This window comes from Phyllobates terribilis, unplaced genomic scaffold (assembly GCF_046119375.1).
Source record: "Phyllobates terribilis strain yellow unplaced genomic scaffold, ASM4611937v1 Scaffold_4__5_contigs__length_816908805, whole genome shotgun sequence".
NCBI classification, from domain to species: domain Eukaryota; kingdom Metazoa; phylum Chordata; class Amphibia; order Anura; family Dendrobatidae; genus Phyllobates; species Phyllobates terribilis.
The window spans coordinates 331,739,930-331,812,018 of record NW_027362764.1 but is presented as its reverse complement, the minus strand read 5'-3'; positions in this window follow the sequence as shown (position 1 = coordinate 331,812,018).

Sequence of the window (72,089 nt, the reverse complement as noted above, 5' to 3'; positions counted from 1 at the left end):
ATTTCATTGGGGGCCCCAAATGCATGCTGCATGTCTGGGGCCCCAAATGCATGCTGCATGTGATGGGGGCCCCAAATGCATGCAACATGTCATGGTAGCCCCACATGCATGGGCCATGTCAAGGGGCCCCACATGAATGCCGCATGTCATGGGGGCCCCAAATGCATGCCGCATGTCATGGGGGCCCCACATACATGCCGCATGTCATGGGTACCCCAAATGCATGCCACATGTCATGGGGGACCCACGTGCATGCCGCATGTCATGGAAGCCCCACATGCATGCCGCATGTCATGGGGGCCCCACATGCATGCCACATGTCATGGGGGCCCCAAATGCATGCCACATGTCATGGGGGCCCCAAATGCATGCCACATGTCATGGGTGCCCAAAATGCATGTCGCATGTCATGGGTACACCAAATGCATGCCGCATGTCATGTGTACCCCAAATGCATGCCCCATGTCATGAGGGACCCACGTGCATACTGCATGTCATGGGAGCTCCACATGCATGCCGCATGTCATGTGGCCCCACGTGCATGCCACATGTCATGGGGCCCCATGTGCATGCCGAATGTCATGGTGGTACCAATTTCATGCCGCATGTCATGGGGGACACTCATGCATACCGCATGTCATGGGGGCAACACGTGCATACCGCATATCATGGGGCCCCACGTGCATACCGCATGGCATTGGGGCCCAAAATGCATGCCGCATGTCATGTGGCCCCATGTGCATGCCACATGCCATGGGGGCCCACATGCATACCGCATGTCATGGAGTGAACATGTGCATACCGCATATCATGGGCCCCACGTGCATACCGCATGTCATAGGTGCCCCAAATGCATGCCGCATGTCATGGGCCCCATGTGCATGCCACATGTCATGGGGGCCCCAAATGCATGCCACATGTCATGGAGGCCCCAAATGCATACCGCATGTCATGTGGCTCCACGTGCATACCGCATGTCATGGGGCCCCACGTGTTTGACGCATGCCATGTGTGCCCCAAATGCATGCCGCATGTCATGGGGGCCGCAAGAGCATACCGCATGACATGGGGGGCCCAAGTGCTTGAGGCATGTCATGGGGGCCCAACATGCATGCCGCATGTCTTGGGTACCCCAAATGCATGTCGCATGTCATTTGGGCCCCACATGCATGAAGCATGTCATGATGGCTCCAAATGCATTCTACATATCATGGAGGCCCCACGTGCATGCCGCATGTCATGGGGGCCCCAAATGCAAGCCACATGTCATGGGGGCCAAAAAAGCATGCCGCATGTCAAAGGGGCCCCAAATGCATTCCGCATGTCAACAGCTGGACCTTTGGATTTTGGAAATGTTTGCGTTTTTTGACCAGATTCGCGTCAGGCGCTCCCACACTCGTCCCGAGGGGACGAGCATCTCCGGAATTTGCGATTAAGCCTCGGCGTCCGCGCTACAGTTTTCTGGCTCTGGAACGCACGCGGTTTGGAGCTGGACGCCGATATTCGGCGTGCTGCACTCTTATCACATGCCGGACGCGCTGTACTTTCTTCGTAACGTTTCGAGATGAAAAGATTTTTCCAAAGAAATCCTCTCTGCCATCTTCTATAATAGCCAGCTCTCACCTACAATAGCCAGCCCTCACGAAAAAACTTTGCCGCTGGACGACGCAACGCTCGCCATTTTACAGATCCAGCCCGGGAGATGCTCTGCACGCCGCCCCGGGTCGATCCGACGCCATTAAGGCTCCGAAAAAAGGCTTGCAAAAACCTCGTCTGTTCCAGGTCCGAAAAACAAGCAATTTAGCCAGCCCTCACAACATTTCATCACTTGGAAATGACCACCAGATGGCATCTGTGCTTTAAATATCATTCATTACTTGTCAGCCAGAATTCAGCTGCATTTCTGGAAATTGAACACTGGATGGCAGCTGTGCTTTAAAAGCCATTCACTCGTTCATGATAGACCCTCACAGGAAACACACAATAAGGAGATTTTTCACTTATCCTTCGGTGGAAAGGCTGTGATGGGGGGAGGGGATGATGATGTAGCATTTTTGTCTTTGTTGTTTCACTGAGATTAGGACTTTCAATGTGCTGCTGCCTGACCTTGTAAAACACTAACTCTTTTAACACAGATTGTGACCATATAATCAAATGAGAATAAGGAGTTTAATTAAAGGCATTTAAAAAGTTGCAATTTTATTACATCATTATTTAAAAAGACACAAAAATGGCAGCAATAATCACTGGTATTGAGGCCAATAATCACATCCATAGATGGAGCCCATATTTCATATCAAAAATAGGTAAAAGTAAATAGAGCATGTGACCATGTTGTAAAACACTTAAAGTTGTGTAAAAACCGTGGCGTAGGAACGGGCGGTGAAATAAGCGCGCCAAAAAAACTATAAAGTTTAAGTTTTTTTTCCGTAATTCATCAGATGAGCGTGATAACGGACGCTGCACTGAATGGCGGCGCGTAGGAACGGGCGGTGAAATAAGCGCGCCTAAACAACTATAAAGTTTACGTTTTTTTTCCGTAATCCATCAGATGAGCGTGATAACGGTTGCTGTGCTGAACGGCGGCACGTAGGAACGGGCGGTGAAATAAGTGCGCCAAAAAAACTATAAAGTTTACGTTTTATTTCTGTAATTCATCAGATGAGCGTGATAACGGACGCTGCGCTGAACGGCGGCGCGTAGGAACGGGCGGTGAAATAAGCGCGCCAAAAAAACTATAAAGTTTAAGTTTTTTTTCCGTAATTCATCAGATGAGCATGATAACGGATGCTGTGCTGAACAGCGGCACGTAGGAACGGGCGGTGAAATAAGTGCACCAAAAAAACGATAAAGTTTACGTTTTTTTTCTGTAATTCATCAGATGAGCGTGATAACGGACGCTGCGCTGAACGGCGAAGCGTAGGAGCGGGCGGTGAAATAAGCGCGCCAAAAAAACTATAAAGTTTACGGTTTTTTTCCGTAATTCATCAGATGAGCGTGATAACGGAAGCTGCGCTGAACGGTGGCGCGTAGTAACAGGCGGTGAAATAAGCGTGCCAAAAAACTATAAAGTTTACTTTTTTTCCGTAATTCATTAGATGAGCGTGATAACGGAAGCTGCGCTGAACGGCGGCGCGTAGGAACGGGCGGTGAAATAAGCGCGCCAAAAAAACTATAAGGTTTACGTTTTTTTTCCGTAATTCATCAGATGAGCGTGATAACGGAAGGTGCGCTGAACCGCGGCGCGTAGGAATGGGCGGTGAAATAAGCGCGCCAAAGAAACTATAAAGTTTACGTTTTTTTCCATAATTCATTAGATGAGCATGATAACGGAAGCTGTGCTGAACGGCGGCGCGTAGGAAAAGGCAGTGAAATAAGCGCGCCAAAAAAACTATAAAGTTTACGTTTTTTTTCCGTAATTTATCTGATGAGCGTGATAACGGACGCAGCCCTTAACGGCGGCGTCAGAGCGACTTTTTTTTGTTGCAGATTGAATTTTAAGTGCTTTTGGTATCATCAAACCTGTAGCCAGCTCTCATCCTCATTGAGCTATTCCAAGGGTGAGGGCTGGCTACGGGTCGCCCTGGAGGCACCTGTAGCCAGCTCTCATCCTCATTGAGCTATTCCAAGGGTGACGGCTGGCTAGGGGTCGCCCTGGAGGCACCTGTAGCCAGCTCTCATCCTCATTGAGCTATTCCAACGGTGAGGGCTGGCTAGGGGTCGCCCTGGAGGCACCTGTAGCCAGCTCTCATCCTCATTGAGCTATTCCAAGGGTGAGGGCTGGCTAGGGGTCGCAATGGAGGCACCTGTAGCCAGCTCTCATCCTCATTGAGCTATTCCAAGGGTGAGGGCTGGCTACGGGTCGCCCTGGAGGCACCTGTAGCCAGCTCTCATCCTCATTGAGCTATTCCAAAGGTGTGGGCTGGTTACGGGTCGCCCTGGAGGCACCTGTAGCCAGCTCTCATCCTCATTGAGCTATTCCAAGGGTGAGGGCTGGCTACGGGTCGCCCTGGAGGCACCTGTAGCCAGCTCTCATCCTCATTGAGCTATTCCAAAGGTGTGGGCTGGTTACGGGTCGCCCTGGAGGCACCTGTAGCCAGCTCTCATCCTCATTGAGCTATTCCAAGGGTGAGGGCTGGCTACGGGTCGCCCTGGAGGCTCCTGTAGCCAGCTCTCATCCTCATTGAGCTATTCCAAGGGTGAGGGCTGGCTAGGGGTCGCCCTGGAGGCACCTGTAGCCAGCTCTCGTCCTCATTGAGCTATTCCAAGGGTGAGGGCTGGCTACGTGTCGCCCTGGAGGCACCTGTAGCCAGCTCTCATCCTCATTGAGCGTGATAACGGACGCTGCGCTGAACGGCGGCGCATAGGAACGGGCGGTGAAATAAACGCGCCAAAAAAACTATAAAGTTTACGTTTTTCTTCCGTAATTCATCAGATGAGGGTGATAACGGACGCTGCGCTGAACGGCGGCGCGTAGGAACGGGCGGTGAAATAAGCGCGCCAAAAAAACTATAAAATTTACGTTTTTTTTCCGTAATTCTTCAGATGAGCGTGATAACGGAAGCTGCACTGAACGGCGGCGCGTAGGAACAGGCGGTGAAATAAGCGCGCCAAAAAAGCTATAAAGTGTACGTTTTTTTTCCATAATTCATTAGATGAGCGTGATAACGGAAGCTGCGTTGAACGGCGGCGCGTAGGAACGGGCGGTGAAATAAGCGCGCCAAAAAAACTATAAAGTTTACGTTTTTTTTCCGTAATTCATCAAATGAGCGTGATAACGGACGCTGCACTGAATGGCGGCGTGTAGGAACGGGCGGTGAAATAAGCGCGCCAAAAAACTATAAAGTTTACGTTTTTTTTCCGTAATTCATCAGATGAGCGTGATAAAGGATGCTGTGCTGAACGGCGGCACGTAGGAACGGGCGGTGAAATAAGTGCGCCAAAAAAACGCTAAAGTTTACGTGTTTTTTCAGTAATTTATCAGATGAGCGTGATAACGGACGCAGCCCTTAACGGCGGCGTCAGAGCGACTTTTTTTTGTTGCAGATTGAATTTTAAGTGCTTTTGGTATCATCAAACCTGTAGCCAGCTCTCATCCTCATTGAGCTATTCCAAGGGTGAGGGCTGGCTAAGGGTCGCCCTGGAGGCACCTGTAGCCAGCTCTCATCCTCATTGAGCTGCTCCAAGGGTGAGGGCTGGCTACGGGTCGCCCTGGAGGCACCTGTAGCCAGCTCTCATCCTCATTGAGCTGCTCCAAGGGTGAGGGCTGGCTACGGGTCGCCCTGGAGGCACCTGTAGCCAGCTCTCATCCTCATTGAGCTGCTCCAAGGGTGAGGGCTTGCTACGGTTCGCCCTGGAGGCACCTGTAGCCAGCTCTCATCCTCATTGAGCTGCTCCAAGGGTGAGGGCTGGCTACGGGTCGGCCTGGAGGCACCTGTAGCCAGCTCTCATCCTCATTGAGCTGCTCCAAGGGTGAGGGCTGGCTAGGGGTCGCCCTGGAGGCACCTGTAGCCAGCTCTCATCCTCATTGAGCTGCTCCAAGGGTGAGGGCTGGCTAGGGGTCGCCCTGGAGGCACCTGTAGTCAGCTCTCATCCTCATTGAGCTGCTCCAAGGGTGAGGGCTGGCTAGGGGTCGCCCTGGAGGCACCTGTAGCCAGCTCTCATCCTCATTGAGCTGCTCCAAGGGTGAGGGCTGGCTAGGGGTCACCCTGGAGGCACCTGTAGCCAGCTCTCATCCTCATTGAGCTGCTCCAAGGGTGAGGGCTGGCTAGGGGTCGCCCTGGAGGCACCTGTAGCCAGCTCTCATCCTCATTGAGCTGCTCCAAGGGTGAGGGCTGGCTAGGGGTCGCCCTGGAGGCACCTGTAGCCAGCTCTCATCCTCATTGAGCTGCTCCAAGGGTGAGGGCTGGCTAGGGGTCGCCCTGGAGGCACCTGTAGCCAGCTCTCATCCTCATTGAGCTATTCCAAGGGTGAGGGCTGGCTACGTGTCGCCCTGGAGGCACCTGTAGCCAGCTCTCATCCTCATTGAGCGTGATAACGGACGCTGCGCTGAACGGCGGCGCGTAGGAACGGTCGGTGAAGTAAGCGCGCCAAAAAAACTATAAAATTTACGTTTTTTTTCCGTAATTCATCAGATGAGCGTGATAACGGAAGCTGCGCTGAACGGCGGCGCGTAGGAACGGGCGGTGAAATAAGCGCGCCAAAAAAGCTATAAAGTGTACGGTTTTTTTCCATAATTCATTAGATGAGCGTGATAACGGAAGCTGCGTTGAACGGCGGCGCGTAGGAACGGGCGGTGAAATAAGCGCGCCAAAAAAACTATAAAGTTTACGTTTTTTTTCCGTAATTCATCAGATGAGCGTGATAACGGATGCTGTGCTGAACGGCGGCACGTAGGAACGGGCGGTGAAATAAATGCGCCAAAAAAACGATAAAGTTTACGTTTTTTTTTTGTAATTTATCAGATGAGCGTGATAACGGACGCAGCCCTTAACGACGGCGTCAGAGCGAATTTTTTTTGTTGCAGATTGAATTTTAAGTGCTTTTGGTATCATCAAACCTGTAGCCAGCTCTCATCCTCATTGAGCTATTCCAAGGGTGAGGGCTGGCTAAGGGTCGCCCTGGAGGCACCTGTAGCCAGCTCTCATCCTCATTGAGCTGCTCCAGGGGTGAGGGCTGGCTACGGGTCGCCCTGGAGGCACCTGTAGCCAGCTCTCATCCTCATTGAGCTGCTCCAGGGGTGAGGGCTGGCTAGGGGTCGCCCTGGAGGCACCTGTAGCCAGCTCTCATCCTCATTGAGCTGCTCCAAGGGTGAGGGCTGGCTAGGGGTCGCCCTGGAGGCACCTGTAGCCAGCTCTCATCCTCATTGAGCTGCTCCAAGGGTGAGGGCTGGCTAGGGGTCGCCCTGAAGGCACCTGTAGCCAGCTCTCATCCTCATTGAGCTGCTCCAAGGGTGAGGGCTGGCTAGGGGTCGCCCTGGAGGCACCTGTAGCCAGCTCTCATCCTCATTGAGCTGCTCCAAGGGTGAGGGCTGGCTAGGGGTCGCCCTGGAGGCACCTGTAGCCAGCTCTCATCCTCATTGAGCTGCTCCAAGGGTGAGGGCTGCCTAGGGGTCGCCCTGGAGGCACCTGTAGCCAGCTCTCATCCTCATTGAGCTGCTCCAAGGGTGAGGGCTGGCTAGGGGTCGCCCTGGAGGCACCTGTAGCCAGTTCTCATCCTCATTGAGCTGCTCCAAGGGTGAGGGCTGGCTAGGGGTCGCCCTGGAGGCACCTGTAGCCAGCTCTCATCCTCATTGAGCTGCTCCAAGGGTGAGGGCTGGCTAGGGGTCGCCCTGGAGGCACCTGTAGCCAGCTCTCATCCTCATTGAGCTGCTCCAGGGGTGAGGGCTGGCTAGGGGTCGCTCTGGAGGCACCTGTAGCCAGCTCTCATCCTCATTGAGCTGCTCCAGGGGTGAGGGCTGGCTAGGGGTCGCCCTGGAGGCACCTGTAGCCAGCTCTCATCCTCATCGAGCTGCTCCAAGGGTGAGGGCTGGCTAGGGGTCGCCCTGGAGGCACCTGTAGCCAGCTCTCATCCTCATCGAGCTGCTCCAAGGGTGCGGGCTGGCTAGGGGTCGCCCTGGAGGCACCTGTAGCCAGCTCTCATCCTCATTGAGCTGCTCCAAGGGTGAGGGCTGGCTACGGGTCGCCCTGGAGGCACCTGTAGCCAGCTCTCATCCTCATTGAGCTGCTCCAAGGGTGAGGGCTGGCTAGGGGTCGCCCTGGAGGCACCTGTAGCCAGCTCTCATCCTCATTGAGCTGCTCCAAGGGTGAGGGCTGGCTAGGGGTCGCCCTGGAGGCACCTGTAGCCAGCTCTCATCCTCATTGAGCTGCTCCAAGGGTGAGGGCTGGCTAGGGGTCGCCCTGGAGGCACCTGTAGCCAGCTCTCATCCTCATTGAGCTGCTCCAAGGGTGAGGGCTGGCTAGGGGTCGCCCTGGAGGCACCTGTAGCCAGCTCTCATCCTCATTGAGCTGCTCCAAGGGTGAGGGCTGGCTAGGGGTCGCCCTGGAGGCACCTGTAGCCAGCTCTCATCCTCATTGAGCTGCTCCAAGGGTGAGGGCTGGCTAGGGGTCGCCCTGGAGGCACCTGTAGCCAGCTCTCATCCTCATTGAGCTGCTCCAAGGGTGAGGGCTGGCTAGGGGTCGCCCTGGAGGCACCTGTAGCCAGCTCTCATCCTCATTGAGCTGCTCCAAGGGTGAGGGCTGGCTAGGGGTCGCCCTGGAGGCACCTGTAGCCAGCTCTCATCCTCATTGAGCTGCTCCAAGGGTGAGGGCTGGCTAGGGGTCGCCCTGGAGGCACCTGTAGCCAGCTCTCATCCTCATTGAGCTGCTCCAAGGGTGAGGGCTGGCTAGGGGTCGCCCTGGAGGCACCTGTAGCCAGCTCTCATCCTCATTGAGCTGCTCCAAGGGTGAGGGCTGGCTAGGGGTCGCCCTGGAGGCACCTGTAGCCAGCTCTCATCCTCATTGAGCTGCTCCAAGGGTGAGGGCTGGCTAGGGGTCGCCCTGGAGGCACCTGTAGCCAGCTCTCATCCTCATTGAGCTGCTCCAAGGGTGAGGGCTGGCTAGGGGTCGGCCTGGAGGCACCTGTAGCCAGCTCTCATCCTCATTGAGCTGCTCCAAGGGTGAGGGCTGGCTAGGGGTCGCCATGGAGGCACCTGTAGCCAGCTCTCATCCTCATTGAGCTGCTATAAGGGTGAGGGCTGGCTAGGGGTCGCCCTGGAGGCACCTGTAGCCAGCTCTCATCCTCATTGAGCTGCTCCAAGGGTGAGGGCTGGCTAGGGGTCGCCCTGGAGGCACCTGTAGCCAGCTCTCATCCTCATTGAGCTATTCCAAGGGTGAGGGCTGGCTACGGGTCGCCCTTGATGTACCTGTAGCCAGCTCTCATCCTCATTGAGCTATTCCAAGGGTGAGGGCTGGCTAGTGGCAGCCGTGGACACACGATAGCCAGCCCTCATGGTGTTTGTGTTATTAAAGAAAAAAAATAAATTTGAGGGCTGGCTAGAGGCAGCCGTGGACACATGATAGCCAGCCCTCATGGTGTTTGTGTTATTAAAGAAAAATAATAAATTTGATGGCTGGCTAGAGGCAGCCGTGGACACACTATATATATATATATATATATATATATATATATATATATATTTCTGCAGTATCTGTGCATTATGAATCGTGATATGTGTTAAAGGGGCCCACTGAGACTTTCGCCTAGGGCCCACATAAACCTGGAGCCGGCCCTGCCCATGTGTGGTGATTATTGATTCCAGTACTAATAGGAATAGCAGGGGCACTAACAGCATGAATGGGGTGTTTATTTATTTGTATTTTGGATATTGTTTCTTCTGGTGTGTGAATATATGGCACTGACCAGTTTAATGCCCTGTATTTGTGTGGTTTTTGCCTTGGATTCTTACATTTTATTATATTGTCTGCTATAGTATATATTTTGTGCTATAGTGCATTACCTCTAATACTGGTGGCGGATTTGCCAGTCAGTATATTAATGTGCAAAATTGATCACCAGGGACAGCCTAAGTGTATATTTGATCTTTACTTGATCTATTACAATCATGTGTTTTTCTGGGATGGATTTTGGAGTAGGTGGGCTTTCCATTAGTGGGTAATTCCACTATATTAACTTTTACTTGTGTTTTCATGAATTGGATTGTGACATTGATTGTATGTATTTATAAAAAATATAATTCATTGTAATTTATTGAAGTATTGTCTAGATTGGGTGATCACTGCACAAGAGCATACCCCTTTTCTTCTTGCCGATGTTTATATATATTTCGTATGCTGCATGTTGATCCCATAGTGATTAGATGGTGCCCTTCATAACTTTGAGTTTGTGACAAAAGTATTCTTGGGGTGATACCTTTATCGACTAACCAGAAAATATATATATATATATATGCAAGCTTTCAGAGCATTAGAGGCTTCTTCTTCAGGCAACATTACAAATGATTTCATAAGATAAAAGGCACAGCATTGGAGAGATGTTACAAGAAGACATTTGTTCATGAGGTGTAAGTTGCAAAAGGCCTTGGGAATGTTTAATTATCTGGAGGTGTGAATTGTGTCCATGTAGTGAGTCATAAAGCTATGTTTTATCGTTAGTCCTGTTGTCAGTGAATTGAACATCCTTATCAATTTGAATTCCCAAATGTTTCTTTCTCTGTTGCCCTTGAAGTGACCTTTTAGTATCAAAACTTTTAGATTTTTCATACAGTGTCCCCTTCAGTGTCCAATTCAGACCTTCAGATAATTAAACATTCCCAAGGCCTTTCATTCATACAAAAAAACTAATTTGCTCTCCCTAACATATCAGTAGAAGACATCACAACTTACACCTCATGAAGAAATGTCTTGTTGTAACATCTCAAGTCCTTCTGCAGCCTTATCTCAATTGAATTAACATACAAACCAAAGCTTTTTTTTTTTTCTTTTTTCAAATGCTTCCTCAGGGTATATGAGAGCCTACAGTAGTTGGTGTATCTGAGTCTATATTCTGGCTTTTGAAGGAGCAACTTGCTAATTCTTACTATTGCTAGAAAATGGACTCTCCTGGAAATCCAGACCTGTTTCTCTGCAAGATATGCCTGAAGCTCTATAAAAACCTGCGCAGGCATCTAAAGACCGTATGCATGAAAACCCGTCAGGCGGAGATCGACAATGAAATCAAGAATACAAAAAGGAACATGCACAAGGTGGCTGAATCCCTTTCTGTTGTGCCTTATGACAGCCTCGATTTCAAAAACAGCCAATTTACAAGTGCTCAGGACTTCTTCACAGAATTTTTGGAAAGTCGAGGTTGCATCGTGACCGGAAAACCATCTGAAAGGTATGTATATGTTTCTTCATAATATTTCAGGGTTTTCTAGCATTTACCTATTCATTACCTATCCTAATTTTGCACGTAATTTTGTTTTTTACCTATATACATCTTATGCAATATATCTTAGTTGAGTGCTATCAAAATGGCTGAAAGACATGCCAACATAGTGCCAAAAAGTCTACCCCTACCCATCTAAGTAAGCTTCATACTTTATACTTTTATTTTTCTGTTAATCTAGATAGAAAAAAGGCTTGTTTTTTTTCAGTGAGCTAGTGTTACTTTTACCATATATTGTACTGTAAAATTGGGAAAAAATTCTATGTGCGCTTAAATTGCAAAACTGTGCAATTGCACTTTTTAACACTGCGTTCACTACATGGAGTGATGCCTCAGCTCAGCTCAGTATAACTTTGCGGATACCAAAAATGTATACTTTTGCTTTTATCTAAGTGCTGGAGAAAATTCTGAATTTTTTTTAAAAAAAAGTTTTGCACTTTGTGGTCATTTTTTCCAACCTATAGCATTATTTTTTGTGATCCATGTGATGACATTTTTTTGTGGCTAGGAGTGATGTATTCAAAGATATCATTTTTAGGTAGACAGTGTTTTGATCACCCAGTATTGAATTTTATTGGCGCATGTGTGTGCATATATATATATATATATAATTTTTTTTTTTCTTCAATATAATAAAATATAATAACATAATGTAATTACCTTATAATAATGTAAATATAATATGGCATACTATAATAATATATTAATAATATAATTAATACACTATAAAAATATAAAATTGTATCTAATACAAGATAATATACATATAATATAACAATATAATATATTATATTATATTAAATATAATATAATGCTATATTAAATAATATATTACTACTATAATATGATATAATTAAAATGTATATAATCTAATATTGTAAATATAATATAATGTAGTAATAATAGAATTATAGTATGATATAATTACAATATAATAAGAATATCGTTTATGTGACAGCTGGCTACTGATGGTCCTAGATGTCCCTGTAGCTGGCTCTCACTTCTACTCCTAACTCAGATGTCTCAAAGCTCTCCTTTGCTATTGGGTCAAAACTAAGATTGTTGTCACTAGAATGGCCCTACAGGCACCACAATAGTGGTAAAGGGCCTTGACCAACCATCCAAGTCGCCTGCAAAGTTCTATATGTTGATACTCTCAATTATAGAGGAATTAATGCAGATTTTGGGTTTCTTTTTTAGGCCATCCACTGAAGAAGAGGAGCCTATGACACTTCCTCCTGAGGTTGAAGAAGCTAGGTAAGAACTATGCACCAGATTTCTAAAAACATTTGTAACAGCTTTACTATTATTAGTAAAGGAAGCTTATGATGTCAATAATCACCCTAATATATTCTTGCCTCTTTCAGTTCGAATGCCACGATGCCCATGCGGAAAAAACTTGCTGTGGTTGGGTTTCATAAGATGCACAGCTTAAGTTCCTCAATTTTACTGGCTTTTAAAAACTATTTAAAGGGAAAATGTACCGAATCGACCATAACACCGATGGTAAGTGTAATTTTATCATTTTGCGTGTGTTTGAGGAATCCTTACAGATGTGAACCCTGATGCATGATCATTTTTTTAAATTTTAGATACGAATCGTTTCTCGCTTTCTTTATTATGTAAACCCGGAAGACATCTCTGCTGACTTTTTAAAGAACTTGAAGGCCACTAGAGAATATTTTATTTCCTTGGAAAGCTTAAAGACCAATGAAGAAACAATAAAAAAGCATATTAGTCACCTGCGGAGATTTGTAACTTTTGTATGCTCAAAGGACTACCCCTATCTCCTTGACGAAGAAGCAAAAAATGCAGTTGAGCCCTTTAAGGAGACTTTGAGTGTTGTAGTAAAGAGATTAAACAAGAAGCTTGCAAAAGGCAGGAAGAGGGGGTAAGTAGCTCAAGTTTATACTACACCTGCAATTTAAATTTTTACTGTCATGGGGATGTAAAATGCCATAAAAACATCATGGGAAAGGTTGATTATTAGAAAGTCTAGATTTATTTATTACTTGTTCTGCCATGCAAGGTTGGAACAAAGTAATATTTAGCTCTTAGAAGCTCAGGCAAATCCCATATTTCCATTTCAATTGAATTCAAAATATTTTAACTTGCTAAAATGAGTTCATAATCACAAATGCGCAGAGGTTACATCTTCTGGCTCCATTATGGGATCGGTAAAATGGAACCCCTAGATAAAAGATTTGTCGAATGATGGAAACAAAGAATGCTAAATGTATCTAATGGGCTAACATGCAAAAAAAATAAATAAAAAGAATGAACCTGTAACATAACTCATTTTATCATCCACAGATTGGAATCCACGCCTGTGACTATGGCTGATTGCTGCAAAATTTTGAAAGTGGCAAAGCCTCACGTGACTGATATTTTTACACAGGCAGAAATTAGTAAGATGTTGAGTGATAAGGAGAAGACCCTAGCATGTTATTATCTTCAGGCTGTTATTATCTATAAGCATCTACGTAAGCCATCTGAGGCAAAAAATCTAATGGTAGGTTTAATTTAATTAACCAACTTAGCATATTGCTGACAGATGCTGCTTCACCATATCTTATGTATTTTCAATGTTTTTCTCTTAGTTAAAAGACTGGCTTGAAAGGGAGAAGTTAGATGTTGATGGACAGACCTTAACAGTGGTAAAGACAAAAAAAAATCTTTTGATACTGCAGGAGGAGGATGAGAAGGTAAAATGTTAAAAACATAACTCCTATAAAGCTGTGCTGTAGGTTCTTCAAGGTTTTGCCATTTGCAATCGCATCTTTAACACAGAGTTTCACTTTGACAGAATTTCAATACATATTTCGAAAAGATTAGGACAACTAATTAACCCAAGGATGCAGATACGGTGCCTACATTCTTTGTGTCCTGCAATGGACAACACATCAAGAATCCCGGCAAAGACATGGAGCGCTTCCATAATAAGTTCGTAAAAAATGAGGCCCTCCTTCTCTGCACTACCAAGCATTTAACAAGACTAACAAATGTTTTATCCACAGGTATCAGCTGCCCGTAAAAATATGGGTGATGGCAATAGACGCATACAAAAAGTGGGCTGAAGAATGTCTTTCACAGGTGGAAAGAGACCAGGCCAATGCGTACGTGCACTTTGTGTCCAGACCCGACATGGTGGATAAATCTCCATTTGCTGCAGGGATGTTAATTGTGGCTACACTGAAGGGAGATGAGCAAGCAGGAACCTCTGTGTAAGAGACCTAACTTTATCCCCACAGGCATTCCCAAAATCCATCTTTTTATTGCATGAGACTTAAGTAATTATGCCTTATTGTATATATGATTTCAACCAAATTCTTGGTTAAGTCGTCTAGTAGGTAACAATGCCTTTATCAGTTTTTCCTAACTTAACTGTTTTTTTTTAACTTCACAGATGTACATTGCCCAAGAGAAGGAGGATCAGGGGAGAAGAGGACTGTGAGGGACAAGCAGATGAGGAAGAGACAGAAGGCGCTGGGTAGGAGACTGAACAGACACCCTATGATGCCACCACAATTAATTTCTCCACAGTACCATCCACACACAGTATGATGACCCAACTGTGCCTCCCTCCACTACCCTGGTGATGAATGTTGATCCCAGCACAGTATAATCCTCAATTGTGATTCCCATACAGCCCTCCATGCAGTACATGGGGCCTACGTGCAGTATCATGGCCCCTACTATCACTGTACGTCGTATTAATACCCCCACACAGCCTTCCGCACAGTGTGATGGACCCCACGCAGACCTTCACACTGTATATTTGCTGGCATACAATATAGTGGCCCTCAAATAGTCATCCATAAGATATAAAGGCTCCTTCATAGCCATCCACATATTATAATGCCCTCCATAAATTCATTCAAATATTATAATGGCCCCGCATACCTTATGGATGGGAAATGGGCCCTACATAGTAGTTCTCCATATGGTATAATGCACCTCCCATTGCCTTCTATATAGAATAATACTTTCCCATAGTTTTCTGTATATTACAATGCATCACCCATAGTCCTCCATATAACTTATTGTAACCTCCATATAACATATTGCAGCCTTTATGCAATATTATGTAATCTCCATACTACTCAATATATAAAGCAGCCTCTATAGTTCATCATATTGTATAATGTAGGCTCTATAATCCTCCATATAGTATAATGTAGCTTCTTTAATTATCCATATTGCATAATGTAGCCTCTATAATCCTCTGTATAGCATACAGCTTCTATATTCCTTCATATAGCATAATGTAGCATCTGTCATCTTGCATATAGGATAATGTGGCCCTACAGTCCTGTCCTCCATATCATAATTGGGCCCCATAGTTAATGGTTAATATATTTAATTTTGTATTAAGCAAAAAATCATTCTCTAACCAATAATCTATTATACAAATAAATAGCGGCACTTTCCGTAAAGTAATTCTGCCTTTTAGTATATGATGAATTCCAAATTCTTGGTTAAGTAGTCCGGTGAGGAACAACACCATTTTTAGTATATTCTAATTTACCATCTATCCATTAAACTTTACAGAAGTTCCATTGACATCACAGGAGAAGGCGGCGGCAATCGGAGACATTCTGAAGCGGCAGAAATCCATGAGGAAGAGGCAGTCCAGCAGACTGACAATGCTCAAAAAGAGCTCTATTTCAACAGATTAATTGAAAAGTACCCTGTAGGAGTAAACACCCAATTACCATCCCTGTCCACCTGCAGTCAGTACACAGAGCGTTTCGCACACTACTGTCGGGACAAGTGGAGGCGAGACCAATACAATCTACGCGTTTCAAGTGCTGTCGGTAAGTTTTTTTTCTCTTTCTTTAAATTTAAATCTGTCTACTTGATGTTATTGTATTCTTTGGGATGTGCTGCCTGAATATTTTTTTTGCTGAATATTTTACAGTATTTTCTCTTTTTTAGATTATTTCAGGCTTTTCCCCAAAGAAGATGATTTAAAGCACTATCTGAATCAACAGCATTGGACGTCCAACCTACCTGTCCTAGTAGATGTCCAACGTGGATGGAAGGCCAAACCAAAAAGAGGGGATACAGAGAACATTGCCAGACTTCAAGAAAAGCTAAAATTGCAAACGTGGACAGGCCTAATGATTGTAAATGAACGAGGCAAAGGTGAAGGACTGTGCACAACTCGTGCTTTTAGTAAAGGAGAAGTCATTTGTGACTATCATGGAGTGCTTAGAGAAGGAGCTGAGGCTTGCAAAATACAGGCAACTCTGAACGAGGATGAATGTTATATGTTTTTTTTCTTCATTGGTGAAAAGCAGTGGTGTATTGATGCCAGGGAGGTTCCGTGCAGTTGTCACCCAGACATGCCTTCCACATTTGGGCGAAAAATGAATCATTCTTATAAAAATTACAACGTCAAACCAATCCTTAAATTTATAATTGATGGTAACACGCCATCAATACTATTTCTGGCTAATTGCGATATCAAACCAGGGACAGCGCTTTTGTTCGATTATGGAGTGAAACCTAATGACTATGGAGAAGGTTCAGATATCCCATGGCTGACAACGTGACATTTAAGGTACCATTACACTCTTCAATATCGTGTGCGATATTGCACAAGCGTCCGGTGTTTCACATCGCACACACTATCCTTAATTGATCGTACGTGCGCTGTTACATGCTATATCGTAGATAACGCATGTACAATGTTGCGATGCAGCACTATTCTGTACCATGCTGCGATTCTGCAAATTCAATGCAAAGTATAGGTGAATCGTATGGTTCCATGCTTCAATGCTGCAGCCTGCATGATGGTTAATTACACGACGATCGTGAGATTTGAGGTCAGGATCTCAAATCAAACAAATAATACTGGATAAATAAATATCCAGTTCTACATGCAGACATGCTATACACATCTACTCCCATTCACACTTAAATGATATCACAGCAGACCTCGGTCATATCAGACCTGCCAACTTATACCACTCTAAGTGCCCAGAAAATGTAATGTTATTATTTATATCAGGCGGAGAGCACCAATCGAACCTAGGGTCACAACAAGGTCCATGAAGACAGGGATGCAGTTGAGGAAAAGGAAACACCCAGGGTAATTGGTCAATATACTCATTCACATTGTCCTTGAACAATAAACATTTCTGTTTTAACATATGTATTCCCCTTCTTTCCTTTAAAGAGATTAAGAAGACGGCAGTGATCAGCTCCCAAGAAAGAATGAGGCGTTTCGGAGACTAAAGTTCCGGTCTTGTTAAAGTTTTTGAATTCATGTTTTATTTGTTTCTTTTCTGTTCTAGGTTGTTCTACAATTCCAGGTGAACGGGGCCCTCGAAGCAATGGGAGAAGATTTTCTTTATTATAAACATTTGTACTGTTTGTATTCGTGTTAAAGGGATTCTGTCACCAGGTTTTAGCCATCTCATCTGAGCGCACCATAATGTGGACACAGAGATCTTTATTCCAGTGATGTATCACTTACTAGGCTGCTCAGTGTAGTTTGCATTAAAACACTGTTAAATCATCTGGAGATTATCATTAGAGCACTACTCCAGTAGTCCAGTCATACTTGGGAGCTGCCAAATCTGCAACAGAGAAAACAGTAATTTTATCAAAATGACAGCAAGGAGCTCAGTAAGTGAAACATTGCTGGATCAGGATTTCTATCTCTACATTATGCTGCTGTCAGATGGGATGTCAAAAACCTGGTGACACAGTCCCTTTAATAACTATTTTAAAGCTAAATATAAATAGTCCTATGGCTATGATGAAACAATTCTGACAACTGTTCAAATGGCACAATCATTTACTACCGTCAGGTTTCTGAGCCGTTTAGTCTAATGCTTTGTCAGTATTACTAGAATCCATAATAATTTAAAGGTCAGGTAGCCATAAAAGTGCTCCTGCCAGTCAGAGCAGTGCAGTCCCTGGAAATCGGGCCTAGGGAAGCAGAATATATTACCATCCCTAACAACGGTAAGCATGACCCCCAGCTGTCCAGCAACCCGACATGTAGAACTGCCTATAAAAATGACCATTTGTCCAGTCAGTGCATCACTCTCTGGTGCCCTTTTACACTGGCACACTGCTTTCTGTCTCTCTCTCTCTTTCTCTCTCCGCAGTGCAATGCTCTCTGGTGCTCCTTCACTCTCTCTCCAGTGCACCACTCTCTGACGTGTTCTCTTTCTCCCTACTGCACCGCTCTCTGGCACTCCTCTGTCTTTATAGTGCACTGCTCTCTTTTGTGCTCTCTCAGTCTCCAGTGCATCACTGGCGCTCGCTTTTGATCTCTCCCCATTGCACCACTCTCTCGCATGCTCTCTCTCTGGTGCTCTCTTTCCGTCCAAAGTGCCTTTTTTTGTCTCTGTGCCTTCACGAGCTTCTCAATCTCTGTCTTTGCCCATCTGTGGCTCTCTATCGGTCTCTGTGCCTCTCTGTCCCTCCCTGTGCTTCTATTTACCTTTTGCATCCCTCTATGTGCCTACCTTTGTCCCTTTGCTCCCTTCTTTGCCTCTATGTGCCTCTTAATGACTCTCTCACGAGCACACCTCTTTCTGTAGGTCAAAGGTAAGAAGCACTACTCAAGTTGCAGCAGAGAAGATGAATTGGTAAGTAACCACAAAGCTACACAGTGTTTAACACTTGTGTATTTTTTAAGAATCTTGTTGGTGTAGGATGCTTCCTGAACATTAAAGTGAATGGTCAGGAAACATCTTTAAGCTACAGGATCCTTGAAAAATATGCAAGTTTTTATGGGATGATTTGTCAGGCTATCAACAATCACACAGGGCCACATGCCCGTCAACAGGGCAATAGCCGACTCCACAAGGCCAATGACCCTTTGCAAAGGGCCAGAGGTCCCTTTCCGCAGGGCCATAGGCATTTCCACAGGGCCATAACCCCCTCCAACTCTCTCCACAGGACCACAGGCTACTACCGGGCCACAGGCTTTTCCACAGTGCCACAAGCCCCATCCAGCTCTCTTCACAGGCAATCATGTTGCACTTTTGCAACAAAAGAGTCAATCTTTGTTGCAGTTGCAGCTCTCTTCACAGGCAATCATGTTGCACTTTTGCAACAAAAGAGTCAATCTTTGTTGCAGTTCGGCAACATTAGAGTCAACCCTGTTGCAGATCGGACACAAAGCTTGAAAATTTAGATGTTTACTGCAGAGGACTTCATAGGCCCCCATCTTACTCCAGAGCCTTCCACAGGCCCCTCCAGCCCGCTCCACAGGCCACAACTCCCTCCAGCTCGCTTTACATCGCCACATGCCCATCTGCGGGGCAACAGACCCCTATGCAGGGTCACAGGCCTTTCCACAGGGCCGCAACCCCTTCAGCTCTCTCCAAAGGACCACTGGCTCCTTCTGCCGGGCCACAAGCCTTTCCACAGGGCCACAATCCCCTCCAACTCTCTGCACAGGACAACAGGCTCTCTTTACAGGGCCATAGCTCCCCTCCACAGGGCCAAATGCACTTTCCACACGGCAAAAATCCCCTCCAGCTCTCTCCACAGAGTCACGGGGTTCGTCTGCAGGGCACAAGCCCCTTCATCAAGGCCAAGGGGCCTTTCTACAGGGCCACTGGCCTTTAAATAGGGACACAACCCCCTCAAGCTCTCTCCACAGAACCGCAGGCTCCTTCTACAGGTTTACAGGCATTTACACAGGGCCACATCCGCCTTCACCTCTCTCCACAAGGCGACAGGGCCCTTTCACTGTGTCATAGGCCTTTCCATAAGGCCACAACCCCCTCTGTCTCTCTCAAAAAGGACAGAGGCTCCCTTTACAAGGCAACAGCCCCCTCCACAAGGCCAAAGGCCTTTTTCAAAGGTCCACAGGTCCCTTTCGCAGGGCCATAGGCATTTCCCCAAGGCAATAACCCCCTCCAGCTCTCTCCACAGGACCACAGGCTCCTTCTAAAAGACTACAACCCCTTTGAGCTCTTTCATCAGGGCAACAGCCTCCTCCGCCCCCCTTTAATCAGTTAAAAGGGCTCAAATGAGTGACCACAACACCTTCAGCTCTCTCCACAGGACCACAGGCTCCTACTGAGCCACAGGACTTTCCACAGTGCCACAAGCCCCTCTAGCTCTCTCCACAGGCAATCAAGTTGCATGTTTTTTAGTGCAAAGGACTTCATAGGCCCAAATCTTACTCCAGAGCCTTCCACAGGCCCCTCCAGCCGGCTCCACATGGCCTTTTCCTCAGGCCACAACTCCCTCCAGCTCTCTTTACATCGCCACATGCCCCTCTGCGGGGCCACAGACCCCTATACAGGGTCACAGGCCTTTCCACAGGGCCTCAACCCCTTCAGCTCTCTCCACAGGACCACAGGCTTTTCCACAGCCCACAACTCCTTGCAGCTCTCACCACAGGGCCACTGCCCCTTCCACAAGGCTAAAGGGCCTATCCATAGGGCCACAGACCTTTCCACAGGGCCACAACACGCTCCAGCTCTCTCCACAGGACAAGAAGCTCTCTTTACAGGGCCATAGCTCACCTCCACAGGGCCAAATGCACTTTCCACACGGCCACAACTCCCAACAGCCCTCTCCACAGAGTCACAGGGCCCGTCTGCAGGGCACAAGCCCCTCTTCAAGGCCAAAAGGCCTTTCTACATGGCCATAGTCATTCCCATAGGGCACGAGCACCTCCAGCTCTCTCCACAGGGCAACGGACCCCTGTACAGGGTCACAGTCCTTTCCACAGGGCCACAACAGCTTCAGCTCTCTCCACAGGCAATCATGTTGCATGTTGTTTACTGCAGAGGACTTCATAGGCCCAAATCTTACTCCAGAGCCTTCCACAGGCCCCTCCAGCCCGCTCCACATGGCCTTTTCCTCAGGCCACAACTCCCTCCAGCTCTCTTTACATCGCCACATGCCCCTCTGCGGGGCCACAGACCCCTATACAGGGTCACATGCCTTTCCACAGGGCCTCAACCCCTTCAGCTCTCTCCACAGGACCACTGCCTCCTTCTGCCGGGCTACAAGCCTTTCCACAGGGCCACAATCCTCTCCAACTCTTCTCCACAGGACAACAAGCTCTCTTTACAGGGCCATAGCTCCCCTCCACAGGGCCAAATGCACTTTCTGCACGGCCACAGCCCCCTTTAGCTCTCTCCACAGAGACACAAGGCCCGTCTGCAGGGCACAAGCCCCCTCTTCAAGGCCAAAAGGCCTTTCTACATGGCCATAGTCATTTCCATAGGGCACGAGTCCCTCCAGCTCTCTCCACAGGGCAACGGACCGCTATACAGGGTCACAGGCCTTTCCACAGGGCCACAACACATTCAGCTCTTCCACAGGACCACAGGCTCCAGCCCGGCCACAGGCCTTTCCACAGTGCTACAAGTCCCTCCAGCTCTCTCCACAGGCAATCATGTTTCATGTTGTTTACCGCAAAAGGACTTCATAGGCCCAAATCTTACTTCAGACCCTTCCACAGGCCCCTCCAGATCGCTCCACATGGCCTTTTCCGCAGGCCACAACTCCCTCCAGCTCTCTTTACATCGCCACATGCCCCTCTGCGGGGCCACAGACCCCTATACAGGGTCACAGGCCTTTCCTCAGGGCCTCAACCCCTTCAGCTCTCTCCACAGGACCACTGGCTCCTTCTGCCGGGCCACAAGCATTTCCACAGGGCCACAATCCCCTCCAACTCTTCTCCACAGGACAACAAGCTCTCTTTACAGAGCCATAGCTCCCCTCCACAGGGCCAAATGCACTTTCCACACGGCCACAACTCCCAACAGCTCTCTCCACAGAGTCACAGGGCCCGTCTGCAGGGCACAAGCCCCCTCTTCAAGGCCAAAAGGCCTTTCTACATGGCCATAGTCATTTCCATAGGGCACGAGCCCCTCCAGCTCTCTCCACAGGGCAACGGACACCTATACAGGGTCACAGGCCTTTCCACAGGGCCACAACACTTTCAGCTCTCTCCACAGGACCACAGGCTCCTACTGGGCCACAGGCCTTTCCACAGTGCCACAAGCCCCTCCAGCTCTCTCCACAGGCAATCATGTTGCATGTTGTTTACTGCAAAGGACTTCATAGGCTCAAATCTTACTCCAGAGCCTTCCACAGGCCCCTCCAGCCCGCTCCACATGGCCTTTTTCGTCAGGCCACAACTCCCTCCAGCTCTCTTTACATCGCCACATGCCCCTCTGCGGGGCCACAGACCCCTATACAGGGTCACAGGCCTTTCCACAGGGCCTCAACCCCTTCAGCTCTCTCCACAGGACCACTGGCTCCTTCTGCCGGGCCACAAGCATTTCCACAGGGCCACAATCCCCTCCAACTCTTCTCCACAGGACAACAAGCTCTCTTTACAGAGCCATAGCTCCCCTCCACAGGGCCAAATGCACTTTCTGCACGGCCACAGCCCCCTTTAGCTCTCTCCACAGAGACACGGGGCCCGTCTGCAGGACACAAGCCCCCTCTTCAAGGCCAAAGGGCCTTTCTACATGGCCATAGTCATTTCCATAGGGCACAAGCCCCTCCAGCTCTCTCCACAGGGCAACGGACCCCTATACAGGGTCACAGGCCTTTCCACAGGGCCACAACACCTTCAGCTCTCTCCACAGGACCACAGGCTACTACCGGGCCACAGGTCTTTCCACAGTGCCACAAGCACCATCCAGCTCTCTCCACAGGCAATCATGTTGCACTTTTGCAACAAGAGTCAATTTTTGTTGCAGTTCGGCAACATTGGAGTCAACCCTGTTGCAAATCGGACACGAAGATTGAAAATTTAGATGTTTACTGCAAAGGACTTCATAGGCCCCCATCTTACTCCAGAGCCTTCCACAGGCCCCTCCAGCACGCTCCACATGGCCTTTTCCACAGGCCACAACTCCATCCAGCTGTCTTTACATTGCCACATGCCCCTCTGCGGGGCAACAGACCCCTATACAGGGTCACAGGCCTCTCCACAGGGCCTCAACCCTTTCAGCTCTCTCCACAGGACCACTGGCTCCTTCTGCCGGGCCACAAGCCTTTCCACAGGGCCACAATCCCCTCCAATTCCACAGGACAACAGGCTCTCTTTACAGGGCCATAGCTCCCCTCCACAGGGCCAAATGCACTTTCCACATGGCCACAACCCCCTCCAGCTCTCTACATAGAGTCATGGGGCCCGTCTGCAGGGCACAAGCCCCTTCATCAAGGCCAAGGGGCCTTTCTACAGGGCCACGGTCCTTTAAATAGTGCCACAACCTCCTCTGGCTCTCTCAAGAGGGCCACAGGCTCCTTCTACAGGGCAAGGGCCCCCTCCACAAGGCCAAAGGCCCTTTGCAAAGGGCCATAGGTCCATTCCACAGGGTCATAGTCATTTCCATAGGGCCATAACCCCCCTCAAGCTCTCTCCACAGAACCGCAGGCTCCTTCTACAGGTTTACAGGCATATACACAGGGCCACATCCGCCTTCACCTCTCTCCACAAGGCGACAGGGCCCTTTCACTGTGTCATAGGCCTTTCCATAAGGCCACAACCCCCTCTGTCTCTCTCAAAAAGGACAGAGGCTCCCTTTGCAAGGCAACAGCCCCCTCCACAAGGCCAAAGGCCTTTTTCAAAGGGCCACAGGTCCCTTTCGCAGGGCCATAGGCATTTCCCCAAGGCAATAACCCCCTCCAGCTCTCTCCAGAGGACCACAGGCTCCTTCTACAAGACTACAACCCCTTTGAGCTCTTTCATCAGGGCCACAGCCTCCTCCGCCCCCCTTTAATCAGTTAAAAGGGCTCAATTTAGTGACCACAACACCTTCAGCTCTCTCCACAGGACCACAGGCTCCTACTGAGCCACAGGACTTTCCACAGTGCCACAAGCCCCTCTAGCTCTCTCCACAGGCAATCATGTTGCATGTTTTTTAGTGCAAAGGACTTCATAGGCCCAAATCTTACTCCAGAGCCTTCCACAGGCCCCTCCAGCCGGCTCCACATGGCCTTTTCCTCAGGCCACAACTCCCTCCAGCTCTCTTTACATCGCCACATGCCCCTCTGCGGGGCCACAGACCCCTATACAGGGTCACAGGCCTTTCCACAGGGCCTCAACCCCTTCAGCTCTCTCCACAGGACCACAGGCTTTTCCACAGCCCACAACTCCTTCCAGCTCTCACCACAGGGCCACAGCCCCTTCCACAAGGCTAAAGGGCCTATCCATAGGGCCACAGACCTTTCCACAGGGCCACAACACGCTCCAGCTCTCTCCACAGGACAAGAAGCTCTCTTTACAGGGCCATAGCTCACCTCCACAGGGCCAAATGCACTTTCCACACGGCCACAACTCCCAACAGCCCTCTCCACAGAGTCACAGGGCCCATCTGCAGGGCACAAGTCCCTCTTCAAGGCCAAAAGGCCTTTCTACATGGCCATAGTCATTCCCATAGGGCACGAGCACCTCCAGCTCTCTCCACAGGGCAACGGACCCCTGTACAGGGTCACAGTCCTTTCCACAGGGCCACAACAGCTTCAGCTCTCTCTCCACAGGCAATCATGTTGCATGTTGTTTACTGCAGAGGACTTCATAGGCCCAAACCTTACTCCAGAGCCTTCCACAGGCCCCTCCAGCCCGCTCCACATGGCCTTTTCCTCAGGCCACAACTCCCTCCAGCTCTCTTTACATCGCCACATGCCCCTCTGTGGGGCCACAGACCCCTATACAGGGTCACATGCCTTTCCACAGGGCCTCAACCCCTTCAGCTCTCTCCACAGGACCACTGCCTCCTTCTGCCGGGCTACAAGCCTTTCCACAGGGCCACAATCCCTTCCAACTCTTCTCCACAGGACAACAAGCTCTCTTTACAGGGCCATAGCTCCCCTCCACAGGGCCAAATGCACTTTCTGCATGGCCACAGCCCCCTTTAGCTCTCTCCTCAGAGACACAAGGCCCGTCTGCAGGGCACAAGCCCCCTCTTCAAGGCCAAAAGGCCTTTCTACATGGCCATAGTCACTTCCATAGGGCACGAGCCCCTCCAGCTCTCTCCACAGGGCAACGGACCGCTATACAGGGTCACAGGCCTTTCCACAGGGCCACAACACCTTCAGCTCTTCCACAGGACCACAGGCTCCAGCCCGGCCACAGGCCTTTCATCAGTGCTACAAGTCCCTCCAGCTCTCTCCACAGGCAATCATGTTTCATGTTGTTTACCGCAAAAGGACTTCATAGGCCCAAATCTTACTTCAGACCCTTCCACAGGCCCCTCCAGCCCGCTCCACATGGCCTTTTCTGCAGGCCACAACTCCCTCCAGCTCTCTTTACATCGCCACATGCCCCTCTGTGGGGCCACAGACCCCTATACAGGGTCACAGGCCTTTCCACAGGGCCTCAACCCCTTCAGCTCTCTCCACAGGACCACAGGCTTTTCCACAGCCCACAACTCCTTCCAGCTCTCACCACAGGGCCACAGCCCCTTCCACAAGGCTAAAGGGCCTATCCATAGGGCCACAGACATTTCCACAGGGCCACAACACCCTCCAGCTCTCTCCACAGGACAAGAAGCTCTCTTTACAGGGCCATAGCTCACCTCCACAGGGCCAAATGCACTTTCCACACGGCCACAACTCCCAACAGCTCTCTCCACAGAGTCACAAGGCCCGTCTGCAGGGCACAAGCCCCCTCTTCAAGGCCAAAAGGCCTTTCTACATGGCCCTAGTCATTTCCATAGGGCACGAGCCCCTCCAGCTCTCTCCACAGGGCAACCGACCCCTATACAGGGTCACAGGCCTTTCCCCAGGGCCACAATCCCCTCCAACTCTTCTCCACACGACAACAAGCTCTCTTTACCGGGCCATAGCACCCCTCCACAGGGCCAAATGCACTTTCTGCATGGCCACAGCCCCCTTTAGCTCTCTCCACATAGACACAAGGCCCGTTTGCAGGGCACAAGCCCCCTCTTCAAGGCCAAAAGGCCTTTCTACATGGCCATAGTCATTTCCATAGGGCACAAGCCCCTCCAGCTCTCTCCACAGGGCAACGGACCCCTATACAGGGTCACAGGCCTTTCCACAGGGCCACAACACTTTCAGCTCTCTCCACAGGACCACAGGCTCCTACTGGGCCACAGGCCTTTCCACAGTGCCACAAGCCCCTCCAGCTCTCTCCACAGGCAATCATGTTGCATGTTGTTTACTGCAAAGGACTTAATAGGCCCAAATCTTACTCCAGAGCCTTCCACAGGCCTTTCCAGCCCACTCCACATGGCCTTTTCCTCAGGCCACAACTCCCTCCAACTCTCTTTACATCGCCACATGCCCTTCTGCGGGACCACAGACCCCTATACAGAGTCACAGGCCTTTCCACAGGGCCTCAACCCCTTTAGCTGTCTACACAGGACCACAGGCTTTTCCATAGCCCACAACTCCTTCCACCTCTCACCACAGGGCCACAGCCCCTTCCAAAAGGCCAAAGGGCCTATCCATAGGGCCACAAACCTTTCCACATGGCCACAACACCCTCCAGCTCTCTCCACAGGACAAGAAGCTCTCTTTACAGGGCCATAGCTCACCTCCACAGTGCCAAATGCACTTTAAACACGGCCACAACTCCCAACAGCCCTCTCCACAGAGTCACAGGGCCCGTCTGCAGGGCACAAGCCCCCTCTTCAAAGCCAAAAGGCCTTTCTGCATGGCCATAGTCATTTCCATAGGGCACGAGCCCCTCAAGCTCTCTCCACAGGGCAACGGACCGCTATACAGGGTCACAGGCCTTTCCACAGGGCGACAACACCTTCAGCTCTCTCCACAGGACCACAGGCTCCTACTGTCACGCTGTCTCTGTATACTGGAGGTAGGGGGCCTAAGCTGACCCTAAGCTGGGGCCCTGACTAATCCCTCAACCTGGAGGTACTGTTAAAGGTACAGAGGTCCAGGCCGCCAGCGTAACCCCTACCTCCTGAAGATCCCTGCACCTCAGTAATCTAGTCCTGAGAAGGACCCCGATCACAACCAAAGGGAACAAGAAATAATATGCCCAAACACAGTATTTAGACGAACGAGACAGTACAAGGGAAAAACCAAAACCACCTTGCATACAAACAACTTCTCAACTACAACAGAGGGAAAACCAACGGGAAAGGAGAAAAATGATAAAGCGAGGAAAGGGAAAAAACACTTCCAAATACACTTATCTCAGCAACTCCAAACACCACGATCCGCTCTGTCAGTCTGAATGAAATGCTTTCACCGACACCTCCCAAACAGACCAGCAGGTATATGAAGGAGTCTCACTACAGAAGTATTGATTGCAGCTGGGCGAGGCTGGACCTCATCTAGCCCAGAGAGAGAGAGAGAATTAACTCCCTCACTGCCGAGAAACACAAAGCACCAACAAGTCAGCTGCGAGAAGTCAGGCTGTGTACTCGTGACGATCTTCGTGGCAACACACCCGTGACACCTACCCGGCAACAGGCTTTTCCACAGTGCTACAAGTCCCTCTAGCTCTCTCCACAGGCATTCATGTTGCATGTTGTTTACCAAAAAAAGGACTTCATAGGCCCAAATCTTACTTCAGACCCTTCCACAGGCCCCTCCAGCCCACACCACATGGCCTTTTCCGCAGGCCACAACTCCCTCCAGCTCTCTTTACATCGCCACATGCCCCTCTGCGGGGCCACAGACCCCTATACAGGGTCACAGGCCTTTCCACAGGGCCTCAACCCCTTCAGCTCTCTCCACCGGACCACTGGCTCCTTCTGCCGGGCCACAAGCATTTCCACAGGGCCACAATCCCCTCCAACTCTTCTCCACAGGACAAAAAGCTCTCTTTACAGAGCCATAGCTCCCCTCCACAGGGCCAAATGCACTTTCTGCACGGCTACAGCCCCCTTTAGCTCTCTCCACAGAGACACAGGGCCCGTCTGCAGGACACAAGCCCCCTCTTCAAGGCCAAAGGGCCTTTCTACTTGGCCATAGTCATTTCCATAGGGCACAAGCCCCTCCAGCTCTCTCCACAGGGCAACGGACCCCTATACAGGGTCACAGGCCTTTCCACAGGGCCACAACACCTTCAGCTCTCTCCACAGGACCACAGGCTCCTACCGGGCCACAGGCTTTTCCACAGTGCTACAAGTCCCTCTAGCTCTCTCCACAGGCAATCATGTTGCATGTTGTTTACCGAAAAAAGGACTTCATAGGCCCAAATCTTACTTCAGACCCTTCCACAGGCCCCTCCAGGACGCTCCACATGGCCTTTTCCGCAGGCCACAACTCCCTCCAGCTCTCTTTACATCGCCACATGCCCCTCTGCAGGGCCACAGACCCCTATACAGGGTCACAGGCCTTTCCACAGGGCCTCAACCCCTTCAGCTCTCTCCACAGCACCACTGCCTACTTCTGCCGGGCCACAAGCCTTTCCACAGAGCCACAATCCCCTCCAACTCTTCTCCACAGGACAACAAGCTCTCTTTACTGGGCCATAGCTCCCCTCCACAGGGCCAAATGCACTTTCTACACGGCCACAGCACCCTTTAGCTCTCTCCACAGAGACACAAGGCCCGTATGCAGGGCACAAGCCCCCTCTTCAAGGCCAAAAGGCCTTTCTACATGGCCATAGTCATTTCCATAGGGCACGAGCACCTCCAGCTCTCTCCACAGGGCAACGGACCCCTATACAGGGTCACAGGCCTTTCCACAGGGCCACAACAGCTTCAGCTCTCTCCACAGGACCACAGGCTCCTACCCGGCCACACGCCTTTCCACAGTGCTACAAGTCCCTCCAGCTCTCTCCACAGGCAATCATGTTGCATGTTGTTTGCCGCAAAAAGACTTCATAGGCCCAAATCTTACTTCAGACCCTTCCACAGGCCCCTCCAGCCCGCTCTACATGGCCTTTTCCGCAGGCCACAACTCCCTCCAGCTCTCTTTACATCGCCACATGCCCCTCTGCGGGGCCACAGACCCCTATACAGGGTCACAGGCCTTTCCACAGCGCCTCAACCCCTTCAGCTCTCTCCACAGGACCACTGGCTCCTTCTGCCGAGCCACAAGCATTTCCACAGGGCCACAATCCGCTCAAACTATTCTCCACAGGACAACAAGCTAACTTTACAGGGCCATAGCTCCCTTCCTCAAAGCCAGCCCTCATGGTGTTTGTGTTATTAAAGAAAAAAAAAATTTGAGGGCTGGCTAGAGGCAGCTGTGGACACACGATTGCCAGCCCTCATGGTGTTTGTGTTATTAAAAAAAAAATAATAATTTTAGGGCTGGCTAGAGGCAGCCGTGGACACAACATAGCAAGCCCTCATGGTGTTTGTGTTATTAAAGAAAAAAAATAAATTTGAGGGCTGGCTAGAGGCAGCAGTGGACACACGATAGCCAGCCCTCATGGTGTTTGTGTTATTAAAGAAAAAAAATAAATTTGAGGGCTGGCTAGAGGCAGCCGTGGACACACGATAGCCAGCCCTCATGGTGTTTGTGTTATTAAAGAAAATAAATAAATTTGAGGGCTGGCTAGAGGCAGCCGTGGACACACGATAGCCAGCTCTCATGGTGTTTGTGTTATTAAAGAAAAAAAATAAATTTGAGGGCTGGCTAGAGGCAACCGTGGACACACGATAGCCAGCCCACATGGTGTTTGTGTTATTAAAGAAAAAAAATAAATTTAAGGGCTGGCTAGAGGCAGCCGTGGACACACGATAGCCAGCCCTCATGGTGTTTGTGTTATTAAAGAAAATAAATAAATTTGAGGGCTGGCTAGAGGCAACCGTGGACACACGATAGCCAGCCCACATGGTGTTTGTGTTATTAAAGAAAATAAATAAATTTGAGGGCTGGCTAGAGGCAGCCATGGACAAACGATAACCAGCCCTCATGGTGTTTGTGTTATTAAAGAAAAAAAATAAATTTGAGGGCTGGCTAGAGGCAGCCATGGACACACGATAGCCAGCCCACATGGTGTTTGTGTTATTAAAGAAAAAATATAAATTTGATGGCTGGCTAGAGGCAACCGTGGACACACGATAGCCAGCCCACATGGTGTTTGTGTTATTAAAGAAAATAAATAAATTTGAGGGCTGGCTAGAGGCAGCCATGGACAAACGATAACCAGCCCTCATGGTGTTTGTGTTATTAAAGAAAAAAAATAAATTTGAGGGCTGGCTAGAGGCAGCCATGGACACACGATAGCCAGCCCACATGGTGTTTGTGTTATTAAAGAAAAAATATAAATTTGATGGCTGGCTAGAGGCAGCCGTGGACACACTATATATATATATATATATATATATATATATATATATATATTATATATATATATATATATATTTCTGCAGTATCTGTGCATTATGAATCGTGATATGTGTTAAAGGGGCCCACTGAGACTTTCGCCTATGGCCCACAAAAACCTGGAGCCGGCCCTGCCCTTGTGTGGTGATTATTGATTCCAGTACTAAAAGGAATAGCAGGGGCACTAACAGCATGAATGGGGTGTTTATTTATTTGTGTTTTGGATATTGTTTCTTCTGGTGTGTGAATATATGGCACTGACCAGTTTAATGCCCTGTATTTGTGTGGTTTTTGCCTTGGATTCTTACATTTTATTATATTGTCTGCTATAGTATATATTTTGTGCTATAGTGCATTACCTCTAATACTGGTGGCGGATTTGCCAGTCAGTATATTAATGTGCAAAATTGATCACCAGGGACAGCCTAAGTGTATATTTGATCTTTACTTGATATATTACAATCATGTGTTTTTCTGGGATGGATTTTGGAGTAGGTGGGCTTTCCATTAGTGGGTAATTCCACTATATTAACTTTTACTTGTGTTTTCATGAATTGGATTGTGACATTGTTTGTATGTATTTATAAAAAATATAATTCATTGAAGTATTGTCTGGATTGGGTGATCACTGCACAAGAGCATACCCCTTTTCTTCTTGCCGATGTTTATATATATTTGGTATGCTGCATGTTGATCCCATAGTGATTAGATGGTGCCCTCCATAACTTTGAGTTTGTGACATGGACAGATTTTTCACACTTCTACAATTGAGTTCACTCTCAACTTTTCAGACGTCTGCAGACGGAGTCTCTTATCTTTTCTGTACTACAAGATGTTTTGCTGACAATTGGCCAAATACACAAGTCCTTCTGCAGCCTTATCTCAAATGAAATAACATACAAACCTTAGCTTTTTTTTTTCTTTTTTCAAATGCTTCCTCAGGGCTGGCTGGAGACAGCCATTGGCACATGAGAGCCAGCCCTCGTGGTTTTAATGTTATTAAAAAAAATAAAAAAATTTGAGGGCTGGCTGGTGACAGCCATGGGCACACGATAGCCAGCCTTCATGGTTGCATTTCTTATAAATAAAAATATAAACCTTTAGGGCTGGCTGGCGAGAGCCGTGTGCACGCGGATAGCCAGCCTTCATGGGGGTGTTATATTTATATCCCACCAAGGACAACATCTGAAACGAGTTTGTATGTTCTCCCCGTGTTTGCATGGGTTTCCTCCGGGTTCTCCGGTTTCCTCCCACACTCCAAAGACACACTGATAGGGAATCTAGATTGTGAGCCCCAATGGGGACAGCGACAATAATGTATGTAAAGCGCTGTGGAATATGTAAGCGCTATATAAAAATAAAAATAAGATGATGATAAAAAATATAAACCTTGAGGGCCGGCTGGAGACAGCCGTGGGCACACGATAGCCAGCCCTCATGCTCTTTACAGAGCCATAGCTCCCCTCCACAGGGCCAAATGCACTTTCCACATGGCCACAATCCCCTCCAGCTCTCTCCACAGAGTCACTGGGCCCGTCTGCTGGGCACAAGCCCCTTCATCAAGGCCAAGGGGCCAGTCTACAGGGCCACTGGCCTTTAAATAGGGCCACAACCCCCTCTGGCTCTCTCAACAGGGCCACAGGCTCCTTCTGCAGGGCAACAGCCCCCTCCACAAGGCCAAAGGCCCTTTGCAAAGGGCTATAGGTCCATTCCACAGGGCCATAGTCATTTCCATAGGGCCATAACCCCCCTCAAGCTCTCTCCACAGAACCACAGGCTCCTTCTACAGGTTTACAGGCATTTACACAAGGCCACAACCGCCTTCACCTCTCTCCACAGGGCCCTTTCACTGTGTCATAGGCCTTTCCATAAGGCCACAACCCCCTCTGTCTCTCTTAAAAAGGACAGAGGCTCCCTTTACAAGGCAACAGCCCCCTCCAAAAGGCCAAATGCCTTTTTCAAGGGGTCATAGGTCCCCTCCGCAGGGCCATAGGCATTTCCCCAAGGCAATAACCCCCTCCAGCTCTCTCCAGAGGACCACAGGCTCCTTCTACAAGGCTACAACCCCTTTCAGCTCTTTCATCAGGGCCACAGCCTCCTCCACCCCCCTTTAATCAGTTAAAAGGGCTCATTTGCGTGACCACAACACCTTCAGCTCTCTCCACAGGACCACAGGCTCCTACCCGGCCACAGGCCTTTCCACAGTGCTACAAGTCCCTCCAGCTCTCTCCACAGGCAATCATGTTGCATGTTGTTTACCGCAAAAGGACTTCATAGGCCCAAATCTTACTTTAGACCCTTCCACAGGCCCCTCCAGCCCGCTCCACATGGCCTTTTCCGCAGGCCACAACTCCCTCCAGCTCTCTTTACATCGCCACATGCCCCTCTGCGGGGCGACAGACCCCTATACAGGGTCACAGGCCACAGGGCCACAATCCCCTCCAACTCTTCTCCACAGGACAACAAGCTCTCTTTACCGGGCCATAGCTCCCCTCCACAGGGCCAAATGCACTTTCTGCACGGCCACAGCCCCCTTTAGCTCTCTCCACAGAGACACAAGGCCCGTCTGCAGGGCACAAGCCCCCTCTTCAAGGCCAAAAGGCTTTTCTACATGGCCATAGTCATTTCCATAGGGCACGAGCCCCTCCAGCTCTCTCCACAGGGCAACGGACCCCTATACAGGGTCACAGGCCTTTCCACAGGGCCACAAGCCCCTCCAGCTCTCTCCACAGGCAATCATGTTGCTTGTTGTTTACTGCAAAGGACTTCATAGGCCCAAATCTTACTCCAGAGCCTTCCACAGGCCTCTCCAGCCCGCTCCACGTGGCCTTTTCCTCAGGCCACAACTCCCTCCAGCTCTCTTTACATCGCCACATGCCCCTCTGCGGGGCCACAGACCCCTATACAGGGTCACAGGCCTTTCCACAGGGCCTCAACCCCTTCAGCTGTCTCCACAGGACCACAGGCTTTTCCACAGCCCACAACTCTTTCCAGCTCTCACCACAGGGCCACAGCCCCTTCCACAAGGCTAAAGTGCCTATCCATAGGGCCACAGACCTTTCCGCAGGGCCACAACACCCTCCAGCTCTCTCCACAGGACAAGAAGCTCTCTTTACAGGGCCATAGCTCACCTCCACAGGGCCAAATGCACTTTCCACACGGCCACAACTCCCAACAGCTCTCTCCACAGAGTCACAGGGCCCGTCTGCAGGGCACAAGCGCCCTCTTCAAGGCCAAAAGGCCTTTCTACATGGCTATAGTCATTTCCATAGGGCACGAGCCCCTCCAGCTCTCTCCACAGGGAAACGGACCCCTATACAGGGTCACAGGCCTTTCCACAGGGCCACAACACCTTCAGCTCTCTCCACAGAACCACAGGCTCCTACTGGGCCACAGGCCTTTCCACAGTGCCACAAGCCCCTCCAGCTCTCTCCACAGGCAATCATGTTGCATGTTGTTTACTGCAAAGGACTTCATAGGCTCAAATCTTACTCCAGAGCCTTCCACAGGCCTCCAGCCGGCTCCACATGGCCTTTTCCTCAGGCCACAACTCCCTCCAGCTCTCTTTACATCACCACATGCCCCTCTGCGGGGCCACAGACCCCTATACAGGGTCACAGGCCTTTCCACAGGGCCTCAACCCCTTCAGCTGTCTCCACAGGACCACAAGCTTTTCCACAGCCCACAACTCCTTCCAGCTCTCACCACAGGGCCACAGCCCTTTCCACAAGGCTAAAGGGCCTATCCATAGGGTCACAGACCTTTCCACAGGGCTACAACACCCTCCAGCTCTCTCCACAGGACAAGAAGCTCTCTTTACAGGGCCATAGCTCACCTCCACAGGGCCAAATGCACTTTCCACACGGCCACAACTCCCAACAGCTCTCTCCACAGAGTCACAGGGCCCGTCTGCAGGGCACAAGCCCCCTCTTCAAGGCCAAAAGGCCTTTCTACATGGCCATAGTCATTTCCATAGGGCACGAGCCCCTCCAGCTCTCTCCACAGGGCAACAGACCCCTATACAGGATCACAGGCCTTTCCACAGGGCCACAACACCTTCAGCTCTCTCCACAGGACCACAGGCTCCTACTGGGCCACAGGCCTTTCAACAGTGCCACAAGCCCCTCCAGCTCTCTCCGCAGGCAATCATGTTGCATGTTGTTTACTGCAAAGGACTTCATAGGCTCAAATCTTACTCCAGAGCCTTCCACAGGCCTCTCCAGCCCGCTCCACATGGCCTTTTCCTCAGGCCACAACTCCCTCCAGCTCTCTTTACATCGCCACATGCCCCTCTGCGGGGCCACAGACCCCTATACAGGGTCACAGGCCTTTCCACAGGGCCTCAACCCCTTCAGCTGTCTCCACAGGACCACAGGCTTTTCCACAGCCCACAACTCCTTCCAGCTCTCACCACAGGGCCACAGCCCTTTCCACAAGGCTTAAGGGCCTATCCATAGAGCCACAGACCTTTCCACAGTGCCACAACACCTTCCAGCTCTCTCCACAGGACAAGAAGCTCTCTTTACCGGGCCATAGCTCACCTCCACAAGGCCAAATGCACTTTCCACACGGTCACAACTCCCAACAGCTCTCTCCACAGAGTCACAGGGCATGTCTGCAGGGCACAAGCCCCCTCTTCAAGGCCAAAAGGCCTTTCTACATGGCCATAGTCATTTCCATAGGGCACGAGCCCCTCCAGCTCTCTCCACAGGGCAACGGACCCCTATACAGGGTCACAGGCCTTTCCACAGGGCCACAACACCTTCAGCTCTCTCCACAGGACCACAGGCTCCTACTGGGCCACAGGCCTTTCCACAGTGCCACAAGCCCCTCCAGCTCTCTCCACAGGCAATCATGTTGCATGTTGTTTACTGAAAAGGACTTCATAGGCCCAAATCTTACTCCAGAGCCTTCCACAGGCCTCTCCAGCCCGCTCCACATGGCCTTTACCTCAGGCCACAACTCCCTCCAGCTCTCTTTACATCGCCACATGCCCCTCTGCGGGGCCACAGACCCCTATACAGGGTCACAGGCCTTTCCACAGGGCCTCAACCCCTTCAGCTGTCTCCACAGGACCACAGGCTTTTCCACAGTCCACAACTCCTTCCAGCTCTCACCACAGGGCCACAGCCCCTTCCACAAGGCTAAAGGGCCTATCCATTTGGCCACAGACCTTTCCACAGGGCCACAACACCCTCCAGCTCTCTCCACAGGACAAGAAGCTCTCTTTACAGGGCCATAGCTCACCTCCACAGGGCCAAATGCACTTTCCACACGGCCACAACTCCCAACAGCTCTCTCCACAGAGTCACAGGGCCCGTCTGCAGGGAACAAGCCCCCTCTTCAAGGCCAAAAGGCCTTTCTACATGGCCATAGTCATTTCCATAGGGCACGAGCCCCTCCAGCTCTCTCCACAGGGCAATGGACCACTATACAGGGTCAGAGGCCTTTCCACAGGGCCACAACACCTTCAGCTCTCTCCACAGGACCACAGGCTCCTACTGGGCCACAGGCCTTTCCACAGTGCCACAAGCCCCTCCAGCTCTCTCCACAGGCAATCATGTTGCATGTTGTTTACTGTAAAGGACTTCATAGGCCCAAATCTTACTCCAGAGCCTTCCACAGGCCTCTGCAGCCCGCTCCACATGGCCTTTTCCTCAGGCCACAACTCCCTCCAGCTCTCTTTACATCTCCACATGCCCCTCTGCGGGGCCACAGACCCCTATACAGGGTCACAGGCCTTTCCACAAGGCCTCAACCCCTTCAGCTGTCTCCACAGGACCACAGGCTTCTCCACAGCCCACAACTCCTTCCAGCTCTCACCACAGGGCCACAGCCCCTTCCACAAGGCTAAAGGGCCTATCCATAGGGCCACAGACCTTTCCACAGGGCCACAAAACCCTCCAGCTCTCTCCACAGGACAAGAAGCTCTCTTTACATTGCCATAGCTCACCTCCACAAGGCCAAATGCACTTTCCACATGGCCACAACTCCCAACAGCTCTCTCCACAGAGTCACAGGGCACTTCTGCAGGGCACAAGCCCCCTCTTCAAGGCCAAAAGGCCTTTCTACATGGCCATAGTCATTTCCATAGGGCACGAGCCCCTCCAGCTCTCTCCACAGGGCAACGGACCCCTATACAGGGTCACAGGCCTTTCCACAGGGCCTCAACCCCTTCAGCTGTCTCCACGGGACCACAGGCTTTTCCACAGCCCACAACTCCTTCCAGCTCTCACCACAGGGCCACAGCCCTTTCCACAAGGCTAAAGGGCCTATCCATAGGGCCACAGGCCTTTCCACAGTGCCACAAGCCCCTCCAGCTCTCTCCACAGGCAATAATGTTGCATGTTGTTTACTGCAAAGGACTTCATAGGCCCAAATCTTACTCCAGAGCCTTCCACAGGCCTCTCCAGCCCGCTCCACATGGCCTTTTCCTCAGGCCACAACTCCCTCCAGCTCTCTTTACATCGCCACATGCGCCGCTGCGGGGCCACAGACCCCTATACAGGGTCACAGGCCTTTCCACAGGGCCTCAACCCCTTCAGCTCTCTCCACAGCACCATTGCCTACTTCTGCCGGGCCACAAGCCTTTCCACAGAGCCACAATCCCCTCCAACTCTTCTCCACAGGACAACAAGCTCTCTTTACAGGGCCATAGCTCCCCTCCACAGGGCCAAATGCACTTTCTGCACGGCCACAGCCCCCTTTAGCTCTCTCCACAGAGACACAAGGCCCTTATGCAGGGCACAAGCCCCCTCTTCAAGGCCAAAAGGCCTTTCTACATGGCCATAGTCATTTCCATAGGGCACGAGCACCTCCAGCTCTCTCCACAGGGCAACGGACCCCTATACAGGGTCACAGGCCTTTCCACAGGGCCACAACACCTTCAGCTCTCTCCACTGGACCACAGGCTCCTACCCGGCCACACGCCTTTCCACAGTGCTACAAGTCCCTCCAGCTCTCTCCACAGGCAATCATGTTGCATGTTGTTTGCCGCAAAAAGACTTCATAGGCCCAAATCTTACTTCAGACCCTTCCACAGGCCCCACCAGCCCGCTCTACATGGCCTTTTCCGCAGGCCACAACTCCCTCCTGCTCTCTTTACATCGCTACATGCCCCTCTGCGGGGCCACAGACCCCTATACAGGGTCACAGGCCTTTCCACAGGGCCTCAACCCCTTCAGCTCTCTCCACAGTACCACTGGCTCATTCTGCCGAGCCACAAGCATTTCCACAGGGCCACAATCCCCTCAAACTCTTCTCCACAGGACAACAAGCTAACTTTACAGGGCCATAGCTCCCTTCCTCATAGCCAGCCCTCATGGTGTTTGTGTTATTAAAGAAAAAAAAAATTTGAGGGCTGGCTAGAGGCAGCCGTGGACACACGATAGCCAGCCCTCATGGTGTTTGTGTTATTAAAGAAAAAAAAAAAATTGAGGGCTGGCTAGAGGCAGCCGTGGACACATGATAGCCAGCCCTCATGGTGTTTGTGTTATTTAAGAAAAAAAAAATTTGAGGGCTGGCTAGAGGTAGCCGTGGACACATGATAGCCAGCCCTCATGGTGTTTGTGTTATTAAAGAAAAAATAATAATTTTAGGGCTGGCTAGAGGCAGCCGTGAACACACGATAGCCAGCCCTCATGGTGTTTGTGTTATTAAAGAAAAAAAAATTGGGGGGCTGGCTAGAGGCAGCCGTGGACACACGATAGCCAGCCCTCATGCTGTTTGTGTTATTAAAGAAAAAAAAAAATTGGGGGGCTTGCTAGAGGCAGCTGTGGACACACGATAGCCAGCCCTCATGGTGTTTGTGTTATTAAAGAAAAAAAAAATTGGGGGGCTGGCTAGAGGCAGCCGTGGACACACGATAGCCAGCCCATATGCTGTTTGTGTTATTAAAGAAAAAAAAAATTGGGGGGCTGGCTAGAGGCAGCCGTGGACACATGATAGCCAGCCCTCATGGTGTTTGTGTTATTAAAGAAAAAAAAAATTGGGGGGGCTGGCTAGAGGCAGCCGTGGACACATGATAGCCAGCCCTCATGGTGTTTGTGTTATTAAAGAAAAAAAAAAATTGAGGGCTGGCTAGAGGCAGCCGTGAACACAATGCTTCATTTCTGCATCGTGGTTACATAGCCTTAGTGTTATTAAAGCAAAAAAAATTTGAGAGTTGGCTATAGACATTATATGCCCAATATGAGGGCTGGCTGCAGGTAATCCAGGACAACCAGAAGCAAGCTCTCATGCTTGCTTGCACATTAGAAAGAGAAACATCGCCATCTGGTGTTTTTACAATCCTACAATAAAAAATTAAAAAGTTGGACAACATTGCCACCCGGTGGAGTTTCCTCAAAACACACAATGTCAAGAAAAAAGTCAATGAGGGCTGGCTATTGGTCAATCAGGTAAGTGATTTAGCCAGCTCTAATGTTACATTTTTTTTGCATTTTTATTGCGTAGACCCCCTTAGGAGCGATATTTCAGGCCGCAGAGCGTGCAGTTTCGAGCAGAAATTTTGCCTTAACCCTGAAAAAAATTTAGCGCATCCCACCGCGTGCGTAAGCGTCCCAAATGCCAAAAAACAAATTTCCCCCATCAGTCCCTATATATTACTATAGTACAGAAGGTCATACTACCATATTGACTCTTTAATCCAGTTCCAATGTATCAAGGTCAAGCCTGTTGCACAAATGCAACAAATGTTGCATTCCGGCAACAAAAGTCGGCCATCTTGTGTCCCGTTTGCAACAAAAGGTCAACTTTTGTTGCCTTTCGGCAACATTTCAGGTCAAGCCTGTTGCAAATGGGACACGAAGCCTCTGATTTTGACCAAAGGTGCACCTCATGGGGCTCCACGTGCATACCGCATGTCATGGGGCCCCACGTGCATGTCGCATGTTATGGGTGCCCCAAATGCATGCCGCATGTCATGGGGGCCAAAAATGAATGCCACATGTCATGGGGGCCACACGTGCATGACACATGTCATGGGGGCTCCTCGTGCATGCCACATTTCATTGGGGGCCCAAATGCATGCTGCATGTCAGAGGCCACAAATGCATGCTGCATGTCATGGGGCCCCACATGCATGCCCCATGTCTTGGGGGCCTCAAATGCATGCTGCACGTGATGGGGGACCCAAATGCATGGCACATGTCATGGTAGCCGACACGCATGTCATGGGGGCCCCAAATGCATGCCGCATGTCATAGGGGCCCCACATGCATGGCGCATGTCATGGGGGCCCCACATTTATACCGCATGTCATGGAGGCCCCAAATGCATGCCGCATGTAATGGGAGCCCCCATGCATGACACATGTCATGGGGGCCCCAAATGAATGTCGCATGTCAAGGGGGCCCCACGTGCATGCCGCATGTCATGGGGGCCCCAAATGCATGCAGCATGTACAGGGGGCCCCACGTGCATGCCACATTTCATGGGGTGCCCAAATGCATGCCGCATGTCATGGGGGCCATAAATGCATGCGGCATGTCATAGGGGCCCCACGTGCATACCACATGTCATGGGGGCCCCAAATGCATGCCGCATGTACTGGGGGGGCCCACGTGCATGCTGCATGTCATGGGGCCCCAAATGCATGCCGCATGTCATGGGGGCCCCAAATGCATGCCGCATGTCATGGGGCCCCCAAATGCATGCAGTATGTCTTGGGGCCCACAAATGCATGCCGCATGTCATAGGGGTCCCACATGCATGGCGCATTTCATGGGGGTCCCACATGCATGCGCATGTCATGGGGGCCCCACGTGCATGTCGCATGTCATGGGGCCCCCCAAATGCATGCAGCATGTCATAGGGGTCCCACATGCATGCCGCATGGCATGGGGGCCCCAAGTGCGTGCCCCATATCATGGGGGCCCCAAATGCATGCAGCATGTCATGGGGGCCCAACGTGCATGCCGCATGTATTGGGGGCCCCAAATGCATGCAGCATGTCATGGGGGAACCACCTGCATGCCGCACGTCATGGGGGAACCACCTGCATGCCGCATGTAATGGGGGATTCAAATGCATGCCGCATGTCATGGGGGTCCCACATGCATGCTGCATGTCATGGGGGCCCCAAATGCATGCCGCATATCATGGGGGCCCCGCAGGCATTCCGCATGTCATGGGGGCCTCACGTGCATGCCGCATGTCATGGGGGCCTCACGTGCATGCCACATGTATTGGGGGCCCCAACTGCATGCCGTATGTCTCAGGTACCCCAAATGCATGCAGCATGTTATGCAGGCCCCAAATGCATGCCGCATGTCATGGGGGCCCAAATGCATGACGCATATCATGGGGGCTCCACGTGCATGCCGCATGTAATGGGGCTCCCAAATTCATGTCGCATGTCATAGGGGCCCCACGTGCATTCCGCATGACATGGGGGCCCCAAATGCATGCCGCATGTCATGGGGGCCCCACGTGCATGCCGCTTGTAATGGGGGATTCAAATGCATGCCGCATGTCATGGGGGTCCCACATGCATGCCACATGTCATTGGGGCCCCGCAGGCATTCCGCATGTCATGGGGGACTCACGTGAATTCCGCATGTCATGTGGGCCCCACGTGCATGCTGCATGTCATTGTGGCCCCACGTGCATGCCGCATGTCACGGGGGCCCCGCAGGCATGCCGCATGTCACGGGGGCCCCGCAGGCATTCCACATGTCATGGGGGCCAGAAATAAACGCCGCATTTCATGGGGGCCCCACATGCATGCCGCATGTCACGGGGTCCCCGTAGGCATTCCACATGTCATAGGGGCCCCAAATAAATGGCGCATTTCATGGGGACCCCATGTGCATGCCACATGTCTTGGGGCCCACAAATGCATGCCGCATGTCATAGGGGCCCCACATGCATGGCGCATTTCATGGGGGCCCTACATGCATGCCGCATGTCATGGGGCCCCAAAAATCCATACCTCAAGTCATGGGGGCCCCAAATGCATGCAGCATGTCAAAGGGGCCCCACATGCATGGTGCATGTCATGGGGGCCCCACATGCATGCCGCATATATTGGGGGCCTCAAATGCATGCCGCATGTCATGAGGGCCCCGCATGCATGCCGCATGTCATTGGGGCCCTGCAGGCATTCCGCATGTCATGGGGGCCTCACGTGCATTCCGCATGTCATGGGGGTCCCACGTGCATGCTGCATGTCATTGGGGCCCCACGTGCTTGCCGCATGTCATGGGGGCCCCACGTGCATGCCTCATGTTACGGGGGCCACGAATGCATGCCGCATGTCATAGGGGCCCCACATGCATGGAGCATGTCATGGGGGCCCCAAATGCATGCCGCATGTCATGGGAGCCCCACATGCATGCCACATGTCATGGGGGCCCCAAATGAATGTCGCATGTCAAGGGGGACCCACGTGCATGACGCATGTCATGGGGGCCCCACATACATGCCGCATGTCATGGGGGCCCAAATGCTTGCCGCTTGTCATGAGGGCCATAAATGCATGCCGCATGTCATGGGAGCCCCACATGCATGCCACATGTCATGGAGGCCCCCATGACATGCGGCAAGCATTTGGGCCCCAAATGCATGCCGCATGTCATGGGGGCCCAAATGCATGACGCATGTCATGGGGGCTCCACGTGCATGCCGCATGTAATGTGGCTCCCAAATTCATGTCGCATGTCATAGGGGCCCCACGTGCATTCCGCATGTCATGGGGGCCCAAATGCATGCCGCATGTCATGGGGGCCCCACGTGCATGCCGCATGTAATGGGGGAGTCAAATGCATGCCGCATGTCATGGGGGTCCCACATGCATGCCACATGTCATTGGGGCCCCGCAGGCATTCCGCATGTCATGGGGGCCCCAAATGCATGCCTCAAGTCATGGGGGCCCAAATGCATGCAGCATGTCATAGGGGCCCCACATGCAAGGTGCATGTCATGGGGGCCCCACATGCATGCCTCAAGTCATGGGGGCCCCAAATGCATGCCACATACCATGGGGGCCCCACATGCATGCCGCATATATTGGGGGCCTCAAATGCATGCCGCATGTCATGAGGGCCCGCATGCATGCCGCATGTCATTGGGGCCCCGCAGGCATTCCGCATGTCATGGGGGCCTCACGTGCATGCCGCATGTCATTGGGGCCCCGCAGGCATTCCGCATGTCATGGGTGCCTCACGTGCATTCCGCATGTCATGGGGGTCCCACGTGCATGCTGCATGTCATTGGGGCCCCACGTGCTTGCCGCATGTCATGGGGGCCCCACGTGCATGCCTCATGTTACGGGGGCCACAAATGCATGCCGCATGTCATAGGGGCCCACATGCATGGAGCATGTCATGGGGGCCCCAAATGCATGCGGCATGTCATAGGGGCCCCACGTGCATACCACATGTCATGGGGGCCCCAAATGCATGCCGCATGTCATGGGAGCCCCACATGCATGCCACATGTCATGGGGGCCCCAAATGAATGTCGCATGTCAAGGGGGCCCCACGTGCATGACGCATGTCATGGGGACCCACATGCTTGCCGCATGTCATGAGGGCCATAAATGCATGCCGCATGTCATGGAGGCCCCCATGACATGCGGCAAGCATTTGGGCCCCACATGCATGCCGCACGTCATGGGGACCCCAAATGCATGCCGCATGTCATGGGGGCCCCACGTGCATGGCGCATTTCATGAGGGCCCAAATGCATGCCGCATGTCATGAGGCCATAAATGCATGTCGCATGTCATGGGTGCCCAAAGTGCATGCCTCATGTCACGGGGGCCCCGCAGGCATTCCACATGTCATGGGGGCCCCAAATAAATGCCGCATTTCATGGGGGCCCCACGTGCATGCCGCATGTCACGGGGGCCCCGCAGGCATTACACATGTCATGGGGCCCCAAATAAATGCCGCATTTCATGGGGGCCCCATGTGCATGCCACATGTCTTGGGGCCCACAAATGCATGCCGCATGTCATAGGGGCCCCACATGCATGGCGCATTTCATGGGGGCCCTACATGCATGCCGCATGTCATGGGGGCCCCAAATGCATGCCTCAAGTCATGGGGGCCCCAAATGCACGCAGCATGTCATAGGGGCCCCACATGCATGGTGCATGTCATGGGGGCCCCACATGCATGCCTCAAGTCATGGGGGCCCCAAATGCATGCCACATATCATGGGGGCCCCACATGCATGCCGCATATATTGGGGGCCTCAATTGCATGCCGCATGTCATGAGGGCCCCGCATGCATGCCGCATGTCATTGGGGCCCCGTAGGCATTCCGCATGTCATGGGGGCCTCACGTGCATTCCGCATGTCATGGGGGTCCCACGTGCATGCTTCATGTCATGGGGGCCCCACGTGCTTGCCGCTTGTCATGGGGGCCCCACGTGCATGCCTCATGTTACGGGGGCCACGAATGCATGCCGCATGTCATAGGGGCCCCACGTGCATACCACATGTCATGGGGGCCCCAAATGCATGACGCATGTCATGGGGGCCCCACATGCATGCCACATGTCATGGGGGCCCCAAATGAATGTCGCATGTCAAGGGGGCCCCACATGCATGACGCATGTCATGGGGACCCACATGAATGCCCCATGTCATGGAGGCCCCCATGACATGCGGCATGCATTTGGGGGCCCCACATGCATGCCCCATGTCATGGGGGCCCAAATGCTTGCCGCATGTCATGGGGTCCCCAAATGCGTGCCGCATGTCATGGGGCCCCCCAAATGCATGCAGCATGTCTTGGGGCCCACAAATGCATGTCGCATGTCATAGGGGTCCCACATGCATGGCGCTTTTCATGGGGGTCACACATGCATGCGCATGTCATGGGGGGCCCAAATGCGTGCCGCATATCATGGGGCCCCCAAATGCATGCCGCATGTCATAGGGGCCCCACATGCATGGCGCATGTCATGGGGGCCCCACATTCATACCGCATGTCATGGAGGCTCCACATGCATGCCGCATGTAATGGGAGCCCCCATGCATGCCACATGTCATGGGGGCCCCAAATGAACGTCGCATGTCAAGGGGGCCCCACGTGCATGCCGCATGTCATGGGGGCCCCAAATGCATGCCGCATGTACAGGGGCCCCCACGTGCATGCCGCATGTCATGGGGACCCCAAATGCATGCCGCATGTCATGGGGGCCCCACATGCATGCTGCATGTCATGGGGCCCAAAAGATTGCCGCATGTCATGGGAGCCATAAATGCATGCCGCATGTCATGGGAGCCCCACATGAATGTCGCATGTCAAGGGGCCCAACGTGCATGCCGCATGTATTGGGGGCCCCAAATTCATGCAGCATGTCATAGGGGCCCCACATGCATGGCACATTTCATGGGGGCCCCAATTGCATTCAGCATGTAATGGGGGATCCAAATGCATGCTGCACGTCATGGGGGCCCCACGTGCATGCCGCATGTCATGGGGGCCCCGCAGGCATTCCACATGTCATGGGGGCCCCAAATAAATGCCGCATTTCATGGGGGCCCCACGTGCATGCCGCATGTCATGGGGCCCCCCAAATGGATGCCGCATGTCATAGGGGCCCCAAATGCATGCCGCATCTCTTGGGGCCCACAAATGCATGCCGCATGTCATAGGGGCCCCACATGCATGGCACATTTCATGGGGGCCCCAAATGCATGCCTCAAGTCATGGGGGCCCCAAATGCATGCCGCATATCATGGGGGTCCCACATGCATGACGCATATCAAGGGGGTCGCACATGCATGCCGCATGTCATGGGGGCCCCAAATGCATGCTGCATGTCATGAGGGCCCCACTTGCATACCGCATGTCATAGGGGCCCCACGTACATGCCGCATGTCATGGGGGCCCCAAATGCATGCCGCATGTAATGGGGGCCCCACGTGCATGCCGTATGTCATGGGGGCCCCAAATGCATGCAGCATGTCATGGGGGCCCCACTTGCATTCATCATGTAATGGGGGTCCCACATGCATGCAGCATGTCATGGGGGCTCCAAATGCATGCGGCATGTCATAGGGGCCCCACATGCATGCCTCAAGTCATGGGGGCCCCAAATGCATGCCACATATCATGGGGGCCCCACATGCATGCCGCATGTCATGGGGGTCCCACGTGCATGCTGCATGTCATTGGGGCCCCACGTGCTTGCCGCATGTCATGGGGGCCCCACGTGCATGCCTCATGTCACGAGGGCCACAAATGTATGCCGCATGTCATGGGGGCCCCGCATGCATGACGCATGTCATGAGGGCCCCACATGAATGCCGCATGTCATGGGGGCCCCACATGAATGCCGCATGTAATGGGGACCCCAAATGCATGCCATATGTCATGGGGTCCTCACATGCATGCCGCATGTCATGGGGCCCCCCAAATTCATGCCGCATATCATAGGGGCCCCACATGCATGGAGCATGTCATGGGGGCCCCAAATGCATGACGCATGTCATGGGGGTCCCACATGCATGCCGCATGTCATAGGGGCCCCACGCGCATACCACATGTCATGGGGGCCCCAAATGCATGCCGCATGTCATGGGAGCCCCACATGCATGCCACATGTCATGGGGGCCCCAAATGAATGTCGCATGTCAAGGGGGCCCCACATGCATGACGCATGTCATGGGGACCCACATGAATGCCCCATGTCATGGAGGCCCCCATGACATGCGGCATGCATTTGGGGGCCCCACATGCATGCCCCATGTCATGGGGGCCCAAATGCTTGCCGCATGTCATGGGGTCCCCAAATGCGTGCCGCATGTCATGGGGCCCCCCAAATGCATGCAGCATGTCTTGGGGCCCACAAATGCATGTCGCATGTCATAGGGGTCCCACATGCATGGCGCTTTTCATGGGGGTCACACATGCATGCGCATGTCATGGGGGGCCCAAATGCGTGCCGCATATCATGGGGCCCCCAAATGCATGCCGCATGTCATAGGGGCCCCACATGCATGGCGCATGTCATGGGGGCCCCACATTCATACCGCATGTCATGGAGGCTCCACATGCATGCCGCATGTAATGGGAGCCCCCATGCATGCCACATGTCATGGGGGCCCCAAATGAACGTCGCATGTCAAGGGGGCCCCACGTGCATGCCGCATGTCATGGGGGCCCCAAATGCATGCCGCATGTACAGGGGCCCCCACGTGCATGCCGCATGTCATGGGGACCCCAAATGCATGCCGCATGTCATGGGGGCCCCACATGCATGCTGCATGTCATGGGGCCCAAAAGATTGCCGCATGTCATGGGAGCCATAAATGCATGCCGCATGTCATGGGAGCCCCACATGAATGTCGCATGTCAAGGGGCCCAACGTGCATGCCGCATGTATTGGGGGCCCCAAATTCATGCAGCATGTCATAGGGGCCCCACATGCATGGCACATTTCATGGGGGCCCCAATTGCATTCAGCATGTAATGGGGGATCCAAATGCATGCTGCACGTCATGGGGGCCCCACGTGCATGCCGCATGTCATGGGGGCCCCGCAGGCATTCCACATGTCATGGGGGCCCCAAATAAATGCCGCATTTCATGGGGGCCCCACGTGCATGCCGCATGTCATGGGGCCCCCCAAATGGATGCCGCATGTCATAGGGGCCCCAAATGCATGCCGCATCTCTTGGGGCCCACAAATGCATGCCGCATGTCATAGGGGCCCCACATGCATGGCACATTTCATGGGGGCCCCAAATGCATGCCTCAAGTCATGGGGGCCCCAAATGCATGCCGCATATCATGGGGGTCCCACATGCATGACGCATATCAAGGGGGTCGCACATGCATGCCGCATGTCATGGGGGCCCCAAATGCATGCTGCATGTCATGAGGGCCCCACTTGCATACCGCATGTCATAGGGGCCCCACGTACATGCCGCATGTCATGGGGGCCCCAAATGCATGCCGCATGTAATGGGGGCCCCACGTGCATGCCGTATGTCATGGGGGCCCCAAATGCATGCAGCATGTCATGGGGGCCCCACTTGCATTCATCATGTAATGGGGGTCCCACATGCATGCAGCATGTCATGGGGGCTCCAAATGCATGCGGCATGTCATAGGGGCCCCACATGCATGCCTCAAGTCATGGGGGCCCCAAATGCATGCCACATATCATGGGGGCCCCACATGCATGCCGCATGTCATGGGGGTCCCACGTGCATGCTGCATGTCATTGGGGCCCCACGTGCTTGCCGCATGTCATGGGGGCCCCACGTGCATGCCTCATGTCACGAGGGCCACAAATGTATGCCGCATGTCATGGGGGCCCCGCATGCATGACGCATGTCATGAGGGCCCCACATGAATGCCGCATGTCATGGGGGCCCCACATGAATGCCGCATGTAATGGGGACCCCAAATGCATGCCATATGTCATGGGGTCCTCACATGCATGCCGCATGTCATGGGGCCCCCCAAATTCATGCCGCATATCATAGGGGCCCCACATGCATGGAGCATGTCATGGGGGCCCCAAATGCATGACGCATGTCATGGGGGTCCCACATGCATGCCGCATGTCATGGGGGCCCCAAATGCATGCCGCTTGTCATGACGGCCCCAAATGCATGACTCATGTCATGGAGGCCCCACGTGCATGCCGCATGTCATGGGGGATCCAAACTCATGCCGCATGTCATTGGGGCCCCAAACGTATGCCGCATGTCATGGGGGCCCCATGTGCATGCCGCATGTCATGGGTTCCCCAAATGCATGCCGCATGTCATGGGGGCTCCACGTGCATGCCGCATTTCATGGGGGACCCAAATGCATGCCGCATGTCATGGGGGCCCCAAATGCATGTCACATGTCATGGGGGCCCCACGTGCATGCTGCATGTCATGGGGGCCCCAAATGCATGCCTCATGTCATGGGGGGCCCAAATGCATGCCGCATATCATGGGGCCCCCTAAATGCATGCAGCATGTCTTGGGGCCCACAAATGCATGCCGCATGTCATAGGGGCCCCACATGCATGCCGCATTTCATGGAGGCCCCACATGCATGCGCATGTCATGGGGGCCCCAAATGTGTGCCGCATATCATGGGGGCCCCAAATCCATGCAGCATGTCATGGGGGCCCCACGTGCATGCCGCATGTCATGGGGGACCCACTTGCATGCAGCATGTAATGGGGATCCAAATGCATGACGCATGTCATGGGGGTCCCACATGCATGCCTGCATGTCATGGGGACCCCAAATGCATGGCTCAAGTCATGGGGGCCCCCAAATGCATGCCGCATATCAAGGGGGCCACAAATGCATGCAGCATGTCATGGGGGCCCCACGTGCATGTCACATGTCATTGGGCCCCCCAAATGCATGGGGGCCCCCAAATGCATGCGCATGTCATGGGGGCCCCAAATGCATGCCGCATATCATGGGGGCCCCAAATGCATGCAGCATGTCATGGGGCCCCACATGCATGCCGCATATCATTGGGGGCCACATGCATGCCGCATGTCATGGGAGCCCCACATGAATGTCGAATGTCAAGGGGGCCCAACGTGTATGCCGCATGTATTGGGGGCCCCAAATTCATGCCGCATGTCATGAGGGCCCTGCATGCATGCCGCATGTCATGGGGGCCCCGCAGGCATTCCGCATGTCATGGGGGCCCAAATGCATGCCGCATGTCATAGGGGCCCCACGTGCATGCCGCATGTAATGGGGGATTCAAATGCATGCCTCAAGTCATGGGGGCCCCAAATGCATGCCGCATGTCATGGGGGCCCCATGTGCATGCCACATGTAATGGGGGCCCCAAAAGCATGTGGCATGTCATAGGGGCCCCACGTGCATGCCGCATGTCTTGGGCACCCCAAATGCATGCAGCATGTCATAGGGGCCCCACGTGCATACCACATGTCATGGGGGCCCCAAATGCATGCCGCATGTACTGGGGGCCCCACGTGCATGCCGCATTTCATGGGGGACCCAAATGCATGCCGCATGTCATGGGGGCCCCACATGCATGGCGCATTTCATGGGGGCCCCACATGCATGCGCATGTCATGGGGGCACCACATGCATGCCGCATGTCATGGGGCCCAAAAGATTGCCGCATGTCATGGGGACCATAAATGCATGCCGCATGTCAAGGGGGCCCAACGTGCATGCCGCATGTATTGGGGGCCCCAAATGCATGCCTCAAGTCATGGGGGCCCCAAATGCATGCCGCATATCATGGGGGTCCCACATGCATGCCGCATATCATGGGGGTCCCATATGCATGCCGCATGTCATGGGGGCCCCAAATGCATGCCGCATGTCACATTGGCCCCAAATGCATGATGCATGTCATGAGGGCCCCATGTGCATACCGCATGTCATAGGGGCCCCACGTACATGGCACATGTCATCGGTGCCCCACGTGCATGCCGCATGTCATTGGGGCCCCAAATGCATGCCGCATGTAATGGGGTTCCCACGTGCATGCTGCATGTCATGGGGGCCCCAAATGCATGCCGCATGTAATGGGGGCCCCACGTGCATGCAGCATGTCATGGGGGCCCCAAATGCATGCAGCATGTCATTGGGGCTCCACGTGCATGCCGCATGTAATGGGGCCCCCAAATGCATGCCGCATGTCATGGGGGCCCCATGTGCATGCCACATGTAATGGGGGCCCCAAAAGCATGTGGCATGTCATAGGGGCCCCACGTGCATGCCGCATGTCTTGGGCACCCCAAATGCATGCAGCATGTCATAGGGGCCCCACGTGCATACCACATGTCATGGGGGCCCCAAATGCATGCCGCATGTACTGGGGGCCCCACGTGCATGCCGCATTTCATGGGGGACCCAAATGCATGCCGCATGTCATGGGGGCCCCAAATGCATGTTGCATGTCATGGGGGTCCCACGTGCATGCCGCATGTTATGGGCCCCCAAGTGCATGCAGCATGTCTTGGGGCCCACAAATGCATGCCGCATGTCATAGGGGCCCCACATGCATGCCGCATTTCTTGGGGGCCCCACATGCATGCGCATGTCATGGGGGCACCACATGCATGCCGCATGTTTTGGGGCCCAAAAGCTTGCCGCATGTCATGGGGGCCATAAATGCATGCCGCATGTCATGGGAGCCCCACATGAATGTCGCATGTCAAGGGGGCCCAACGTGCATGCCGCATGTATTGGGGCCCCCAAATTCATGCCGCATGTCATGAGGGCCCTGCATGCATGCCGCATGTCATGGGGGCCCCGCAGGCATTCCGCATGTCATGGGGGCCCAAATGCATGCCGCATGTCATGGGGGCCCGACGTGCATGCCACATGTAATGGGGGATTCAAATGCATGCCTCAAGTCATGGGGGCCCCAAATGCATGCCGCATATCATGGGGGTCCCACATGCATGCCGCATATCATGGGGGTCCCACATGCATGCCGCATGTCATGGGGGCCCCGAATGCATGCCGCATGTCACATTGGTCCCAAATGCATGATGCATGTCATGAGGGACCCACGTGCATACCGCATGTCATAGGGGCCCCACGTACATGGCACATGTCATCGGTGCCCCACATGCATGCCGCATGTCATAGGGGCCCCAAATGCATGCCGCATGTAATGGGGACCCCACGTGCATGCTGCATGTCATGGGGGCCCCAAATGCATGCCGCATGTAATGGGGGCCCCACGTGCATGCAGCATGTCATGGGGGCCCCAAATGCATGCAGCATGTCATTGGGGCTCCACGTGCATGTCGCATGTAATGGGGCCCCCAAATGCATGCCACATGTAATGGGGGCCCCATGTGCATGCCACATGTAATGGGGGCCCCAAAAGCATGCGGCATGTCATAGGGGCCCCACGTGCATGCCGCATGTCTTGGGCACCCCAAATGCATGCAGCATGTCATAGGGGCCCCACGTGCATACCACATGTCATGGGGGCCCCAAATGCATGCCGCATGTACTGGGGGCCCCACGTGCATGCCACATTTCATGGGGGACCCAAATGCATGCCGCATGTCATGGGGGCCCCAAATGCATGTCGCATGTCATGGGGGCCCCACGTGCATGCCGCATGTTATGGGGCCCCCAAATGCATGCAGCATGTGTTGGGGCCCACAAATGCATGCCGCATATCATAGGGGCCCCACATGCATGGCGCATTTCATGGGGGCCCCACATGCATGCGATGTCATGGGGGCCCCAAATGCGTGCCGCATATCATGGGGGCCCCAAATGCATGCAGCATGTCATGGGGCCCCACGTGCATGCCACATGTCATGGGGCCCACATGCATGCCGCATGTCATGGGGGCCCCACTTGCATGCAGCATGTAATGGGGATCCAAATGTATGACGCATGTCATGGGGGTCCTACGTGCATGCCGCATGTCATGGGGGCCCCACATGCATGCCGCATGTCATGGGGGAACCACTTGCATGCAGCATGTAATGGGGGATCCAAATGCATGACGCATGTCATGGGGGTCCCACATGCATACCACATGTCATGGGGGAACCAAATGCATGCCGCATGTCCTGGGGGCCCCACATGCATGACACATTTCATGGGGGACCCAAATGCATGCCGCATGTCACGGGGTCCCCAAATGCATGCTGCATGTCATGAGGGCCCCACATGCGTGCTGCATGTCATGGGGCCCCCAAATGCATGCCGCATGTCATGGGGGCCCCACTTGCATGCCGCATGTCATGGGGGCCCCACGTGCATGTCACATGTTATGGGGGCCCAAAATGCATGCCGCATGTCATGAGGGCGCCGCATGCATGCCGCATGTCTTGGGGCCCACAAATGCATGCCGCATGTCATGGGTGCCCCACATGCATGCCGCATGTCATTGGGGCCCCAAATGCATGCAGCATGTAATGGGGGCCCCGCGTGCATGCCGCATGTCACGGGGGCCCCAAATGCATGCCGCATGTCATGGGGGCCCCAAATGCATGCAGCATGTCATTGGGGCCCCCAAATGCATGCAGCATGTCATAGGGGCCCCACGTGCATGGCGCATGTCATGGGGGCCCCACATTCATACCGCATGTCATGGAGGCCCCAAATGCATGCCGCATGTTATGGGGCCCCCCAAATGCATGCAGCATGTCTTGGGGCCCACAAATGCATGCCGCATGTCATAGGGGTACTACATGCATGGCGCATTTCATGGGGGTCCCACATGCATGCGCATGTCATGGGGGCCCCAAATGCGTGCCGCATATCATGGGGGCCCCAAATGCATGCCGCATGTCATAGTGGCCCCACATGCATGGCGCATGTCATGGGGGCCCCACATTCATACCGCATGTCATGGAGGCCCCAAATGCATGCCGCATGTAATGGGAGCCCCTATGCATGCCACATGTCATGGGGGCCCCAAATGAATGTCGCATGTCAAGGGGGCCCCAAATGCATGCCGCATGTACAGGGGGCCCCACGTGCATGCCGCATTTCATGGGGGACCCAAATGCATGCCACATGTCATGGGGGCCATAAATGCATGCGGCATGTCATAGGCGCCCCACGTGCATACCACATGTCATGGGGGCCCCAAATGCATGCCGCATTTACTGGGTGGGCCCACGTGCATGCTGCATGTCATGGGGCCCCAAATGCATGCCGCATGTCATGGAAGCCCCACGTGCATGCCGCATGTCATGGGGCCCCCCAAATGCATGCAGCATGTCTTGGCGCCCTCAAATGCATGCCGCATGTCATAGGGGTCCCACATGCATGCCACATGTCATGGGGGCCATAAATGCATGCGGCATGTCATAGGGGCCCCACGTGCATACCACATGTCATGGGGGCCCCAAATGCATGCGGCATGTACTGGGTGGGCCCACGTGCATGCTGCATGGCATGGGGGCCCCAAGTGCGTGCCCCATATCATGGGGGCCCCAAATGCATGCAGCATGTCATGGGGGCCCAACGTGCATGCCGCATGTATTGGGGGCCCCAAATGCATGCCGCATGTCATGGGGGAACCACCTGCATGCCGCATGTCATGGGGGAACCACCTGCATGCCGCATGTAATGGGGGATTCAAATGCATGCCGCATGTCATGGGGGTCCCACATGCATGCTGCATGTCATGGGGGCCCCAAATGCATGCCGCATATCATGGGGGCCCCGCAGGCATGCCGCATGTCATGGGGGCCTCACGTGCATGCTGCATGTATTGGGGACCCCAACTGCATGCCGCATGTCTCAGGTACCCCAAATGCATGCAGCATGTTATGCAGGCCCCAAATGCATGCCGCATGTCATGGGGCCCCAAATGCATGCCGCATGTCATGGGGGCCCCACGTGCATGCCGCATGTAATGGGGGATTCAAATGCATGCCGCATGTCATGGGGTCCCACATGCATGCCACATGTCATTGGGGCCCCGCAGGCATTCCGCATGTCATGGGGGACTCACGTGCATTCCGCATGTCATTGTGGCCCCACGTGCATGCCTCATGTCACGGGGGCCCCGCAGGCATTCCACATGTCATGGGGGCCCCAAATAAATGCCGCATTTCATGGGGGCCCCACATGCATGCCGCATGTCACGGGGTCCCCGCAGGCATTCCACATGTCATGGGGGCCCCAAATAAATTGCGCATTTCATGGGGACCCCATGTGCATGCCACATGTCTTGGGGCCCACAAATGCATGCCGCATGTCATAGGGGCCCCACATGCATGGCGCATTTCATGGGGGCCCTACATGCATGCCGCATGTCATGGGGGCCCCCAATGCATGCCTCAAGTCATGGGGGCCCCAAATGCATGCAGCATGTCATAGGGGCCCCACATGCATGGTGCATGTCATGGGGGCCCCACATGCATGCCTCAAGTCATGGGGGCCCCAAATGCATGCCACATATCATGGGGGCCCCACATGCATGCCACATATATTGGGGGCCTCAAATGCATGCCGCATGTCATAGGGGTACCACATGCATGGCGCATTTCATGGGGGTCCCACATGCATGCGCATGTCATGGGGGCCCCAAATGCGTGCCGCATATCATGGGGGCCCCAAATGCATGCCGCATGTCATAGTGGCCCCACATGCATGGCGCATGTCATGGGGGCCCCACATTCATACCGCATGTCATGGAGGCCCCAAATGCATGCCGCATGTAATGGGAGCCCCCATGCATGCCACATGTCATGGGGGCCCCAAATGAATGTCGCATGTCAAGGGGGCCCCAAATGCATGCCGCATGTACAGGGGGCCCCACGTACATGCCACATTTCATGGGATACCCAAATGCATGCCACATGTCATGGGGGCCATAAATGCATGCAGCATGTCATGGGGGCCCAACGTGCATGCCGCATGTATTGGGGGCCCCAAATGCATGCCGCATGTCATGGGGGAACCACCTGCATGCCGCATGTCATGGGGGAACCACCTGCATGCCGCATGTAATGGGGGATTCAAATGCATGCCGCATGTCATGGGGGTCCCACATGCATGCTGCATGTCATGGGGGCCCCAAATGCATGCTGCATATCATGGGTGCCCCGCAGGCATGCCGCATGTCATGGGGGCCTCACGTGCATGCTGCATGTATTGGGGGCCCCAACTGCATGCCGCATGTCTCAGGTACCCCAAATGCATGCAGCATGTTATGCAGGCCCCAAATGCATGCCGCATGTCATGGGGGCCCAAATGCATTCCGCATGTCATGTGGGCCCCACGTGCATGCTGCATGTCATTGTGGCCCCACGTGCATGCCGCATGTCACGGGGGTCCCGCAGCCATTCCACATGTCATGGGGGCCCCAAATAAATGCCGCATTTCATGGGGGCCCCACATGCATGCCGCATGTCACGGTGTCCCCGCAGGCATTCCACATGTCATGGGGGCCCCAAATAAATGTCGCATTTCATGGGGACCCCATGTGCATGCCACATGTCTTGGGGCCCACAAATGCATGCCGCATGTCATAGGGGCCCCACATGCATGGCGCATTTCATGGGGGCCCTACATGCATGCCGCATGTCATGGGGGCCCCCAATGCATGCCTCAAGTCATGGGGGCCCCAAATGCATGCAGCATGTCATAGGGGCCCCACATGCATGGTGCATGTCATGGGGGCCCCACATGCATGCCTCAAGTCATGGGGGCCCCAAATGCATGCCACATATCATGGGGGCCCCACATGCATGCCGCATATATTGGGGGCCTCAAATGCATGCCGCATGTCATGAGGGCCCCGCATGCATGCCACATGTCATTGGGGCCCCGCAGGCATTCCGCATGTCATGGGGGCCTCATGTGCATTCCGCATGTCATGGGGGTCCCACGTGCATGCTGCATGTCATTGGGGCCCCACGTGCTTGCCGCATGTCATGGGGGCCCCACGTGCATGCCTCATGTTACGGGGGCCATGAATGCATGCCGCATGTCATAGGGGCCCCACATGCATGGAGCATGTCATGGGGGCCCCAAATGCATGCCGCATGTCATAGGGGCCCCACGTGCATACCACATGTCATGGGGGCCCCAAATGCATGCCGCATGTCATGGGAGCCCCACATGCATGCCACATGTCATGGGGGCCCCAAATGAATGTCGCATGTCAAGGGGGGCCCACGTGCATGACGCATGTCATGGGGACCCACATGCATGCCAAATGTCATGGAGGCCCCCATGACATGCAGCAAGCATTTGGGCCCCACATGCATGCCGCATGCCATGGGGCCCCCAAATGCATGCCGCATGTCATGGGGGCCCCACATGCATGCCGCATGTCATGGGGGCCCAAATGCTTGCTGCTTGTCATGAGGGCCATAAATGCATGCCGCATGTCATGGGAGCCCCACATGCATGCCACATGTCATGGAGGCCCCCATGACATGCGGCAAGCATTTGGGCCCCACATGCATGCCGCATGCCATGGGGCCCCCAAATGCATGCCGCATGTCATGGGGGCCCCAAATGCATGCGGCATGTCATAGGGGCCCCACGCGCATACCACATGTCATGGGGGCCCCAAATGCATGCCGCATGTCATGGGAGCCCCACATGCATGCCACATGTCATGGGGGCCCCAAATGAATGTCGCATGTCAAGGGGGACCCACGTGCATGACGCATGTCATGGGGACCCACATGCATGCCAAATGTCATGGAGGCCCCCATGACATGCAGCAAGCATTTGGGCCCCACATGCATGCCGCATGCCATGGGGCCCCCAAATGCATGCCGCATGTCATGGGGGCCCCACATGCATGCCGCATGTCATGGGGGCCCAAATGCTTGCCGCTTGTCATGAGGGCCATAAATGCATGCCGCATGTCATGGGAGCCCCACATGCATGCCACATGTCATGGAGGCCCCGATGACATGCGGCAAGCATTTGGGCCCCAAATGCATGCCGCATGTCATGGGGCCCAAATGCATGACGCATGTCATGGGGGCTCCACGTGCATGCCGCATGTAATGTGGCTCCCAAATTCATGTCGCATGTCATAGGGGCCCCACGTGCATTCCGCATGTCATGGGGGCCCCAAATGCATGCCGCATGTCATGGGGCCCAACGTGCATGCCGCATGTAATGGGGGATTCAAATGCATGCCGCATGTCATGGGGGTCCCACATGCATGCCACATGTCATTGGGGCCCCGCAGGCATTCCGCATGTCATGGGGGCCCCAAATGCATGCCTCAAGTCATGGGGGCCCCAAATGCATGCAGCATGTCATAGGGGCCCCACATGCATGGTGCATGTCATCGGGGCCCCACATGCATGCCTCAAGTCATGGGGGCCCCAAATGCATGCCACATACCATGGGGGCCCCACATGCATGCCGCATATATTGGGGGCCTCAAATGCATGCCGCATGTCATGAGGGCCCCGCATGCATGCCGCATGTCATTGGGGCCCCGCAGGCATTCCGCATGTCATGGGGGCCTCACGTGCATGCCGCATGTCATTGGGGCCCCGCAGGCATTCCACATGTCATGGGGGCCTCACGTGCATTCCGCATGTCATGGGGGTCCCACGTGCATGCTGCATGTCATTGGGGCCCCACGTGCTTGCCGCATGTCATGGGGGCCCCACGTGCATGCCTCATGTTACGGGGGACACGAATGCATGCTGCATGTCATAGGGGCCCCACATCCATGGAGCATGTCATGGGGGCCCCAAATGCATGCGGCATGTCATAGGGTCCCTACGTGCATTCCAAATGTCATGGGGGCCCCAAATGCATGCCACATGTCATGGGAGCCCCACATGCATGCCACATGTCATGGGGGCCCCAAATGAATGTCGCATGTCAAGGGGGCCCCACGTGCATGACGCATGTCATGGGGACCCACATGCATGCCGCATGTCATGGAGGCCCCCATGACATGCGGCAAGCATTTGGGCTCCACATGCATGCCGCATGTCATGGGGGCCCAAATGCTTGCCGCATGTCATGAGGGCCATAAATGCATGCCGCATGTCATGGGAGCCCCACATGCATGCCACATGTCTTGGAGGCCCCAATGACATGCGGCAAGCATTTGGGCCCCACATGCATGCCGCATGTCATGGGGCCCCCAAATGCATGTCGCATGTCATGGGGGCCCCATGTGCATGCCACATGTCTTGGGGCCCACAAATGCATGCCGCATGTCATAGGGGCCCCACATGCATGGCGCATTTCATGGGCGCCCTACATGCATGCCGCATGTCATGGGGGCCCCAAATGCATGCCTCAAGTCATGGGGGCCCCAAATGCACGCAGCATGTCATAGGGGCCCCACATGCATGGTGCATGTCATGGGGGCCCCACATGCATGCCTCAAGTCATGGGGGCACCAAATGCATGCCACATATCATGGGGCCCCCACATGCATGCCGCATATATTGGGGGCCTCAATTGCATGCCGCATGTCATGAGAGCCCCGCATGCATGCCGCATGTCATTGGGGCCCCGTAGGCATTCCGCATGTCATGGGGGCCTCACGTGCATTCCGCATGTCATGGGGGTCCCACGTACATGCTTCATGTCATTGGGGCCCCACGTGCTTGCCGCTTGTCATGGGGGCCCCACGTGCATGCCTCATGTTACGGGGGCCACGAATGCATGCCGCATGTCATAGGGGCCCCACGTGCATACCACATGTCATGGGGGCCCCAAATGCATGCCGCATGTCATGGTTGCCTCAAATGAATGTCGCATGTCAAGGGGGCCCCACGTGCATGACGCATGTCATGGGGACCCAAAATGCATGCCGCATGTCATGGGGGCCACACGTGCATGGCGCATTTCATGAGGGCCCAAATGCATGCCGCATGTCAAGAGGCCATAAATGCATGTCGCATGTCATGGATGCCCAAAGTGCATGCCTCATGTCACGGGGGCCCCGCAGGCATTCCACATGTCATGGGGCCCCAAATAAATGCCGCATTTCATGGGGGCCCCACATGCATGCCACATGTCATGGGGGCCCCAAATGAATGTCGCATGTCAAGGGGGCCCCACGTGCATGACGCATGTCATGGGGACCCACATGCATGCCGCATGTCATGGAGGCCCCCATGACATGCGGCATGCATTTGGGGGCCCCACATGCATGCCGCATGTCATGGGGGGCCAAATGCTTGCCGCATGTCATGAGGGCCATAAATGCATGCCGCATGTCATGGGAGCCCCACATGCATGCCACATGTCATGGGGGCCCCAAATGAATGTCGCATGTCAAGGGGGCCCCACGTGCATGCCGCATGTCATGGGGGCCCCAAATGCATGCCGCATGTCATGGGGGCCCCAAATGCATGCGGCATGTCATGGGGCCCCCCAAATGCATGCAGCATGTCTTGGGGCCCACAAATGCATGCCGCATGTCATAGGGGTCCCACATGCATGGCGCATTTCATGGGGGTCCCACATGCATGGCGCATTTCATGGGGGCCCCAAATGCATGCCGCATGTCATAGGGGCCCCACATGCATGGCTCTTGTCATGGGGCCCCACATTCTTACCGCATGCCATGGAGGCCCCAAATGCATGCCGCATGTAATGGGAGCCCCCATGCATGCCACATGTCATGGGGGCCCCAAATGAATGTCGCATGTCAAGGGGGCCCCACGTGCATGCCGCATGTCATGGGGGCCCCAAATGCATGCCGCATGTACAGGGGGCCCCACGTGCATGCCACATTTCATGGGGGACGCAAATGCATGCCGCATGTCATGGGGCCGCCAAATGCATGCCGCATGTCATAGGGGTCCCACATGCATGGCACATTTCATGGGGGTCCCAAATGCATGCACATGTCATGGGGGCCCCAAATGCGTGCCGCATATCATAGGGGCCCCACATGCATGCCGCATGTCATAGGGGCCCCACATGCATGGAGCATGTCATTGGGGCCCCACATGCATGCCGCATGTCATGGGGGCCCCAAATGCATGCTGCATGTCATGGGGCCCCAAATGCATGCCGCATGTCATGGGGGCCCCACGTGGATGCCGCATGTCATGGGGGCCCCGCAGGCATTCCGCATGTCATGGGGGCCCCAAATGCATGCCGCATTTCATGGGGGCCCCACGTGCATGCCGCATGTCATGGGGCCCCCCAAATGCATGCAGCATGTCTTGGTGCCCTCAAATGCATGCCGCATGTCACAGGGGTCCCACCTGCATGCCGCATGTCATGGGGGAACCACCTGCATGCCGCATGTAATGGGGGATTCAAATGCATGCCGCATGTCATGGGGGTCCCACATGCATGCCTCATGTCATGGGGGCCCCAAATGCATGCCGCATATCATGGGGGCCCCGCAGGCATTCCGCATGTCATGGGGCCTCACGTGCATGCCGCATGTCATGGGGGCCTCACATGCATGCCGCATGTATTGGGGGCCCCAACTGCATGACGCATGTCTCAGGTACCCCAAATGCATGCAGCATGTTATGCAGGCCCCAAATGCATGCCGCATGTCATGGGGGCCCAAATGCATGACACATGTCATGGGGGCTCCACGTGCATGCCGCATGTAATGGGGCTCCCAAATTCATGTCGCATGTCATAGGGGCCCCACGTGCATTCCGCATGACATGGGGGCCGCAAATGCATGCCGCATGTCATGGGGGCCCCACGTGCATGCCGCATGTAATGGGGGATTCAAATGCATGCCGCATGTCATGGGGGTCCCATATGCATGCCACATGTCATTGGGGCCCCGCAGGCATTCCGCATGTCATGGGGGACTCACGTGCATTCCGCATGTCATGTGGGCCCCACGTGCATGCTGCATGTCATTGTGGCACCATGTGCATGCCGCATGTCACGGGGGCCCCGCAGGCATTCCACATGTCATGGGGGCCCCAAATAAATGCCGCATTTCATGGGGGCCCCACATGCATGCCGCATGTCACGGGGTCCCCGCAGGCATTCAACATGTCATGGGGGCCCCAAATAAATGCCGCATTTCATGGGGACCCCATGTGCATGCCACATGTCTTGGGGCCCACAAATGCATGCCGCATGTCATAGGGGCCCCACATGCATGGCGCATTTCATGGGGGCCCCAAATGCGTGCCGCATATCATGGGGGCCCCAAATGCATGCAGCATGTCATGGGGGCCCCACGTGCATGCCACATGTCATTGGGGGCCCACATGCATGCCGCATGTCATGGGGGCCCCACTTGCATGCAGCATGTAATGGGGATCCAAATGCATGACGCATGTCATGGGGGTCCCACGTGCATGCCGCATGTCATGGGGGCCCCACATGCATGCCGCATGTCATGGGGGCACCACTTGCATGCAGCATGTAATGGGGGATCCAAATGCATGACGCATGTCATGGGGGTCCCACATGCATACCACATGTCATGGGGGAACCAAATGCATGCCGCATGTCCTGGGGGCCCCACATGCATGACACATTTCATGGGGGACCCAAATGCATGCCGCATGTCATGGGGTCCCCAAATGCATGCCGCATGTCATGAGGGCCCCACGTGCATGCTGCATGTCATGGGGACCCCACTTGCATGCCGCATGTCATGGGGGCCCCACGTGCATGTCGCATGTCATGGGGACCCAAAATGCATGCCGCATGTCATGATGGTGCCGCATGCATGCCGCATGTCTTGGGGCCCACAAATGCATGCCGCATGTCATAGGGGCCCCACATGCATGGTGCATTTCATGAGGGCCCAAATGCATGCCGCATGTCATGGGAGCCCCACATGAATGTCGCATGTCAAGGGGGCCCAACGTGCATGCCGCATGTATTGGGGGCCCCAAATTCATGCCGCATATCCTGAGGGCCCTGCATGCATGCCGCATGTCATCGGTGCCCCGCAGGCATTCCGCATGTCATGGGGGGCCCAAATGCATGCCGCATGTCATGGGGGCCCCACATGCATGCCGCATGTAATGGGGGATTCAAATGCATGCCGCATTTCATGGGGGCCCCACGTGCATGCCGCATGTCATGGGGCCCCCCAAATGCATGCAGCATGTCTTGGTGCCCTCAAATGCATGCCGCATGTCACAGGGGTCCCACCTGCATGCCGCATGTCATGGGGGAACCACCTGCATGCCGCATGTAATGGGGGATTCAAATGCATACCGCATGTCATGGGGGTCCCACATGCATGCCTCATGTCATGGGGGCCCCAAATGCATGCCGCATATCATGGGGGCCCCGCAGGCATTCCGCATGTCATGGGGCCTCACGTGCATGCCGCATGTCATGGGGGCCTCACATGCATGCCGCATGTATTGGGGGCCCCAACTGCATGACGCATGTCTCAGGTACCCCAAATGCATGCCGCATGTCATGGGGGCCCAAATGCATGACGCATGTCATGGGGGCTCCACGTGCATGCCGCATGTAATGGGGCTCCCAAATTCATGTCGCATGTCATAGGGGCCCCACGTGCATTCCGCATGACATGGGGGCCGCAAATGCATGCCGCATGTCATGGGGGCCCCACGTGCATGCCGCATGTAATGGGGGATTCAAATGCATGCCGCATGTCATGGGGGTCCCACATGCATGCCACATGTCATTGGGGCCCCGCAGGCATTCCGCATGTCATGGGGGACTCACGTGCATTCCGCATGTCATGTGGGCCCCACGTGCATGCTGCATGTCATTGTGGCACCATGTGCATGCCGCATGTCACGGGGTCCCCGCAGGCATTCAACATGTCATGGGGGCCCCAAATAAATGCCGCATTTCATGGGGACCCCATGTGCATGCCACATGTCTTGGGGCCCACAAATGCATGCCGCATGTCATAGGGGCCCCACATGCATGGCGCATTTCATGGGGGCCCCAAATGCGTGCCGCATATCATGGGGGCCCCAAATGCATGCAGCATGTCATGGGGGCCCCACGTGCATGCCACATGTCATTGGGGGCCCACATGCATGCCGCATGTCATGGGGGCCCCACTTGCATGCAGCATGTAATGGGGATCCAAATGCATGACGCATGTCATGGGGGTCCCACGTGCATGCCGCATGTCATGGGGGCCCCACATGCATGCCGCATGTCATGGGGGCACCACTTGCATGCAGCATGTAATGGGGGATCCAAATGCATGACGCATGTCATGGGGGTCCCACATGCATACCACATGTCATGGGGGAACCAAATGCATGCCGCATGTCCTGGGGGCCCCACATGCATGACACATTTCATGGGGGACCCAAATGCATGCCGCATGTCATGGGGTCCCCAAATGCATGCCGCATGTCATGAGGGCCCCATGTGCATGCTGCATGTCATGGGGACCCCACTTGCATGCCGCATGTCATGGGGGCCCCACGTGCATGTCGCATGTCATGGGGGCCCAAAATGCATGCCGCATGTCATGAGGGTGCCACATGCATGCCGCATGTCTTGGGGCCCACAAATGCATGCCACATGTCATAGGGGCCCCACATGCATGGTGCATTTCATGAGGGCCCAAATGCATGCCGCATGTCATGGGAGCCCCAAATGAATGTCGCATGTCAAGGGGGCCCAACGTGCATGCCGCATGTATTGGGGGCCCCAAATTCATGCCGCATATCATGAGGGCCCTGCATGCATGCCGCATGTCATGGGTGCCCCGCAGGCATTCCGCATGTCATGGGGGGCCCAAATGCATGCCGCATGTCATGGGGGCCCCACATGCATGGCGCATTTCATGGGGGCCCCAAATGCGTGCCGCATATCATGGGGGCCCCAAATGCATGCAGCATGTCATGGGGGCCCCACGTGCATGCCACATGTCATTGGGGGCCCACATGCATGCCGCATGTCATGGGGGCCCCACTTGCATGCAGCATGTAATGGGGATCCAAATGCATGACGCATGTCATGGGGGTCCCACGTGCATGCCGCATGTCATGGGGGCCCCACATGCATGCCGCATGTCATGGGGGCACAACTTGCATGCAGCATGTAATGGGGGATCCAAATGCATGACGCATGTCATGGGGGTCCCACATGCATACCACATGTCATGGGGGCCCACATGCATGCCGCATGTCATGGGGGCCCCACTTGCATGCAGCATGTAATGGGGATCCAAATGCATGCCGCATGTAATGGGGGTCCCACGTGCATGCCGCATGTCATGGGGGCCCCACATGCATGCCGCATGTCATGGGGGCACCACTTGCATGCAGCATGTAATGGGGGATCCAAATGCATGACGCATGTCATGGGGGTCCCACATGCATACCACATGTCATGGGGGAACCAAATGCATGCCGCATGTCCTGGGGGCCCCACATGCATGACACATTTCATGGGGGACCCAAATGCATGCCGCATGTCATGGGGTCCCCAAATGCATGCCGCATGTCATGAGGGCCCCACGTGCATGCTGCATGTCATGGGGACCCCACTTGCATGCCGCATGTCATGGGGGCCCCACGTGCATGTCGCATGTCATGGGGGCCCAAAATGCATGCCGCATGTCATGAGGGTGCCGCATGCATGCCGCATGTCTTGGGGCCCACAAATGCATGCCGCATGTCATAGGGGCCCCACATGAATGGTGCATTTCATGAGGGCCCAAATGCATGCCGCATGTCATGGGAGCCCCACATGAATGTCGCATGTCAAGGGGGCCCAACGTGCATGCCGCATGTATTGGGGGCCCCAAATTCATGCCGCATATCATGAGGGCCCTGCATGCATGCCGCATGTCATGGGTGCCCCGCAGGCATTCCGCATGTCATGGGGGCCCCAAATGCATGCCGCATGTCATGGGGGTCCCACATGCATGCCGCATGTAATGGGGGGGATTCAAATGCATGCCGCATTTCATGGGGGTCCCACATGCATGCCGCATGTCATGGGGGCCCCAAATGCATGCCTCAAGTCATGGGGGCCCCAAATGCATGCCGCATGTCATGGGGTCCCCACATGCATGCCGCATGTCATGGGGGCTCAAATGCTTGCCGCATGTCATGGGGGCTCAAATGCTTGCCGCATGTCATGGGGCGATAAATGCATGCCGCATGTCATGTGAGCCCAACAAGCATGCCGCATGTATTGGGGGCCCCAAATTCATGCAGCATGTCATAGGGGCCCCACATGCATGGTGCATTTCATGGGGGCCCCACTTGCATGCAGCATGTAATGGGGGATCCAAATGCATGACACATGTCATGGGGGCTCCACGTGCATGCCGCATGTAATGGGGCTCCCAAATTCATGTCGCATGTCATAGGGGCCCCACGTGCATTCCGCATGACATGGGGGCCGCAAATGCATGCCGCATGTCATGGGGGTCCCACATGCATGCCACATGTCATTGGGGCCCCGCAGGCATTCCGCATGTCATGGGGGACTCACGTGCATTCCGCATGTCATGTGGGCCCCACGTGCATGCTGCATGTCATTGTGGCACCATGTGCATGCCGCATGTCACGGGGGCCCCGCAGGCATTCCACATGTCATGGGGGCCCAAAATAAATGCCGCATTTCATGGGGGCCCCACATGCATGCCGCATGTCACGGGGTCCCCGCAGGCATTCAACATGTCATGGGGGCCCCAAATAAATGCCGCATTTCATGGGGACCCCATGTGCATGCCACATGTCTTGGGGCCCACAAATGCATGCCGCATGTCATAGGGGCCCCACATGCATGGCGCATTTCATGGGGGCCCCAAATGCGTGCCGCATATCATGGGGGCCCCAAATGCATGCAGCATGTCATGGGGGCCCCACGTGCATGCCACATGTCATTGGGGGCCCACATGCATGCCGCATGTCATGGGGGCCCCACTTGCATGCAGCATGTAATGGGGATCCAAATGCATGACGCATGTCATGGGGGTCCCACGTGCATGCCGCATGTCATGGGGGCCCCACATGCATGCCGCATGTCATGGGGGCACCACTTGCATGCAGCATGTAATGGGGGATCCAAATGCATGACGCATGTCATGGGGGTCCCACATGCATACCACATGTCATGGGGGAACCAAATGCATGCCGCATGTCCTGGGGGCCCCACATGCATGACACATTTCATGGGGGACCCAAATGCATGCCGCATGTCATGGGGTCCCCAAATGCATGCCGCATGTCATGAGGGCCCCATGTGCATGCTGCATGTCATGGGGACCCCACTTGCATGCCGCATGTCATGGGGGCCCCACGTGCATGTCGCATGTCATGGGGGCCCAAAATGCATGCCGCATGTCATGAGGGTGCCGCATGCATGCCGCATGTCTTGGGGCCCACAAATGCATGCCGCATGTCATAGGGGCCCCACATGCATGGTGCATTTCATGAGGGCCCAAATGCATGCCGCATGTCATGGGAGCCCCAAATGAATGTCGCATGTCAAGGGGGCCCAACGTGCATGCCGCATGTATTGGGGGCCCCAAATTCATGCCGCATATCATGAGGGCCCTGCATGCTTGCCGCATGTCATGGGTGCCCCACAGGCATTCCGCATGTCATGGGGGGCCCAAATGCATGCCGCATGTCATGGGGGCCCCACATGCATGGCGCATTTCATGGGGGCCCCAAATGCGTGCCGCATATCATGGGGGCCCCAAATGCATGCAGCATGTCATGGGGGCCCCACGTGCATGCCACATGTCATTGGGGGCCCACATGCATGCCGCATGTCATGGGGGCCCCACTTGCATGCAGCATGTAATGGGGATCCAAATGCATGCCGCATGTAATGGGGGTCCCACGTGCATGCCGCATGTCATGGGGGCCCCACATGCATGCCGCATGTCATGGGGGCACCACTTGCATGCAGCATGTAATGGGGGATCCAAATGCATGACGCATGTCATGGGGGTCCCACATGCATACCACATGTCATGGGGGAACCAAATGCATGCCGCATGTCCTGGGGGCCCCACATGCATGACACATTTCATGGGGGACCCAAATGCATGCCGCATGTCATGGGGTCCCCAAATGCATGCCGCATGTCATGAGGGCCCCACGTGCATGCTGCATGTCATGGGGACCCCACTTGCATGCCGCATGTCATGGGGGCCCCACGTGCATCTCGCATGTCATGGGGGCCCAAAATGCATGCCGCATGTCATGAGGGTGCCGCATGCATGCCGCATGTCTTGGGGCCCACAAATGCATGCCGCATGTCATAGGGGCCCCACATGAATGGTGCATTTCATGAGGGCCCAAATGCATGCCGCATGTCATGGGAGCCCCACATGAATGTCGCATGTCAAGGGGGCCCAACGTGCATGCCGCATGTATTGGGGGCCCCAAATTCATGCAGCATGTCATAGGGGCCCCACATGTATGGTGCATTTCATGGGGGCCCCACTTGCATGCAGCATGTAATGGGGGATCCAAATGCATGCTGCACGTCATGGGGGCCCCACATGCATGCCGCATGTCATGGGGGCCCCCGCAGGCATTCCACATGCCATGGGGGCCCCAAATAAATGCAGCATTTCATGGGGGCCCCACGAGCATGCTGCATGTCATTGGGCCCCCCAAATGGATGCCGAATGTCATAGGGGTCCCACATGCATGCCGCATATCTTGGGGCCCACAAATGCATGCCGCATGTCATGGGTGCCCCACATGCATGCCGCATGTCATTGGGGCCCCAAATGCATGTCGCATGTAATGGGGGCCCCACGTGCATGCCACATGTCATGGGGGCCCCACATTCATACCGCATGTCATGGAGGCCCCACATGCATGCCGCATGTAATGGGAGCCCCCATGCATGCCACATGTCATGGGGGCGCCAAATGAATGTCGCATGTCAAGGGGGCCCCACGTGCATGCCGCATGTCATGGGGGCCATAAATGCATGCGGCATGTCATAGGGGCCCCACGTGCATACCACATGTCATGGGGCCCCCAAATGCATGCCGCATGTACTGGGGGCCCCACGTGCATGCTGCATGTCATGGGGCCCCAAATGCATGCCGCATGTCATGGGGCCCCCCAAATGCATGCAGCATGTCTTGGGGCCCACAAATGCATGCCACATGTCATAGGGGTCCCACATGCATGGCGCATTTCATGGGGGTCCCACATGCATGCGCATGTCATGGGGCCCCCAAATGCATGCCGCATATCATGGGGCCCCAAATGCATGCCGCATGTCATAGGGGCCCCACATGCATGGCGCATGTCATGGGGGCCCCACATTCATACCGCATGTCATGGAGGCCCCAAATGCATGTCACATGTAATGGGAGCCCCCATGCATGCCACATGTCATGGGGGCCCCAAATGAATGTCGCATGTCAAGGGGGCCCCAAATGCATGCCGCATGTTCAGGGGCCCCACGTGCATGCCGCATTTCATGGGGGACCCAAATGCATGCCGCATGTCATGGGGGCCATAAATGCATGCGGCATGTCATGGGGCCCCACGTGCATACCACATGTCATGGGGGCCCCAAATGCATGCCGCATGTACTGGGGGGGCCACGTGCATGCTGCATGTCATGGGGCCCCAAATGCATGCCGCATGTCATGGGGGGCCCAAATGCATGCCGCATGTCATGGGCCCCCAAATGCATGCAGCATGTCTTGGGGCCCACAAATGCATGCCGCATGTCATAGGGGTCCCACATGCATGGCGCATTTCATGGGGTCCCACATGCATGCGCATGTCATGGGGGCCCCACGTGCATGCCGCATGTAATGGGGCCCCCCAAATGCATGCAGCATGTCTTGGCGCCCTCAAATGCATGCCGCATGTCATAGGGGTCCCACATGCATGCAGCATGTCATGGGGGCCCAACGTGCATGCCGCATGTATTGGGGGCCCCGCAGGCATTCCGCATGTCATGGGGGAACCACCTGCATGCCGCATGTCATGGGGGAACCACGTGCATGCTGCATGTCATTGTGGCACCATGTGCATGCCGCATGTCACGGGGGCCCCGCAGGCATTCCACATGTCATGGGGGCCCCAAATAAATGCCGCATTTCATGGGGGCCCCACATGCATGCTGCATGTCACGGGGTCCCCGCAGGCATTCAACATGTCATGGGGCCCCCAAATAAATGCCGCATTTCATGGGGACCCCATGTGCATGCCACATGTCTTGGGGCCCACAAATGCATGCCGCATGTCATAGGGGCCCCACATGCATGGCGCATTTCTTGGGGGCCCCAAATGCGTGCCGCATATCATGGGGCCCCAAATGCATGCAGCATGTCATGGGGGCCCCACGTGCATGCCACATGTCATTGGGGGCCCACATGCATGCCGCATGTCATGGGGGCACCACTTGCATGCAGCATGTAATGGGGGATCCAAATGCATGACGCATGTCATGGGGGTCCCACATGCATACCACATGTCATGGGGGAACCAAATGCATGCCGCATGTCCTGGGGGACCCACATGCATGACACTTTTCATGGGGGACCCAAATGCATGCCGCATGTCATGGGGTCCCCAAATGCATGCCGCATGTCATGAGGGCCCCACGTGCATGCTGCATGTCATGGGGACCCCACTTGCATGCCGCATGTCATGGGGGCCCCACGTGCATGTCGCATGTCATGGGGGCCCAAAATGCATGCCGCATGTCATGAGGGTACCGCATGCATGCCGCATGTCTTGGGGCCCACAAATGCATGCCGCATGTCATAGGGGCCCCACATGCATGGTGCATTTCATGAGGGCCCAAATGCATGCCGCATGTCATGGGAGCCCCACATGAATGTCGCATGTCAAGGGGGCCCAACGTGCATGCCGCATGTATTGGGGGCCCCAAATTCATGCCGCATATCATGAGGGCCCTGCATGCATGCCGCATGTCATGGGTGCCCCGCAGGCATTCCGCATGTCATGGGGGGCCCAAATGCATGCCGCATGTCATGGGGGCCCCACATGCATGCCGCATGTAATGGGGGGATTCAAATGCATGCCGCATTTCATGGGGGTCCCACATGCATGCCGCATGTCATGGGGGCCCCAAATGCATGCCTCAAGTCATGGGGGCCCCAAATGCATGCCGCATGTCATGGGGTCCCCACATGCATGCCGCATTTCATGGGGGCTCAAATGCTTGCCGCATGTCATGGGGCGATAAATGCATGCCGCATGTCATGTGAGCCCAACAAGCATGCCGCATGTATTGGGGGCCCCAAATTCATGCAGCATGTCATAGGGGCCCCACATGCATGGTGCATTTCATGGGGGCCCCACTTGCATGCAGCATGTAATGGGGGATCCAAATGCATGCTGCACATCATGGGGGCCCCACATGCATGCCGCATGTCATGGGGGCCCCCGCAGGCATTCCACATGCCATGGGGGCCCCAAATAAATGCAGCATTTCATGGGGGCCCCACGTGCATGCTGCATGTCATGGGGCCCCCCAAATGGATGCCGAATGTCATAGGGGCCCCACATGCATGCCGCATATCTTGGGGCCCACAAATGCATGCCGCATGTCATGGGTGCCCCACATGCATGCCGCATGTCATTGGGGCCCCAAATGCATGCCACATGTAATGGGGGCCCCACATTCATACCGCATGTCATGGAGGCCCCACATGCATGCCGCATGTAATGGGAGCCCCCATGCATGCCACATGTCATGGGGGCCCCAAATGCATGCCGCATGTCATGGGAGCTCCACATGCATGCCACATGTCATGGGGGCCCCAAATGAATGTCGCATTTCAAGGGGGACCCACATGCATGCCGCATGTCATGGAGGCCCCCATGACATGCGGCAAGCATTTGGGCCCCACATGCATGGCGCATGCCATGGGGCCCCCAAATGCATGCTGCATGTCATGGGGGCCCCACATGCATGCCGCATGTCATGGGGGCCCCACCTGCATGGCTCATTTCATGAGGGCCCAAATGCATGCCGCATGTCATGAGGCCATAAATGCATGACACATGTCATGGGTGCCCAACGTGCATGCCTCATGTCACGGGGGCCCCGCAGGCATTCCACATGTCATGGGGGCACCAAATAAATGCCGCATTTCATGGGGGCCCCACGTGCATGCCGCATGTCACGGGGGCCCCGCAGGCATTCCACATGTCATGGGGGCACCAAATAAATGCCGCATTTCATGGGTGCCCCATGTGCATGCCACATGTCTTGGGGCCCACAAATGCATGCCGCATGTCATAGGAGCCCCACATGCATGGCGCATTTCATGGGGGCCCTACATGCATGCCGCATGTCATGGTGGCCCCAAATGCATGCCTCAAGTCATGGGGCCCCAAATGCATGCAGCATGTCATAGGGGCCCCACATGCATGGTGCATGTCATGGGGGCCCCACATGCATGCCTCAAGTCATGGGGGCCCCAAATGCATGCCACATATCATGGGGGCCCCACATGCATGCCGCATATATTGGGGGCCTCAATTGCATGCCGCATGTCATGAGGGCCCCGCATGCATGCCGCATGTCATTGGGGCCCCGCAGTCATGGAGCATGTCATGGGGGCCCCAAATGCATGCCGCATGTCATGGGAGCCCCACATGCATGCCACATGTCATGGGGGCCCCAAATGAATGTCGCATGTCAAGGGGGCCCCACGTGCATGACGCATGTCTTGGGGACCCACATGCATGCCGCATGTCATGGAGGCCCCCATGACATGCGGCAAGCATTTGGGCCCCACATGCATGCTCCATGCCATGGGGCCCCCAAATGCATGCCGCATGTCATGGGGGCCCCACATGCATGCCGCATGTCATAGGGGCCCAAATGCTTGCCGCATGTCATGAGGGCCATAAATGCATGCCGCATGTCATGGGAGCCCCACATGCATGCCACATGTCATGGAGGCCCCCATGACATGCGGCAAGCATTTGGGCCCCACATGCATGCCGCATGTCATGGGGCCCCCAAATGCATGCCGCATGTCATGGGGGCCCCACGTGCATGGCGCATTTCATGAGGGCCCAAATGCATGCCGCATGTCATGAGGCCATAAATGCATGTCGCATGTCATGGGTGCCCAAAGTGCATGCCTCATGTCACGGGGGCCCCGCAGGCATTCCAAATGTCATGGGGCCCCAAATAAATGCCGCATTTCATGGGGGCCCCACGTGCATGCCGCATGTCACGGGGGCCCCGCAGGCATTACACATGTCATGGGGGCCCCAAATAAATGCCGCATTTTATGGGGGCCCCATGTGCATGCCACATGTCTTGGGGCCCACAAATGCATGCCGCATGTCATAGGGGTCCCACATGCATGGCGCATTTCTTGGGGGCCCTACATGCATGCCGCATGTCATGGGGGCCCCAAATGCATGCCTCAAGTAATGGGGGCCCCAAATGCATGCCACATATCATGGGGGCCCCACATGCATGCCGCATATATTGGGGGCCTCAATTGCATGCCGCATGTCATGAGGGCCCCGCATGCATGCCGCATGTCATTGGGGCCCCGTAGGCATTCCACATGTCATGGGGGCCTCACGTGCATTCCGCATGTCATGGGGGTCCCACGTACATGCTTCATGTCATTGGGGCCCCACGT